Source organism: Heterodontus francisci, chromosome 8 (genome assembly GCF_036365525.1).
Source record: "Heterodontus francisci isolate sHetFra1 chromosome 8, sHetFra1.hap1, whole genome shotgun sequence".
Lineage (NCBI taxonomy): Eukaryota > Metazoa > Chordata > Chondrichthyes > Heterodontiformes > Heterodontidae > Heterodontus > Heterodontus francisci.
The window spans coordinates 98,201,631-98,273,719 of NC_090378.1; the positions used below are offsets into that span (position 1 = coordinate 98,201,631).

The following is a 72,089-nucleotide window of genomic DNA, read 5'->3' on the forward strand; positions in this document are numbered from 1 at the left end:
CAAAAAGCATTTTGGAAAGGTAAATGAAAGATGGCATCTTACCCTGCATCTGCCATCCAGCACAATGGAGCATGCAGTGCTGGGAGCTGTTGAGCTGCGGAAAGATGGTCACAAAAATACAACAGGAAGTTCTGGGACTTCAATTAGTCCTCCAAACCAATTTTATATTAATTTTAAAATGTTGAAGCTGTTTGTGTGGGGGGGGGGGGGGGGGGGTGGTGGTTAAAGGCTTAACTTTATGCATCCTGGAATGCAAAAACAATCTGGAGCTATTTTTCTCCAGGATCTGTGACGTGCTGACAAAACTCAGCCCATGGTTTTAATTGACAGTCTCCGAACTTATGACCAAAGCTACAGCAAACAGAATCACCCGAGTGTAGCCAGATTATTTATCCAGCAAAATGCAGTGAGTGGAGGATAGTTAAATAATACAAATTTTGTATATAAAATTAATCTCAGTCACTTACAGCAGTATGGTCACCAGCCATGATTGAGTGTGGTATTACCTAATCATCTCCATTCTAGCTGGGATTTGTGGTGTCAGTATATGCAGCCTTTATTTTTAACAGCAATTATGAGTACAGTGTTGCCAAAATCTGTTCATTAAAATCCCAATGCAGTCAATCCTGTGACAGCACAAAGCTATGATTAGGATAATGACTTTGTTCTTATATTAATAATCAAAGTGATGTAAAGCATGAACTTTCAAACTTTATCTGAGGTGACTGGGCAGGGAAAACTATATAACTATATTTGCGGGGTTGTATATGCAATTCAGCAGTTACTCACACTAAATTATTTATTCCTATGTGAGGGGAGCAGTGACTTAACAGCGACCTTCAAATGAGTGAGAAAAAAATATTTTCCAGGAACAAAACAATGTGTGTGTGAGCAGACGTCTGACGTGTTTCTTTTCAAATCCTTTCAACATCCAACTGCACCAGTTCTATAGCCATACATGACTCTTGACTTACTGGTAGCATTGCCACAAAAGGGTGTACAAAAGAAATAAACAAACACTTATATATGCATACCACTTTGCACTTTACAGCCAACTAGGCACTTTTTTTAATAGGAATAGTTGTTATGTGGGAAATGTGGCAGACAATTTGTATACAAGAAGATCCCACAATTGACATTGTGATCATGAGATGCCAGTACATATGTAATAGTTTTGATTCAGTCACATTTCAGAGAGGTGCAAAAAGAATCTCTAAAAAGCCAGACAGCTAGGTCCTGCCCATTTTGCCAACCTTGGTGAGTTTTCAGGGATTTACAAGCAGCTGCTCACATCTGGAGAAACATTCAGCATCTCATTAGCACAACAGAATGCGCCTGAGAGAAATTTGTATCAAACTGACCCAGCAATAAGTCTTATTTAGGCAATGTAACCATGGGTGGGTTTAAAGGGGCATGGTTCAATTTTAGCAACTGAATACACTGGGGTAGATCTTGATTTTGTGCGAGAGTGTAAAATGGATGATAATGAATTGTCAGCCTGTTCTACATATCTCCTGATTTCTATCTCCCAAGACTTCAATGGGGAGAGATGTAAAACCAGCGGCCTACTCACTAGCACACATTTTACATGATCATTCAAAGTCAAGATCTACCCCCGTTATGTGTGAAGTGGTATGATAATCATTATTAAACAGCGTATATTCTGATTTTTCCAACGGCACCAACACAGTAGATCCATTTGTTTTAAATTATAAGGTAAACATTTGACTTCTGCTTGCTATGTCACACTCGATCTCCTTTCCCCACCTTGGTTGCCTTTCTCCATTTCCTCCCTGCGGTACAATACCTTTAAATTTATCTAACCCACACCGCCTCTAATCCAAGCCTATCTAACTCATCCTACTCTCTTTTTTTAAAAAAAAAGTTGAAATACTATCCCCTTACCCCATATTCCTTCTGCCAGGTCTTATCACCTATGTCACGGGTGGGAGTAGCTTCTGGAAAACTGGTCCTTTCTTGGCAAAAAATAAAAATAGTTGCAAATATTGGAATTTTCAGCTGGCTGAAGGAACAAGTGTTCAAAAGGGTTCAGGCTTTTAAAATATTGTGAAAAAAGGAAACTGGCAGGAGTGTGAATAGAGAAATATGCATGAGATTTGCCAAATTTGACACCGTTCTCAGATTACATTCGATGAAATTAATTTTCTTAATGTGTTTAATATCTTTTGTATTGAATGCACAGATCAAGACCTGTTATTTTTATACTCCACATATATTTTGTGTTTACAGGTTTTGTAGTGCCTTAGCTTTGGCATCGCATTCTTTCACATGATAGAGCACTGGCCACTAGCAATGGACAGGATAGATATGGGAGCAGCACTCTGACACATGTATTAATTATGATCATTTTTCAAAGTAGAAGCAATGAGCTGCTGATAATAAATCATGTTATCTTTTTCTGCACTTGTTTTCCTTTCCTGAAGGCAGTGATTTATCCTGACATTGCACCCAGAATCACAGGTCTTTGTGGGCAATTTGCTGTTTCCATGATCACAGTTAGACAGAATTGCAGTGACCCTCCCACCTCCCTACCCTCCCCCCATCAAAAAAATCCTAGAAATACCAGAAAATCCAGAGTTTTACTTATTCACTCAGCATAACAGAGTGGGCCTGCAAACATAGATATAAGAACATAAGAAATAGGAGAAGGAGTAGGCCATTCAGCCCTTCGAGCCTGCTCCACCATTCAATGAGATCATGGCTGATCTTCTAATTCACACCATTTTCTTGCATTATCCCCATAACCCTTGATGTTTTTAACAGCTAGAAATCTATCAATCTCAGTCTTGAACATACTCAATGACTGAGCATCCACAGCCCCCTGGGGCAGAGAATTCCAAAGATTCACTATCCTGAGTGAATAAATTGCTCCTCATCTCAGTCCTAAATGGCCTGCCCCTTAATCTGAGACTGTGTCCTCTGGTTCTGGACTCCCCAGCCAGGGGAAACATCCTTCCTGCATCAACCCTGTCGAGCCCTGTAAGTGTTCTGTATGTTTGAATGAGATCACCTTTTTTTTTATTCATTCACGGGATGTGGGCGTCGCTGGCCAGGCCAGCATTTATTGCCCATCCCTAATTGCCCTTGAGAAGTTGGTGGTGAGCTGCCTTCTTGAACCACTGCAGTCCATGTGGGGTAGGTACACCCACAGTGCTGTTAGAAAGGGAGTTCCAGGATTTTGACCCAGCGACAGTGAAGGAACGGTGATATAGTTCCAAGTCAGGATGGTGTGTGACTTGGAGGGGAACTTGCAGGTGGTGGTGTTCCCATATATTTGCTGCCCTTGTCCTTCTAGTTGGTAGAGGTCGCGGGTTTTTTCTTCTAATCTCCAGAGGATAAAGGCCCAGTCTATTTAATCTTTCCTCATAGGACAATCCCTCCATCCCAGGAATTAGTTTGGTGAACCTTCTTTGCACTCCCTTTATGAGAAGTATATCCTTCCTTAGATAAGGAGACCAAAACTACACACAATACTCCAGGTGTGGTTTCATCAATTGCAGCAAGGCTTCTTTACTCCTGTACTTAAATCCTCTTGCAATGAAGGCCAACATACCATTTGCCTTCCCAATTGCTTGCTGCACCTGTATGTTAGCTTTCAGTGACTCATGAACAAGAACACCTAAGTCCCTTTGGACATCAACACTTCCCAGCCTCTCACCATTCAAGAAATACTCTGTATTTCTGTTTTTCCTACCAAGTGAATAACCTCACATTTCTCCACATTGTATTCCATCTGCCAAATTTTTGCCCGCTCGTTTAGCCTCTCCAAATCCCTTTGAAGTGTTTTTGCATCCTCTTCACAACTCAGACTTCCACCTCTCTCCACAGATGCTGCTGAGTATTTCCAGCATTTCTTGTTTTTATTTCAGATTTCCAGCATCTGCAGTACTTTGCTTTTATTTTACATAGAAACATAGAAAATAGGAGCAGGAGCAGGCCATTCGGCCCTTCGAGCCTGCTCCACCATTCACTATGATCATGGCTGATCATCCAACTCAGTAACCTGTTCCTGCTTTCCCCCCATATCCTTTGATCCCTTTCGCCCCAAGAGCTATATCTAACTCCTTCTTGAAAACATACAATATTTTGCCCTCAACTATTTTCTGTGGTAGTGAATTCCACAGGCTCACCACTCTCTGGGTGAAGAGATTTCTCCTCATCTCAGTCCTGAAAGGTTTACCCCATATCCTTAGACTATGACCCCTGTTTCTGGACTACCCCACCATCGGGAACATCCTTCCTGCATCTACCCTGTCTAGTCCTGTTAGAATTTTATAGGTTTCTATGAGATCCCCCTTACTCTTCTGAACTCCAGAGAATATAATCCTAACCGACTCAATCTCTCCTCATAAGTCAGTCCCACCATCCCAGGAATCAGTCTGGTGTTTTAGTGTTTAATTCACTGTCACTTCTCTTCCAGGAATGCCTACCTTGAAGAAGTTCTGCTCTTCTGTCTGATGGGATTTTCGTTTGTCTCTTTTACCTTGTTCACCTTCATTGCTTTCTATTTCCCTCCTTGTGTTTGAGAAAGTGTCTACCAAAACTCGTTTTCACAGCCACATCTCCAACCTCAGTGACTGTCTCCGGCTCTGGTTTATTCCACGTGGATTCCAACTGAAGTTTCATCCTTCATGTTTTGAATCCACCCAGGATTATAGATATCGCCGAAAAATACAACGTTCCTCGGACTGCTACTCTCGTCGCATCCTGAGATCCACTCAGTGCTATGCACTGCCACATGCAGACATTGGACCTCTCTCTCCAGCAGCACCGCCTCACCTTATCTCAAAGCTGTTCTACTCCGCAGTTTCATTTCACCCTTCGTCTTATCTGATGATTAACAACAAACTTTTTTTCTTCCTTTCAGGTATGAAGGAATGCAAACTCCAGCAGCTGATGGGGACTAATGCCCCTCCAGATCCTTCTTCCCCTTCACTTCCCTCTGACCCCACCCCTTCTGATCTGACCCCTTGCTGTGTATTCACTATACCCTCTGATCTTCCCCTCTCTGACGCTGAACGTTCTGTACTCAGCAAAGGACTCAGTTTTAATCTCTTATGCCCCCAACTCAATGAATTTTGTGCTTGACATGACGTTGAGTTCTTCTTCCATCGCCTTCGTCTCCGGGCTCACTTCTTTGACCAGGAATCCTCCCCCCGACCAGCAGACCCATTCACCCGCCTCCAGCATTCTCCCTCCAATGGACCCCTCCCTCTGGCCTCTTACCTGCCCTTGATCTTTTCATTGAAAACTGTCGGTGTGACATGGCCCTCTCAATTTCTCTGCCCCCCTCTCTCACTCTAACCTGGCCCCCTCTGAACTTGCTGCATTCCGTTCTCTCAGGTCTTACTCCGACATTGTCATCAAACCTACAGATAAGGGTGGTGCTGTTGTTGTCTGGCGTATCGACCTCTACCTTGCAGAGGCTCAGCGCCAACTCTCAGACACCTCTTCCTACTTCCCCCTGGACCATGACCCCACCACCGAACATCAAGCTACTGTCCACAAGTCTGTCATTGACCTCATCTCCTCTGAAGATTTTCCCTCTACAGCTTCCAACCTCATACTCCTAGAACCCCAGACAGCCCGCTTCTACCTCCTTCCCAAAAATCCACAAACAGGACTGTCCTGGCAGACCCATTGTTTCAGCCTGTTCCTGCCCCACTGAACTTATTTCTTCCTATCTTGACTTTATCTTTTCTCCCCTGGTCCAGTCTCTTCCCACTTACATCTGTGACTTTTCTGACGCCCTACGTCATTTTGACAATTTCCAGTTTGCTGGTCCCAACCGCCTCCTCTTCACTGTGGACATCCAATCTCTCTACACCTCCATCCCCCACCAGGACAGTTTGAGGGCTCTCCGCTTCTTCCTTGAACAGAGACCCATCCAGTCCCCATCCACCACTACCCTCCTCTGCCTGGCTGAACCTGTTCTCACATTGAACAACTTCTCCTTCAACTCCACTCACTTCCTTCAAGTAAAAGGCGTTGCTATGGGTACCCGCATGGGTCCTAGTTATGCCTGTCTTTTTATGGGATATGTTGAGCATTCCTTGATCCAGTCCTACTCAGGCCCCCTCCCCCAACTCTTTTTCCAGTACATTGATGACATCATCAGTGCAGTTTTCTGCTCCCGCCCTGAACTGGAAAAATTTATCAACTTTGCTTCCAATTTCAACCCTTCTCTTACCTTTACATGGTCCCTCTCCGACACTTCCCTTCCCTTCCTTGACTTCTCTGTCTCCATCTCTGGGGATAGGTTGTCTACTAATATTCATTATAAGCCCACCGACTCCCACAGCAACCTCAACGACACTTCTTCACACCCTGCCTCCTGTAAGGACTCCATTCCATTCTCCCAGTTTCTCCATCTCTGACGCATCTGCTCTGATGATGCAACCTTCCATGACAGCGCTTCTGATATGTCTTCCTTTTTCGTCAACCGAGGATTCCTCCCCACTGTGGTTGACAGGGCCCTCAACCGTGTCTGGCCCATTTCCTGCACCTCTACCCTCACCCCTTCTCCTCCCTCCCAGAATCGCGACAGGGTTCCCCGAGACCTCAATTTCCACCCCATCAGCCTCCATATCCAAAGGATCATCCTCCGCCATGTCCAGCGTGATGCCACTACCAAACGCATCTTTCCCTCCCAGCATTCTGAAGAGATCGTTCCCTCCGCAACACCCTCGCGTTCCCTCCGCAACACCCTCGTCACTCCTCCATTACCCCAACACCTCGTCCCCTTCCCCTGCAATCGCAGGAGGTGTAATACCTGCCCATTTACCTCCTCTCCTCACTATTCAAGGCCCCAAACACTCCTTTCAAGTGAAGCAGTGATTTACTTGTACTTCTTTCAATGTAGTATACTGTATTCGCTGCTCACAATGTGGTCTCCTCTACACTGGTGAGACTAAACGCAGATTGGGTGACCACTTTGCAGAATACCTCTGCTCAGTCCAAAAGCATAACTCCGAGCTTCTGGTTGCTTGCCATTTCAACAGGCACAGGCAGCTGACGCCAATGCCGGGGACGGACAACCCGCCCCCGACATGTAATCGGGGGCGCGGCGCGGCCCACCCCGGCGTTTTTTTTTAATGAGCCACCGCACGGAATATTGCGGTATCTCTATGGTGTGTTGCCTGCATATGCAGGCAGCCGGCGGCGGGTGCAGAAGATTTAGCCCAATGTGTACAAAACCGAAATAAAACAACAAAGAAGTCCTCTGTAGGTTGTTTCAGTCCTGGAGATGAATAGTTTGATGAGGCTGATTTATATAAATATGCCTTTTGCCTCAACAGAATGATAATCCTAAAGGTCAAACTCCAATTCGGTATACTCGCGTGTTCTCATTTAGCCTATTGGCACACACTTCCTCATTCTCCGCCCCTGCTTCACTGCAGTTTCTTTGAGTCCATTCCTGCTGTTAAAATAGAAATCTAAATAAACAACAATGGGAATCAATCTCGGCGATACGTTCCCAAATTTTGAAGCTGATACCACTGAGGGAAGGATAAAATTCCACGATTGGCTGGGAGACTCGTAAGTTATGAAATTAAATACTTGCAATCGCTTGTAAGTTTCAGGCGTGTAGAACGTGGCGACACACTACGCCTGCGCAGAACCCGCCACTGTTGCAATGTGCTTGTTTCCTTGTGTATCAAAATCATGTCGGCAAAATTCTTTCCCTATATTAAACTGCATTTTTTTTTAGTCCAACAGCGGCTGTCTAATGTCCTTTTAGTTAGCTTTGAAATTGTGCCTGCACAATCCAAGATCTTAAGCAAACACGAAAAGACAGACTGAACAATTCATGTGATTTTTGTGACATTATTCAATGACCAAGCTGAATGAAAAATGTAATTTTAAAAATGCAGTGTCATGTTGTTGGAACGGAAGCGAGGGGTGTTGTACAGGAATAGCGAATCGTAACTTGACAGTGACCTTACAGGAAAATGCTTGTGTGGTTATGGGGAAATGTGGGTTGAAAGAAAATGACAGTATTCGAACTGGCAATCTGTTTCTGAATACATGCAAATAAACCAGTACCGCCCGTAGATCCCTGCTCTCGAGAGGCGTTTTGCAATCTTGTCCCATACATTTTTCAGCACTGCGTTAGAGTGAGATAGTAGTGTGAGCAATCACTCTACTCCCTATGGAAACAAAGGTCAAGGTGACTACTGTTCCTTTCTCCTTAAACGACTGTACCCTGATTAAATTAGTACAATTTAGTTTTTAAAAAGCGCCTGCCCGATTGGCAGCAATACTTAAGGCTGTTCATGATAGCTTCAAACAACAACCCTTTGAAAATAATATTTCCTCCTCCTGGTTACAGCACACAAGCACACATTCGGCCCATCGTGTCCATGTCAGCTCTCAAAGAGCAAGTCAGTCCCCTGCCTTTTCCTGTAGCCCTGCATTTTTTTCCCTTCAGATAATTATCCAATTCCCTTTCGAAGGTCTCGATTGAATCTGCCTCCATCACACTTTCAGACAGTGCATTCCAGATCCTAACCACTCACTGCATGAAAGAAGTTTTTTCTCATGTTGCTGTTGCTGCTTTTGTCAATTACCTTAAATCAATGTTCTCTATCTCTCAGTCCTTCCGTCAATGGGAACAATTTCTCCCTATTGACTCTGTCCAGACCCCTCATGATTTTGAACACCTCTATTAAATCTCCTCTTAATCTTCTCCCCTCCAAGGAGAACAGACCCAGCTTCTCCAACCTAGCCACGTAACTGAAGTTCCTCATCCCTGGAACCATTCTTGTGAATCTTTTCTGCACCCCCTCGAATGCTTTCACATCCTTCCTAAATTATGGTGCCCAGAATTGGACAAAGTATTCCAGTTGAGGCCGAACCAGTGTTGTATACAGGTTTATCATAACTTCCTTGTTTTACTCTATGCCCCGATTTATAAAGCCCAGGATGTTGTATGCTTTATTAACCGCTTTCTCAACCTGCCCTCCTACCTTCAATGATTTGTGCACTTATACCCCCAGGTCCCTCTGCTCCTGTACCCCCTTTAGAATTGTGCCCTCTTTTTATATTGTCTCACCTCATTCTTCCTACCAAAATGAATCACTTCACACTTTTCTGCAATAAATTTCATCAGCCACTTGCCTGCCCATTCCACCAGCCTGTCTATGTTCTTTTAACGTTTATCACTATCCTCCTCAGTTCACAATAGTTCCAAGTTTTGTGCCGTCTGCAAATATTGAAATTGTGCCTTGTATAGCAAAGTGTAGGTCATTTTCCTAACACCAACCCCTGGGGAACCCCACTATATCCCTTCCTCATGTTCAAAAAACAACCGTTCACCACTAGTCTCTGTTCCCTGTCACTCAGCCAATTTCATATCCATGCAGTTACTGTCTCTTTTATTCTATGGGCTCTAACTTTGCTGTTATGTGGCACTTTATCAAATGTCTTTTGGAAGTCCACGCACACCACATTAGATTATGCGATTAGATTAGAGATACAGCACTGAAACAGGCCCTTCGGCCCACCGAGTCTGTGCCGAACATCAACCACCCATTTATACTAATCCTACACTAATCCCATATTCCTACCAGACATCCCCACCTGTCCCTATATTTCCCTACCACCTACCTATACTAGTGACAATTTATAATGGCCAATTTACCTATCAACCTGCAAGTCTTTTGGCTTGTGGGAGGAAACCGGAGCACCCGGAGAAAACCCACGCAGACACAGGGAGAACTTGCAAACTCCACACAGGCAGTACCCGGAATCGAACCCGGGTCCCTGGAGCTGTGAGGCTGCGGTGCTAACCACTGCGCCACTGTGCCGCCCTCAATCGCATTACCCTCAACAACCCTCTCTGTTACCTCATCAAAAAACTCAAGCAACTTAATTAAACACGATTTGCTTGTAATAAATCCTTGCTGGCTTTCTTTAATGAAACCACATTTGTCCAAGTGACTGCTAATGTTGTCCCGAATTATCATTTCTAAAAGCTTTCCTACCACTAATGTTAAACTGAGTGGCCTGTAGTTGCTGCATTTATGCACGTGGCTATCTGCTCCCACAACTCACCAGTCCTATTTACCACATTCTGTGCTTTCACATCCAGGCACAGTAAACCTAATTTAGGACTTATTACATTTCCACTTACTCTGATCCCACCTAATACCTTACTGTTTCCCACCCTAGTGCTATCTGTGGTTTTCCTCTCTAATATTATCTTCTGTTTCCCAGCTTCCCTAATAACACTAACAAATCACCCCCACAAGGACATCTGTCCCAGCTGTGTTCAGGTGCAACCATGTGGCCTGTACAGATCCTGTATCCCTCAGAACCAGTCCCAGGAGTCTAAAGCCCTCCTTTCTGCTCCATCTCTCCAGCCACACTTTTATCTTCTCTGTCCTCCTATTTCTATCATTACTTGCACGTGGTACTGGGAACAATCCAGAGATTACTACCTTTGCGGTCCTGCTTGTTAGTTTCTTTCCAAGCTTCCTAAGCCCAGCCTGCAGGACTTCATCCCTCTTTCTACCTATAACATTCGTACCGATATGGACCATGACCACTGGCTGTTTACCCTTCCACTCCTCAGTATGCTCTGTAGCTGCTCAGTGACATCCTTGACCTAGGCACCAGTGAGGTAACATACCATCCTGGATTCACGTCTGCGGCTGCAGAACTGTCTGTCTGTTCCCCTAACCATAAAATCTCCTATCATTATTGCTTTTCCAATCTTCCTCCTGCCCCACTGTATAACTGAGCCAGCCGTGGTGCTGTGGACTTAGATCTGGCTGTACACCCCAGAGAAACCATCGCTCTCACCAGTATTCAGAACGGAATACTGGTTGATGAGTGAGATGCACTTGGGACTCCTGCACTACCTGCCTAGTCTTCCTTGACTGCCTTGCGATCACACATTCTCTCTCTGCGTACGTATCTTTAAGCTGTGGGGCGACCACATCTGTAAACGTGCTATCCATGAAACTCTCAGTCTTGTGAATGTCCTGCGGTTACTCCAGCTGCTGCTCAAGCTCCAAAACCCAGAACTCCAGATGCTGTAGCTGGTGACACTTCCTGCACATGTAGTTATCCAGGACATGAAGCGACCTGGAGTTCCCACATGGAACAGGATACACATTCCATGGGATTGAGCTGGCCTATTAAATTTATGACTTAAATAACCAAAAACTCACCAGCTACTCATCAGTCAGCTGCTTCTCATGTGCTGACATCACTTTATTTTATAGGGAGATGAACTGAATTGTTTTAATTAACTCTTGTTGCCCAAAACTTTAGATTTTAATTTACTGAAAAAGTCAGAACCTTTAGTGTTGCTATACCTTGCTATTTAATTTTAACCTTATCCACTGGAATTGATTAATTACTTGAATGCTGATTGTAAATTATAAAATTGGCCTTAGTTGTATGCAAATTAATTAAACTAGCCTTACATTAAAGTTGATTAATTTAAATAAAATTATATTAAAATGAAAATTCAAAGCTTACTAGTGTGACTCCTTGTCCTATGCGTCACTTTGCAATATGACTCTGCCTCTCCCCGTTGCTCCTCTCTCCGGCTGTGTTTTGCTGCTCTGCTGCTGCCAGTATTTCCCACACTGTTCTTAAAGGCTCCTCTCTCGCGCTGTGCTTTGCTGCTCCTTTCCCTCAAACCCTCCTGAAAGCAGGAATCTTTTATTCTGAAAATGCATGATGTGATGAGCTAACATATTACAGTAGCTTGCTTCTATATTTTAATTGAAATTTATGGGAGAAACCAGCTCCCAGCATTTACACTACCAAATCAAGCTCTCCTGTCCGGGTGGCAGGGTAACTCTCTGAAAAACTGGGTCTATGATGTTTTTTCTTTCATGGGATGCAGGCAAAGTTGGCAAGGCCAGCATTTGTTGCCCATCCATAAATGCTTTTAAGAAGCTGCCTTCTTGAACCGCTGCAGTTTATCTAGTGCGGGTGCACTCACAGTGCTATTAGGGAGGGAGTTCCAGGATTTTGACCCAGCAACAGTGAAGGAATGGCGATATATTTCCAAGTCAGGAGGGTGTGTGGCATGGAGGGGAACTTGCAGGTGGTGGTGTTTCCATGCGTTTGCTGCCCTTGTCCTGCTAGGTGGAAGGGGTTGCAGGTTTAGAACGTGTTGTCAAAGGAGACGTGGTCAGTTGCTGCAGTTCATTTTGTATATGGTACATGCTCCTGCCGCTCAGAATAGGAAAGGGGTCTGATGAGGCGCTGCTAGGCTGAATTGTACCTTTCATATTGTCATGGAATGAGGTGATGATACTTAGTAGCTTTGGTGGACATCCGATCTTTGCTAGTAGTCTGAAGAGACCACGTCTGCTGACGAGGTCAAAGGCTTTGGTGAGATCTATGAAAATAATGTAGAGGGGCATCTGTTGTGTGTGGCATTTCTCCTGTAGCTGGCGAGGGGGAGAACAGCATGTCAATGGTGGATCTCTCTGCTCGAAAGCTGCACTATCGCTCAGGGTAGACACGCTCAGCCAGCTTTTGGAGTCCGTTTAAAACGACTCGAGCAAAGACTTTCCCCACTATGCCGAGCAGGGAGATTCCACGGTAGTTGTTGCAGTCACCCTTATTCTTATAGAGGGTGATGATATTGGCATCGCGCATGTCCTGAGGTACTGCTCCCTCATCCCAGCACAGGCAAAGCAGTTCATGGAGTGCTGAGAGTATAGCAGGCTTGGCACTCTTGATTATTTCAGGGGTAATGCCGTCCTTTCCAGGGGCTTTTCCACTGGCAAGAGAATCAATGGCATCACTGAGTTCCGATTTTGCTGGCTGTACATCCAGCTCATCCATGACTGGCAGAGACTGGGCTGCATTGAGGGCGGTCTCAGTGAGAACATTCTCCCTGGAGTACAGTTCTAGGTAGTGCTGCACCCAGCGGTCCATTTGCTTGCGTTGGTCAGTGATCGTTTCCCCTGATTTAGACTTGAGGGGGGCGATCTTCTTGATGGTTGGACCAAAAGCTCTCTTAATGCCATCATACATTCCTCTGATGTTACCGGTGTCAGAGGCCAGCTGAATACAACTGCATAGGTGTTGCCAGTAGTCATTTGCGCAGCTATTGGCTGGTCTTTATGCAGCGCTTCTGGCTGCTTTAAGTGCTACGGATGTTAACTCGCTGGGGCCTTTCTTGTAGTTCAACAGTGCAGTGCGCTTAGCGGTTATGACAGGTTCCAGCTCTTTAAAGTGAGATTGAAACCAGTCTGCATTCTACTTCTCATGTTTGCCAAAGTAGGTCATTGCTGAGTTATAGATGGTGTCTCTGATGTGGGCCCACTTCGTCTCTGCATCCCCTTCAGGAGTGTTTTGAAGGGCTTTTTCAAGTGAATTTAGAAATTTATGTAACAGCTGTGGATAAGAAATTCTGTTCGTGTTGATGCGCGGGTGGCCCTTCTGCTCGGAGTGATGTTGCTTCTTTGGTTTGAGTAAAGCTACTAAGTATCATCACCTCATTCCATGACGATATGAAAGGCACAATTCAGCATAGCGGTGCCTCATCAGACCCCTTTCCTATCCTGAGTGGCGTGAAACACGGCTGTGTTCTCGCACCTACACTGTTTGGGATCTTCTTCTCCCTGCTGCTCTCACATGCATTCAAGTCTTCAGAAGAAGGAATTTTCCTCCACACAGGATCAGATGGCAGGTTGTTCAACCTTGACAGACTTAGAGCGAAGACCAAAGTACGGAAAGTCCTCATCAGGGATCTCCTCTTTGCTGACAATGCTGCATTAACGTCCCACACTGAAGAGTGTCTGCAGAGACTCATCGACAGGATTGCGGCTGCCTGCAACGAATTTGCCTAACTAGCAGTCTCAAGAAAACGAACATCATGGGACAGGACATCAGAAATACTCAATCCATCAATATCGACGACCACGCTCTGGAGGTGGTTCAAGAGTTCACCTACCTAGGCTCAACTATCACCAGTAACCTGTCTCTCTCTGCAGAAATCAACAAGCGCATGGGAAAGGCGTCCGCTGCTATGTCCAGACTGGCCAAGAGGGTGTGGGAAAATGGCGCACTGACAAACAACACAAAAGTCCGAGTGTTTCAAGCCTGTGTCCTCAGTACCTTGCTCTATGGCAGCGAAGCCTGGACAACGTATGTCAGCCAACAGCGACGTCTCAACTCATTCCAACTTCGCTGCCTCCGAAGAATCTTTGGCATCAGGTGGCAGGACTGTATCTCCAACGCAGAAGTCCTCGAGGCGGCCAACATCCCCAGCATATATGCCCTACTGAGCCAGTGGCGCTTGAGATGGCTCGGCCATGTGAGCCGCATGGAAGATGGCAGGATCCCCAAGGATGCATTGTATAGCGAGTTCGTCACTGGTATCAGACCCACCAGCCGACCATACCTCCGTTTTAAAGACGTCTGCAAACGCAACATGAAGTCCTGTGACATTGACCACAAGTCGTGGGAGTCAGTTGCCAGTGATCGCCAGAGCTGGCGGACAGCCAAAAAGGCGGGGCTAAAGAGTGGCGAGTCGAAGAGACTTCGCAGTTGGCAGGAAAAAAGACAGAAGTGCAAGGAGGGAGCCAACTGTGTAACAGCCCCGACAACCAATTTTATCTGCAGCGCCAGTGGAAGAGTCTGTCACTCTAGAATTGTCCTTTATAGCCACTCCAGGCGCTGCTTCACAAACCACTGACCACCTCTAGCTTACCCATTGTCTCTCGAGACAAGGAGGCCAAAGAAGAAGACACACTCCCTGCCACTGTGCATGGTGGGAGTGAATGTTTAAGGTGGTGGATGGGGTGCCAATCAAGCGGGCTGCTTTGTCCTGGATGGTGTTGAGCTTCTTGAGTGTTGTTGGAGTTGCACTCATCCAGGCAAGTGGAGAGTATTCAATCACACTCCTGACTTGTGCCTTGTAGATGGTGGACAGGCTTTGGGGAGTCAGGAGGTGGGTTACATGCTGCAGAATTCCCAGGCTCTGTTCTGTTCTTGTTGCCACAGTATTTATGTAGCTGCTGCAGTTCAATTTTTGATCAATGGAAAACCCCAGGATGTTGAGAGTGGGGGATTCAGCAATGGTAATGTGTTTGAATCTCAAGGGAAGATGGTTATATCCTCTCTATTTGGAGATGGTCATTATCTGGCACTTAAGTGGCAACTAACATTTGTGCTGCTTATCAGCCCAAGCTTGAATGTTGTCCAGGTCTTGCTGCACATGGACACAGACTACTTCAGTATCTGAGGAGTTGCGAATGTACAGTATACAGTACCAATCAGCAGCGAACATCCCCACTTCTGACCTGATGATGGAGGGATGATCACTGATGAAGCAGCTGAAGATGGTTGGGCCTAGGACACACCCCTGAGGAACTCCTGCAGCAATATCCTGGAGCTGAGATGATTGGCCTCCAACAACCACAACCATCTTCCTTTGTGCTAAGTATGACACCAACCAGTCGAGAGTTTTTCCCCTGATTCCCATTGACTTCAATTTTGCTGGGACTCCTTGGTGGCACACTCGATCAAATGCTGCCTTGATTTGGCTGCTGTGGCGGTTGTATTTAAAAGTGTAAATGGGGAGAGTTAGCTCATGGATGCCAGCCTCCCAAAATCTTAATTTAAAATAAGGGCGTATAAAAGCTGTTTATATGATTAAAATGATGCACCTTGCTCTTCCTGCGACCACCACAAAGTGTTTTTACAACATCCAATCTGCCCATGGTATTTGTTCTCAAAATATTACATTGGGGTACTTGAAATCTATGTAGGCATCGTTACTTTTAGTTTAATCTTTCAAACTAGCTGTGCAAATAATGAGTACTTGTATTACTGGTTGCAAAATTTATTGCATGTCGCATGATTAGGTAATGTGGACTATGAGACCTTGTCTAGAACAATAGAACACGGCCTGCTCTTGAAGGGGATAAATTCAAAACTAATCTGCGGAAACAATATTCCACTCATCAATCTATGGAACAGGCGTCCTTCCTAAGATGACGGAAGCAGCTAGTATTGATTCATTGAAATGTGAATTAGATAGATTTCTTGCAGGAAAAAAATAACAGTTTGGAATGTAGTGCATGAGTAATTTGAGATATGACATATAGTAAGTGTGGGTTGCTTTGGAGGAGCAGGTGACCTTTGACCTATTGTTCCCAAAGCTTCCTGACACTGGGGGTTTTCCTCACCTCATGCCAGGGTCTGTTGTGGACTATCTGATAGAGGCTGTTTGTGATGGTTCGTCAACAGTTCCACTATCATTGACCTCCATTACAGATCACAAACCCCTACCATAAAAGTCACTGGAATAAAACACTGAATATTCAGTGAGTAATCATCTGATTTGCGTATTAACATTCTCTGCATTGTAACATTGGGCGGCGCAGTGGTTAGCACCGCAGCCTCACAGCTCCAGCGACCCGGGTTCAGTTCTGGGTACTGCCTGTGTGGAGTTTGCAAGTTCTCCCTGTGACCGCGTGGGTTTCCTCCGGGTGCTCCGGTTTCCTCCCACAGCCAAAGACTTGCAGGTTGATAGGTAAATTGGCCATTGTAAATTGCCCCTAGTGTAGGTAGGTGGTAGGAGAATGGTGGGGATGTGCTAGGGAATATGGGATTAATGCAGGATTTGTATAAATGGGTGGTTGTTGGTCAGCACAGTCTTGGTGGGCCGAAGGGCCTGTTTCAGTGCTGTATCTCTAAATAAAAATAAAAAATAAAATAAATAACCCAGGCTGACACTCCAGTGCAGTACTGAGAAGCTGTTGCATTGTCGGAAGTGCTGCCTTTCGGACAAGACATGAAAGCCAAGGCCCCATCTGGCCTCTCAGGCGGACATACAAGATCTCATGGCACTATTTCAGAGAAGAGCAAGGGTATTCTCCCTGTGTCCTGGCTAATATTTACCCCTGAACTAACACCACTAAAACAGATTATCTGGTCATTATCACATTGCTGTTTGTGGGAGCTTGCTGTGTGCAGATTGGCTGCCACGTTTCCTATATTACAACAGTGACAACTCTTCAAAAGCACTTCACTGGCTGTAAAACACTTTTGGGATGCCCTGAGGTTCTGGTGGACACTATAGAAAGACAAGTTTGTTGTTTCTTTCGATGGAGTAGTTGGACATATGCTGGTCTGTATACTTTTCTCATTATGTTTTATGCTTTGTAACTGTTGGTTTTGTTTGTTGTACAGATGGGGCCTCCTGTGCTCTCACCCAGCAGACTACACCCCTGTCTGCACCACAGAGCTGGGCCGCATGGCAAAGATGGTTCAAGAATTTCAGAAGCGCAAAGTGAAAATGATAGCTCTGTCAGTTGACAGTGTTCAGGATCACCATGGGTGGAGCAAGGTACAGTCCACTGTATCGAACATAACTTGCAGGGCATTTAATGTCTTGAAATGATTACTAATTTCATTGGGATCAGTTCAACCTTTAAACAACAAAGCAAAATAGAGGCGCGTCTGTGAAATAAAAGTTTCACAGTGTCCTTAACTTAGAAGTGCAAAGTTGTGAAAATACGCCACTTATGAGAGATAATTTTGCAATGTTAAAGAAATGATTTCAGTAATCTGCATAGTCCATATTTAATATGGGCATTCTGGAATGCTGTAGATTAGTCTTAGGTTAGTTATGTAAGCTGTAAATTATTTTTGGGAGGTACACTTTGCCTCCAAAGTCTGTATGTGTGAGTACATATAATGGTGTTGGCTTGTTCTTTTGCAACTGCTTAACAGCTGAAGGGTCATTTATAGGAAGATTTCTTCCCAGAATTTCTGAAAGGAAATAAGCTTATTCTTTAAAATGCATTTTGTCACCAGTAAGTCCACTGCAATTTATCTCAAAGGGTAAAATGATGCCAACAAATTCAAATGCCAATCCAGTGGCTCAATCCATTATTTTTTTCAAGCATGGGCAAGATACATCTTTCTTTTCCGTTGCTGGCCTATATCGACCTTCTTTGACATCAAGGATGGGTATAAGGAGGAATTAAAAGTCACAAGTTAGCTTTTGAGCAACGGCAGATGTGGAGTTCCTTCATGGTGGAGCAATTAGAATTTACTCATCTATGAATGAAGGGATGGAGGAGGGCAGAAGGATTCCACCTTGCGGAACCACTTTTAAGATAAAAACATGCCAACACGCAGCCCTTGCAGCATCAAGCACTGCAAAATTAGCTTTTTTCTTTCCTTCATTATTTTTCAGTTATACATGCCTTTCCCCTTCTTTTCCATTTACATGCAACATAGGCTGTCCATTGTGGAATGTGGTTGTTGCAGAGGCTGCTGAAACTGTTTCTGTGTATGCAGTCCAATGGTGAACTGTAAATTTGACTGATCTGCTTGGGAGAAAGGTTGTCATTTTGACTTGCCAATATCAGAAATGAAATGTAGATGGCTTCGTATTTGAAGGTGAACATCGATAGCTTTTAAAGCAACAACTTGTCAACTTTCTAAACTGAAACTATACGTGATGTGATAATGGTTAAGATGCAGAAATATTTGAATTTTAAGTTCCCAGGATTACCAAAATTCTGCTCCCTGTATGCTAACTCATGCCAGGTTCTGTTCACCCTTCATCCATGTGCACACTGACCTACTTTGGCTCTCAGTTTGGCAATACCTGAATTTTAAAATTATCATCCTTGACTTCAGATCCCTCCATGGCTTTGTCGATCCCTATCTCTGTCACTTTGTCCAGCCCTATAACCTCCCAAAAACTTTGCGTTCTCCAATTCTGACCTACTGTGATTTACTTTGTCCCTCCATTAGAGGTTGTGCTAAGGCCCTAAATTCTGGAATCCCCTTCCTAAACCTCTCTGCTCCCCTTAAAAACCTATCTCTTTGATTATGCTTTTCATTGCTCGGTGTCAAATTTAATCTGAAAACACTGCTGTGGAGCACATTAGAATGTTTTACTACATTAGAGGCACTGTGGAAATGCAAGTTGTTGTATTGTCCAACTCCATTATATTTCCAAAATTTGTATGATGGCTTCAATCGCATGAGAGTTGGACAGAGTGGAGAAGAGTCCAGAGAAAGCCATGTTTTAATTGGCTTACTGCCTTAAAACATTAGTATACTAACTTTAATTTGTTTTATTTTACCTTGCCGACATTTGAGTAAATATTGATTTGGGGTTTTGGTAACAAGGGATGTCCAAGAGTTTGTTTTTAAGTATAAAGGACAGCACATCTTACCAATTGATTATTGTAGTTCTTGTATGAATCTGTCAGCTTCTGCTGTGTAATCCCTGCCCTCCTCTTTACAGTCTAAAGTATCATATATGGATCAAACTTACTAAGTAATAAATCAACAAATAATTGTAAAGGGCTTTCAGTGACACGGCAACTTAAACCTTCTTATTCTTGTGCTGATATTATAACCAGCCATTATACCCATTATTACTTCACTTACAATGTGGCATTCTTTAAAGCTGCCAGCTCAGTTCATGCTTTTATTTGCTTTCTCTATTTTTTAAAAGAAACCCTTTCAGCAATATTCCCACACTCTGACCTAACGAGGATGATCAGTAAAATCGTCAAAAAGCAATGTGCAGTGCAATTGAGCTGATAGGAATTTCACTTATTTTTAGATTTTAAAAAATGCCACTGAATAGTTCCTCTATGACTGTACTCTGCAATGTGCTGGTGTCCCGGCAACTAGCTGGGACACAACTGGCCAGAAACAGGAATTGCAGAATGTTTGTACTTAATGATGAAGTCACATAATGTAACGATCACATTCCCAGGCACGCTTGTCTGACAGTGGCTTTGGGGGACTCCTAGCACCTTACCTTGTTGGAACTGTCCACATAGTGAGATAGAGGTTCACTAGATTGAGTCCAGAGATAAGGGTTTATCTTATGAAGAGAGATTGAGCAGTTTAGGCCTTTACTCTCTAGAGTTGAGAAGAATGAGAGGAGATCTAATTGAGCTTTAAATGATTATTAAGGGGATTGACAAAGTAGATGTAGAGAGCATGTTTCCTCTGGTGGGGCAATCTAGAACAAGAGGTCATAGTTTTAGGATAAGGGGTAGTAGATTTAAAACAGAGATGAGGAGAAATTACTTCTCTCAAAGGGTCGTGAGTCTGTGGAATTCACTACCCCAGAGTGCGGTGGATGCCGGGACATTGAGTAAATTCAAGGAGCAGGTAGACAGATTTTTAATTAGTAATGGGTTGATGGGTTATAGCGAACAGGCAGGAAAGTGGAGTTGAGGCCGAGATGAGATCAGCCATGATTGTATTGAATGGCGGAGCAGGCTCGAGGGGCTGAATTGCCTACTCCTGCTCCTAATTCTTATGTTCTTATGTATGTTATAAATTTATAGAACCAAAGAAACAGCACAAAAGGCACCCAATTATACCATTGTTCATGTGCTGGCTCTCCAACTGGAGTTGTCTAATCTAAACCCATTTCACAGCCACCTTCCTGTATTTGTTTTCAATTGCTTATCCAATTCCATCTTTTTTGTTACAGTGACTGCTATGATTTCTACTTATAGTGAAATATTGCTCTAGCACTAGTGCATGGATAGTAAATGGAAGAGTTATTCCTCTCTTACTCCTCCCCTGGCCTCTAGAATATATATCAATGACTTACCACTACTGACATTTTTATGCAAAGCTGAACTTGCCTTTTCAATAAAATATTCCTTATCACAATAACACTTGTTTTTTAAAAGTCACAAATTTATATATCTAAATTTTATTAGTATTCCTGTTTTGGACATGCTGCTGGATCTTATTATTACAATATCACACTCGCTGTTGCTCTTTACCTCCCATATTATCTCTTTTATTTGGAACTAGCCATGCAACCCTTCCTAAAAGCCATGGGATTTAATTTCTGTGGGGATTCTTGTAAGAGCAGTGGGATTAATGTGTTGACAAGAATATTATTCAAGAGCACCAGGCAAATCCTTAAACTTTTGATCTTAACTTCTCATTAGGGATCCATCTGCGGTCCACTACCTACTTTATGCCTAGAAGGTAATGATGCCTAAATTTGGCTTGCTGAACTGTCTGATATCAATAATTTCAGATTATATTAGCAATTGCACTACCAATTTCCAATCAGGATACGCACAAGCTACCGAGTGAATGAATTAACCTTTTCTTACCAAAGAAGTCAGACAACAAAAGTCACAAAGTAACAATCATTTAGAATAAGTCAGCTGCACTAAATATCGAGTATGCAAATAATTAGTCGATTGTGTTAATTGATGGAATGAAAAATTGAGGTTACAAAGGCAGTTCGGTTATTTCACAACAATGAGCTGCTGGTTGCTTATTAATTTACTGTTGACATCAGTATCCGAGATATGAGATTACAGGCGGGGAAGGCGGAAGATGGCCCAGAAGTCAATTGAGCCAAGTGGGTGCCCAATTAAGGGCCTCTTTCTGCCACCGCTGGCATTTTACCAGTGGCAGGTAGGACCTCTGCTGCGTGGGGAAACCACCTGGTGAACCCTGGTGCCTTCCCTGCGGGCTCAGTGGTGTGGGGGGCCTCCGAAGTGAGCACTCTGTGGCCAATGGAGGAAGCCCCCGGTGGCAATTGTGGCCCCCAAAGCAACAAACTCCCCTGTGCTCACCTACCCCACCCCTGGCTGGGATCTGTCTGACTGGCCCTGGGGACCCCCAACCCCACTTAACCTTGTTGCGAGGCTGGTGTCCATGATGAGTCTTGCAGCTGCTTACAGTCCCAGCAATGGCCGCCGCTCCAGGTGGTGCTGCTGGGACTGAAGCCCTCTGATTGGCCAGTAGCTCTGGGAGGTGGACTCCCCGACAGCGGCTCATTAGTTGCTAGATCAGCAGAAAATCCAGCCGGGGCTCTCCCAATTGGCTAAGGTGGGGTTGCCTCCAGCTATCCTGCCCGTTGTCAGGGCCACAGCCACCCCAACAAAATCCAACCCATAGAGTGCGCACGTCACATCCGAGACATCAGCAGGGCACACAGTGTACACAGCTTGTGCTGACATCACAGATGCAATGCACGCAAATCTCTAGGCCTGATTTATGATGAGAAAATGAAGGGAAATTTTCTTCAAATTCGGGAATAAATCAATTTTTACCACCATGAAAAGAATCAGAAATATGTTGGTAGAAATCTGAAAAAAATGATCTTAACGATCCCTTGTTGGTGAACATTTAAATATATTTTATCTGCCAGCATCATATCAAAGGGTATTGTGGCAGGTAAATTAATTTGTTTGTATTCTCCAACCCTTACCAAGGCTTATTCGGGGTGAGGATACTTGAAAATTGTAACATTGCATTCTTGGCAGTGCAAAAATGAGACCCAGAATAGCTTGTCAAAACTATCTGGCATTGGTATCTTTATGTACTATGCTAAATCATTATACGTAGTGACAGGGAGCAGAAATTATGCGCTGTCCCTAATGTGAATGAATGCAGGGAGCTAACTAGCTAAACTTCAAGACTGCCTTAGTTAACCGAGAATACCATGACCCAATTGAATTAGCAGGGGAAGGTATTCTGACTTCATCTTTGGTTTCTATTGGGATAAAGCAACAGCAATTTGGTTGATCGCTCGTCCGCTTTTAGAATCATACAACACAGAAAGAGGTAATTTGGCCCATTGTGGTTGTGCTGGCTCTTTGAAAGAGCTATCCAATTAGTCCCAGTACACAGCTCTTTCACCATAGCCTTGCATGTTATATTTTCAAGTATTTACCCAATTTGCTTCTGAAAGTTACTCTTGAATATGCTTCCACCACCCTTTCAGGTGTGCATTTTAGATCATAATGATTCGTGTAAAAAAAAACCTAGTTTTCTCTGTAGATTTTTTGGCAATTATTTTAAATCCTCTGCTAATCGACTCTCCTGGCAGTGGAAACAGTTTCTCCCTATCTATTCTAACAAAATCCCTCATAATTTTGAGCACCTCTGTTAAATCTCCCTTTAACCTTCTATACTCTCAGGAGAACAATTCCAGCTTCTACATTCTCTCCATATAACTGAATTCCCTTATTCCTGATATCATTCTGGTTAATTTCCTCTACACATTTCCCAAGGCCTTGACATCCTTTTTCAAGTGTGGTGCCCTGAATTGGGACACAGTACTCTAACTAAGGCCTAACCTGTGATTTGTAAAGGTTGAACATAACTTCCTTGTTTTGCTACTCTATGCCTCTAATAATAAAGCCAAGGATCCTGTATGCTTTTTAAACAGCCTTATCAACTTGTCCTGCTACTTTCAAAGATTTATATATGTGGGCCCCAGGTTTCCCTGCACACCCTTTAATATTGTACCATTTAATTTACATTGCTTCTCCTCATTTCTCCTTTCAAACTGCATCACTTCACACCTGACACTTTAAAATTTCATATACGTTTTTCTTCTCCAGGTTCCAATTTAAAAATTGTGCATACAAACAAAATACAGGATGTTAACGATGAGCATCCTCTTAAAAGCCCTAAAGCAAAATACAAGTCATATTCTGCCATGTCTTGGGCAAAAGACCAATGCTTGGCATCTGAACATTGCACCCTGCTACATCCCAGAAAGACAGTCTTGTGCCTTTTCCCCCACTTTCTCCTCTAATTTGTTTTTGGTGAATGATACAATCTGATGTTTAGTTCATGTATTACATTGTTCTAAGGAGATGTGACGATTCAACGTTCCAGAAATTAATCTTTGCTGCCTTCCTGCTTAATTGGTCAGAGTTCGCATTAAATGGCTAGTTCTGCTTGGTGTGCGAGTAGTCAGTTTTTGAAACAAGAACAGGAAAAATTTATTTTGAGGACTGAAGAGTGTCTGTGACCTGAGGCTCTTAAATCCATTTCAAGATCTCTATACATAATCTAGCCTGATACATCAAGTACAGTATTGAAGGAGGACTGCACAGTTGGAGCTTTTGTTCTTTGGATTAAATGTTACAACTGTACACTGTAAAGATCTCATGACAGGATTCCAAAAGAAGAATAGGGTGTTCTACTGGCCAATATTCTTCCCTTTACCAAAAAAGCACAGGTTCATAGATCACACTTTTTTAAAGATGTTTGTGGTGTACTGCTGTGTGCAAAAGAGCTGCTGCATATGGCCACAATGTGTTTCAAAGTAATTAATGTAAAACACTCTCATTCTCACCAAAGGCAGGTATTAAGAATGAGAGGTGGAATTAAATCGTTGAATATCTTGTTGGAGTAAAAATGAGACTTGTGAGTGAGTGTGTAATATGATGTCTTTAGCTGAGTTGATGCCAGGCATAGATTGGTCACCGAGCCCTTTGTTATTTTGTTGGGTGCAGTGCTCGGCTTTGCCAGAGATCTAGTTGTAGACTTTCATGGAATTCAAGTAGGAGCAGTTGGTATAGTAAAGTATCTAATACATGCTAACATGTGTTTGCCACATGCAGGATATCAATGCATACATTGGAGAATCACATGCTGAAAAGCTGCCATTCCCTATCATTGCTGATGAAAAGAGAGAACTGGCAGTGCAATTGGGAATGCTCGATCCCGCGGAAAGGAACAAGGAGGGCCTACCACTGACGGCTCGGGCTGTAAGTTCTCCTATGCAAAGGCTAATGCAATGTTGTTCAACCTGTTACTTGAGTGGCAAACACTCTATAAGGGCTACAGTACTTTGCTAAAGAAGTTAGTTGCAGCATGACCTACTTATTTTTTTGAAATGACAACTTACACAGGGACTCTTGTAATTCTACTTGGGCTCTGGGAAAACAGCATCAAAGCAAACACACCCAACATTTGAACATCCCTTTTTACTTGTCTCAGCAGTGATTGAGACCTGTGCCAGGAGGCTGGGAGATTTGTCGTCTTGCCCTCCACACTCAGGACCCGGAAGAAGTTGGGTCCAGGGTTCTGTCGGAGGTGCAGAATTCATTTTCACATTCTAGTTCTGTCAATGATGAGAGTACAATGCTGTTATCTTAGTGTGAGCTGTCATCTATCAAGTACTAGAAGTTAGCTCTTCCATCCTTGAACTCAAAGCAATGGGGGCAGGAGACAATTTAATAACCATCAAGCTTGAGGGGATAGCTGGTCTTTGGTTAAAGTTACTGAGTCAAGTTCTTCGATGACTACATGCTTATATTTCATCTTTCCTTGGTGAACTACAGATTGTATTAGCTTTTGTCCAATTTCTCACAATACTCTTGTGGATGGACTTTAACTGCTGGGGCCAGATCACTGACTAAACCAAAGGTTTTAAAAAAACATTTTTTCAAGGAAGCAGTTACTGAACTAACTGCTCTACAACATTCCCCATCTTTTAAATGTTTATATCCTTTTTCTTCAGGTGTTTGTAATTGGCCCTGATAAGAAACTGAAGCTGTCCATCCTGTACCCAGCAACCACTGGGAGGAACTTTGATGAAATCCTAAGAGTTGTCGATTCCCTGCAATTGACAGCTTCCAAGAAGGTGGCCACGCCTGTGGACTGGAAGGTGAGGATAAATGACCTGCCCTGTGCTCTGGGCATCCTTGCTCTGTCGTTCCCTCAGTTACCGGACTTGACATATCTTTCTAGTTAGCCAACAGCTAGTAAGAATATTAATTCAAATAGTTGTGATCAAGAGACTTGGTGAGGGACAGGACGGGCGTGGGGGACAGGAGTTTAACTTTTATCGCCAGGCAGAAAAACAGATGATGGTGAATCAGTGCCTCAGTTTACACCTTCCCCATCTTTCCTTTCCATTGATTTCAATGAAAGAGAAAATGGGGAGAGGTGCGAAAGTGGCTGCTGATTCACTATCATGTGTTTTTTTGACTAATGACAATAATTACAATTAGAGTGATTTTCTCCCCAAGGGAAAATAATAAACTTTAGACACCCATTAAAACTATTCACTGAAACGAGTAGGTTTTGGTCTAATATTAGCAGAGGTTATTGAAAACTGTATTAGCAGCAAGTTTTGCTTCCTTTAAAAGAAAAACATTTCTCCACAGGCTGGTGGGGACTGCATGGTACTTCCCAATATTTCTGCAGAGGAGGCAGAGAAGCTCTTCCCAAAGGGAATTCGCACTGAAATTCTCCCATCCGCTAAAGACTACATGCGCTTCACATCCCAACCCTGAGACGTGGCAGCAGGCTGATCACTTTTACACTAATCACTGCATAACTTCTACTCTGTGCCTGTCCTTAATTCAAAGGTTACTGAACATGGACAAATGGGAATCATATTCCAAAGACAATTATTTTTCTTTATAATGATTTTTCTCAATGTAACCTTTCTGTAATAAAATAGTTTAATTTGCTGGAATGTGGCATTTGTGAAGTGTATTTGCAGATCCACTCTGGTTAGGCAAAAGCTTTAGTGAACAGGATTCTATTGAAAACCACCTATAAGAAGACACTATTGAACTAATTAGACTGTTAAGTAACCCCGAGCATTGCGGCTCTCTGCTGGTTCTACAACAGTCTGTTCACCTACAGCAGTCACTACATATTTCAAATCATAATTATGAGGAGCACTTTGAGATATTTTGACACGCGATCAGATAAAAAATGACTTGCAATCTCATCACACCTTTAATATGTCTCAGAAATATCAGGAGAATATTAGTCCCAAAAGAGCAGGTGGTTAGGGTCGGGTGAGATGTTAAAATTTTTTAAATCTTAAACCCCGACCCCTGTCCTCCCACTTCCAGGTTTCATGGAGGTGGGGGTTGGCTATTTAAATATTTTAATGAAGCTGGGATCCTCAAATTTAACCTGATTTAGATGTGTAACCCTGTCCAACCTGGTTCACTGGGCCTCGGGAATCTCGGCACCTGAAGGAGGCGAGGACAGTGTTGGGGAAACGTTATGTGCCAGGAGGACCAGGAGCCTTTGATCCCATACTACCCCCAAAATTACCTCCTACCCTGGGACCAGCCAGCTCCTGGGAGTCGGGGATCGGATTACCCTCTACCCCGGGATCGGACTGCTTCTCCTTTCCCCGCCCACCTCCCTGGGGTGGGATCGGATCAGCAGCTCCCAGTAGCGGTTGCAGCCTCCTTATCTGCAGCCGCAGCCTGCTGCAGAGTGCTGCCCACCCAACTGGAAACCAAGCCTGTCAATCAGGCTGACTTCCAGTCAGGGATTCTGTTTTTTTAGCAATGGTTGTACATTATGGTGTTAAAACCTCACAGCATGCAGGGAAACCTGGACTTCTGGGTTTGCAGCCTTAAACGCCGCCCCCTCCCTCCCACTTATCAAATCCACCTCAGTGAATATCGGGGCTAGCATCTCCCAAGCACAGTTGTCTCCTTTTGAGGTGCAGTGACCATTATATTGGCTAAATGAATGCAATTATGTGTGTGACTTCCTGCAGGGAGTGCAGCAACATGGAATGACTCCACATACTCCATCATAGGATGCTAAATTAGTGCAAATCAATCAATCACTACTTCGCCTTTTGAGCTAAAGAATTATTAGGTAGAGATTAACTCATGTGAGCCTGATTCAAAATGAGCATTTTTGCAGGTCTATACCTTCAATGGACTTTGTGAATTAAGCATTGTGGTAAAAAGCAAAATATGTGTGGATCTTCACATGGGCCAACCCAAACAATACTTTCACAATAAACTCATTTCTAAATGCTAGCTGCATCTGGCCACTGACCAATATATTCCAGACCGAATAACAATTAAACATTGTTAGTAAATTGTTAATTTTTCAACAAAATGGAAGAACAGCCAAATGTAAGGTTGCAAATATACAGACCTTAAAGAGCAGGACTGCAGGTGAAGGAAAGGAGCTATAAAAAGTCAATGTTTTACACATTGGATTCCAAAAGTGAAGATGTGATGATGAATCTGTTAAGAGTGGGCAGACTCTCCTAGTGTCCTCGCCAATATTTATCCTTCATCTATCACTAAAATAGATTATCTGGTCATTTAATCATTGCCATTTATGGTGTAAACTGGCTGTCGTATTTCCCTGCATGGCAAAAATGATTACACCTAATTGGTACTTTGCAACATTTTGAGGTTGTGAAAGGCACTATATAAATGCAGGTTCTTTTAGGCCACATGTGGAATGATGCATATAGCAAGGATATTGATATCGTGGAAAAAAAATAATAGGAATTCAGCAGCACCACACCAAAGATGAGAAGCTACTGTTATGAAGATTGACTTTAATCCAGGATTACCTTCACTGGAGTAGATCAGGTTCGGAGCTCAAACAGCTACTGAAAAAATTGAGGTTAAATTATATAAAAAAAAAATATTCCACCAGCTGATAAATTTATTAAAAAGAGGGCATAAATTTAGGATTAATACTAGAAATAGGAAGGTTAAAATAAATTTGTCCATGCAAAGGGAATAGAATATAGGAGTAGTTATTGAAGCTGAGCCAATTAAAAGCGAATTAGTAAACATCTGAAGAGGAAAATATCATGGAATGTGGGGACAAAGCTGGGAAATGGAATTAGAATTAATCATTCCAATGTCAACTAGCACTGCCACAGGCATGATGGGCCAAATTGCCTCTTTCTGCACTACAGTTTCTGCTTGCAAGCATTGGTGGATGAGGGAAGGGACTTTCTCCTGCACTGGTGCTCTGATTAAGCAAAGTGGTGCTGTTTCAAGATCACATAAACCAGCCGGGATTATTATAGTGCTACTGCTCTTTGTGTAGAATATCAGATATACTTTATAGTAAAAGAAATACATCAGTTCCATTGGTGATGGGTGCTAATTGTTCTGATTCCAAAACAAATATGATATAATTGTCAGAGGGACTTGATTCAGGCAAATTGAATCTTGAACCAGTGTAAAACATGACATACGTAGTTTTGGGCATACCTCACCTACGTTTTAAATTCCCCGATCTTTTGCAAGGTTTTGGGCAATTTTACTCCGATTGTGCTGGAATCTGAGTGAAAAACTAGCAGAAACATTGCCCTCCCCCCCCACCCCCCCAAAAAAAAAGTTCTGCATTCAAGGTTAGATTCAATAGTTGGATGAAGGAAAATAGGTTGAAGGGATATGGGAAATGTGATTAGAACTATTTACTTGTGCAGGGTACAGAACCGTTGGGTAGAATGGCCCGTTTCCGTGTTCCAACTTCTATACATTTCTACACTTTGAATATAGTATCTTGTAAAGTTTCATTCATCACACATATGACATGTTATTAACGACACCTTGTAATGTAAGTTATCTGCAATGCTTTTTCAGAAAATCTACAATAAAGATGGGAGGGCAGGTGATGTGTTGCAGCTGTAGCATGTGGGAGCTGGTGGATACCAGTGTGATCCATGGCAACCACATCTGCAGTAAGCGTCTGCAGCTCAAGGAGCTTCGCAGCAGAATGGATGAGCTGGAGGCTGAGCTGCAGACACTGCGATGCATCAGAGAAGGGGAAAGTTACCTGGACACTTTGTTCCAGAAGGCGGTCACACCCCTTAGGATAGAGTCTTCTAATTTGGTCAGGGACAGAAGGGTGTGACTGCGAGTGAGGCAGGTATGGGGATCCAGAAGGAAGAACTGGAGGAGCCTCAGTCCTTGCAATTGTCCAATAGGTTTGAGGTTCTTTCAGCTTGTATTGGAAGGAAGTGAGGGTTGCAGGGTGGATGAGCAAACTGACCATGGCACCATGGTACAGGAAGCCATTCAAGCAGTGGGAGTAAATAGGAATGTAGTGGTAGTAGGGGACAGTATCATCAGGGGGGTAGATACAGTTCTCTGCAGCCAAGAGCAAGAGTTCAGAAGGCTGTGTTGCTTGCCCGATGCCAGGGTTCAGGACATCTGCTGAGGGCTGGAGAGGAATTTGCAGTGGGACGGGGAGGATCCAGTTGCTGACATAGATAGGACTAGGAAAGAGGTTCTGTGTAGAGAGTATGAGCAGCTAGGGACTGAATTGAAAAGCAGAACCTCAAAGGTAACAATCTCTGGATTATTACCTGAGCCACGAGCAAATTGGAGTAGGGTAAATAAGATTAGAGAGTTAAATGTATGCTTCAAAGCTTCGTGGGAGAAATGGGTTTTGATTCATGGGGCACTGGGGAAAGTGAGGCTTTAAGACTGTCTTCACCTGGAGCGTGCTCGGACCAGTGTTCTGGCGAGTTATATAACTAGGGCAGTAGCGAGGTTTTTAAACTAAATAGTGGGGTCAAGAGTTCAAGTGAGGGAAGATGTGATAATTTAGAGAGAGGAGAAGGCAAAAGAGCAAGGTAGTAATAAGGGAATTGATAATGTGGGTGTGGCAGCAAGGGAAGATTGGAGGGAAGCAAAACTGGTAACAGGAAATAGAAAAGTAGTAAGTGAAATTAGAAGACAGAAGATGCAACGGCAAGCATCAAATGGGATCAGGATGTGGAATAATGTTAAAAAGACAAAGTCAAGGGCACTCTATCTGAATGCACACAGCATTCGCAACAGGGTAGATGATTTGAAGGCTCAAATAGAGGTAAACGGGTATGATTTGATTGCCATTACAGACATGTAGTTACAGTGTGACCAAGACTGGGAACTGAATATTCAAGGATATTCATCATTTAGGAAGGATAGTGAAAAAGGAAAAGGATGTGGGGTCGCGCTCTTAATAAGGGCGAGATCAGTATACTAGTAAGAGAGGATCGAGGGATCAAGATGTAGAATCAATTTGGATGGAGCTAAGAAATAGCAAGGGGCAGAAAACATTGGTGGGAGTTGTTTATAGGCCGTCAAACAGTAGTGGTAATGTTGGACACGGTATAAATCGGGAATTTAGAGGTGCATGTAACATGGGTAATGCAGTAATAATGGGCAACTTCAATTTACATATAGACTTGATAAACTTAATCAGCACTAATGCTGTGGTGGATGAATTCCTGGAGTGTGTACGAGATGGGTTTCTAGAGCAATGCGTTGAAGAACCAACTAGGGATCGAGCTATTTTAGATTTAGTATTATGGAATGAGAAAGGGCTAATTAATAACTTTGTTGTAAAGGATCCTTTGGGAAACAGTGACCAGAAGATGATAGAATTTTACATTAAGTTTGAAAGTGCTATAGTTCATTCTGAAACTAGGGTCTTAAATCTGAACATCGGAAACGATGAAGGTATATGGGGCTTGTTGGCTTTGGTGGATTGGGAAAATACATTAAAAGATTTGACAGTAGACAGGAAATGGCTAGTATTTAAAGACGTTTTACACTGTCTACAACAAATATACATTCTTCTAAGACACAAAAACCCAACACGAAAGATGCATCAACCGTGGCTAACAAAAGAAGTTAAAGATTGCATTAGATCAAGTAAGTGGCTTATAAGATTGCCAGAAAAAGTGGTAAACCTGAGGATTGGGAGCAATTTAGAATCCAGCAAAGGATGACCAAGAAACTGAAAAAAGGGAAAAGAGAATATGAATGCAAGCTGGCGAGAAACATAATGGGACTGTAAAAGCTTCTTTAGGTATGTGAAACGGAAAAGATTAGCAAGGACAAATTTGGGCCCATTAAAGGTGGAAACAGAGAATAGGGAATTGGCAGAGAACCTAAATTTGTGTCTGTCTTCACAGAGGAAGATACAGAAAATCTTCTAGAAATACTAGGGAACCAAGGGACTTGTTAAAATGAGGAACTGAAATAAATTAGTATCAATAAAGAGGTAGTACTCGAAAAATTAACTGGATTGAAGGTTGATAAATCCCCTGGACCAGATGAGCTACATCCCAGAGTGATGAAGGAGGTGGCTATAGAGATAGTGGATGCATTGGTGGTTATCTTTTAAAATTCTATAGATTCTGGAAAGGTTCCTGCAGACTGGAAAGTAGCAAATGTAACCCCACTATTTAAGAAAGGAGGGAGAGAGAAATCGGAGAACAACAGTCCTGTTAGCTTAATGTCAGTAGTAGTAGAATCTATTACAAAGGATATGATAATTAGACACTTAGAAAATAATGATATGATTGGGCAGAGTCAACTTGGATTTATGAAAGGGAAATCATGTTTGACAAACCTGTTGAAGTATTTTGAGAATGTTACTTATAGCATAGATAAAGGACCACCTCCAGGCGCTTACTCATTGTCTCTCGAGATAAGGAGCCCAAAGAAGAAAGGAGAACTAGTGGATGTGGTGTATTTGGATTTTCAGAAGGCTTTTGATAAGGTCCCACACAGGTTAGTAAACAAAACTTGAGCACGTGGGATTGGGGGTAACATACTGGTATGGATTGAGAATTGGTTAACAGACAGAAAACAGAGAGTAGGAATAAACAGGTCATTCTCAGGATGGCAGGCTGTTACTAGTGGGGTATCGCAAGGATCAGTGCTGGGGCCATAGCTGTTCACAATCTATAAATTATTTGGATGTGGGGACCAAATGTAACATTTCCAAATTTGTTGATGACAAAACTAGGTGGGAACGTAAATTGTGAGGAGGGTGCAAGGAGGATTCAAGGGGATTTGGATGGGCTAAGTGAATGGGCAAGAGCATGGCAGATGGATTATAATGTGAATAAGTGTGAAGTTATCCACTTTGGTAGAAAAAACAAAGATTATTTCTTAAATCGTGAGAGGTTAGGAAGTGATGACGTCTAAAGGAACCTGGATGTCCTTGTTCATGAGTCACTAAAAGCTAGCATGCAGGTGCAGCAAGCAGTTAGGAAGGCAAATGGTATGGTGGCCGTCATTGAAAGAGGTTTTGAGTACAGGAGTAAAGAAGTCTTGCTGCAATTGTATAGAGCCTTGGTGAGACTGCACGTGGAGTATTGTGTATAGTTTTGGTCTCATCTAAGGAAGGATGAGAGAGTACAACAGAGGTTCACCAGACTAATTCCTGGGATGGCGGGATTGTCTTGTGAGGAGAGATTGAGGAAGCTGGGCCTGTATTCCCTAGAGTTTCGAAGAATGAGAGGTGATCTCTTTGAAACTTACAAGGCGTGACAGGGTGGATGTAGATAGGATCTTTCCCCTAGCTGGTGCATCTAGAACCTGGGGACATAGTTTCAGAATAAGGAGCAGGCCATTTATGACTGAGATGAGGAGGAATTTCTTCACTTAGAGAGTGGTGAATCTTCGGAATTCTCTACCCCAGAGGACTGTGGAAGCTCAATCATCGAGCATTTTCAAGACAGAAATCGATAGATAACTGGATACTAATGACATCAAGGGATAGGGGGATAGTACAGGAAAGTGGCATTAAGGTAGATGATCAACCATGATCTAATTGAATGGCCTACTCCTGCTCCTATGTTCCTACCACAGAAAAGTTTCAAGAGGATCTGCTTTATCTTATCTATGACATTTTATTGCAAGTTTCCAATTACTTACACTGCACTAAAAATGCCTCCAATGTGCTTTATCATTCTCATTCATTTCCATTGATACCAGAGTTAATAAACAGCAAGTCCTCCCAGACTCTGAATTGCTAATCGTAAAAAAAATGCCAGATGTTGTTTACTATGCGCAGTAGCCTGCGAGTTTGAGTCTCTTTAGCTACTGGATCTACAGGAACTCAAAAGGCTTAAACTTCTTAAATAATCTTGTTCCTAACCAGCATTATTGACTCTAGCTGGTAGTTTGTTCAACACATGCATGCACTTTTGGGACTAGTTTATATGTCTCCTAACAGTAGCTACACTGTAGGACAAAGTATACAGGAAAAAATAATGGGGCCTTGTAAGAAAAGTACTGCAATAATCGTGGTTGATTTTAATCTTCATATAGATTGGACGAATCAGATTGGCAAAGGTAGCCTGGAAGATGAGTTCATAGAGTGTATTCAGGACCATTTCTTAGAGCAGTACATTCTAGTGCCAACTCGGGAGCAGGCTGTTTTAGATCTGGTAATGTGCAATGAAACAGGATTAATTATTAACCTCATAGTAAGGGAGCCTCCAGGCAACAGAGATCATAACATGATAGAATTTCACATTCAGTTTGAGGGTGAGAAGTGTGGGTCTAAGACTAGTGTCTTAAACTTAAATAAAGGCAAATACAAGGGTATGAGGACAGAGTTGGCTAAAGTGAACTGGGAAAATAGATGAAAAGGTCAGACAGTAGAGAAGCAGTGGCAGACATTTAAGGAGATATTTCATAACTCTTGGCAAAGATATTTTCCATTGAGAAAGAAAGACTTTATGAGAAGTGTAGCCAGATGGCTAACAGCTAAGCAGCTGCAGAGCACGAAGGGAAAATAGCCAGCCTTACACAAGGACTGTGAAATAGCTGTAGTTGCAGTTCAACAAACCCAGCCTGCTGAATAGGCAGTGTGTGATAAGATGTGCTCCAAATGAGATTGAGTGGGTGCAAAGGTTGCTAGACGAGAATGGATAAGAAGGACAAGGCCAGCAGAGGTATTTTGTTTTGCTTTGCAACTAACACTGACTCCAAGTCATGGATGTACGTGACTAAGAACATTCTCGAGGCTGGGAACAACTGGATAAAAAGGGGAGGCTAGGAGCCTTCAAAGGAAGAAGACCTGCAGGACCATCGCGGAAAGGGAACCCTGCATTCAGGATTCAGTGAAGAGAATCCATCAGAGGGAAACAGATCACCTCGCCTCGCAATGGGGAGTATTTAAGTCCAAGCCGTGGGTCTTGTGATTTATTGTAACAAGTAACTAGTAGTTTAACAAGTGAAATAACAGCAGATAAATGATTTAAGTATCAATAAAAGTGTTTATACGAAGTATCTCATGCAGGTGTTTTTTTTCCACTACGTCAGTTGACACCCTAGTTTGAGGGTCAACATTTTGGCGTCCCTGCGTGGGCATGGTTATGTAATCGCCTTAAAATCACACCGTGTCCGACCCATAGATGTGCCGGACCAACAGCAGAATGATGGGTGCCTGTCCAGAGTGGGAGAAGGTGCTCTGGGAGTACCTAAAGCGTAAATGGCCCAAGTCTTGCTGAAGCAGCCTTGGGTATGAGGAACGAGAAGGGGAAGGAGAGCATGATTGGGGCTGGGTTGATCCACAGCCACAACACAACAACAAGCCGGTGGTCCCTTCTACAGCGCCTGAGACGGTACCAATGAACCTGATAAAGACGACCCGAGGTGCGCCTGCTAAAAACGGAAGTACTTCTTATAGTACTCCCCTTTATAGTGGCACAATTGTCGGAAATAGCCAAGAAGGTAACACCCCTGGAGCCGGGACAGGATCCTTGGGAGTTCTTTAGTCATTGTCATAGACTTGGGACCCTACATGGCTTAAATGCAGGGGAAGAGCAAAAGTTAGTACTTATGTGTTTGGGGAAAACAATCCTCACTGCACTGCCTGAGGATAGAGCTAACGAGGAAGGGACCTTTGAGGAATCCAAAACCACCATTCTGTCAGCTATGGGATACAACAAAGGGGACCCCATTGATTTACTCAGTTAGGCGCATGACCCTTGCCTGGGAAAGGGAGGCGCAGGAGAATGGAAGGCCATGGTCTAAAGAAGGGTGAATGAACCCAGTTAAAAATCAGAGTCAGGGCCCTTATGAAAAAATTAAGGGCCAATGTTATAATTGCGGTCGATTGGGCCATTACACTAGAGAGGGCCAGGTCCCCGCCTTGTCCCCCCCCCACCCCCCCACGACCTCCCCAAGATCAGGGAACCAGTCAAAATCATTTTCCCCCACCACCTCCACCACTGGAGGGACCTTGGGTCTCTCCAGTACGGGTGTGTAGTGCCAAATGGGACAGTGTGGGACAACCTCTGGTGGAAGCTGAGGTAGGAGGCCGCCCCACCGAATTTTTATGGAATACTGGAGGTTCCACAACCCTTAACACATCCAAAGGAATAGATCCGTCATGGCGTACTAAACGGGCCATCTTTTTGAGTGGTTTCACTGGTCACTCACAGGAGGGATTCAAAACTAGCCACTTTGAATTTAGACTTGGAAATTTGATTTGCTATCACCCAGCTATGTTAGTAAAACTACACCCTGAAGCAGAGCATATTCTCGGCTCTGACCTAATGAGGAAGTGTAATTTGCCATTTGATCCGGTACTGGGTACTGCCTGTGTGGAGTTTGCAAGTTCTCTCTGTGTCTGCGTGGGTTTTCTCCGGGTGCTCCGGTTTCCTCCCACAAGCCAAAAGACTTGCAGGTTGATAGGTAAATTGGCCATTATAAATTGTCACTAGTATAGGTAGGTGGTAGGGAAATATAGGGACAGGTGGGGATGTTTGGTAGGAATATGGGATTAGTGTAGGATTAGTATAAATGGGTGGCTGATGGTTGGCACAGACTCGGTGGGCCGAAGGGCCTGTTTCAGTGCTGTATCTCTCTAAAAAATCTAAATCGCTGTATTTGGCAAATGGGCGAATTAGTGGGGGCGCTGGTGGAAGTCTCCACCGGGGTGTATCCCGAAAGAATTTTCACAATTGGGGAACTTTGGGTTAAGCCTACAGCTATGTCTGACGATCCAGAGGTGCAAGAAATTATTGGCAAGCATAAATCAGCCTTTGCAACCCGCAAACACGACTGTGGTTGACTGATAGGTGAAGTGATCATAGACAGCCCCGAAATAAAGCCACAGAAACAATGTGGGTTTCCCAAGCAAGCAGAGTGTGAAATTTTGAAGGTGATAACAAGTCTGTTACAGCAGGGAATGTTGCGCCCTGTGGCGTCAACAAATAACTCACCAACTTAGCCAGTTAGAAAACCAGATGGTTCTTAGTTTAGTTTAGTTTAGAGATACAGCACTGAAACAGGCCCTTCGGCCCACCGAGTCTGTGCCGACCATCAACCACCCATTTATACTAATCCTACACTAATTCCATATTCCTACCACATCCCCACCTGTCCCTATATTTCCTACCACCTACCTATACTAGGGGCAATTTATAATGGCCAATTTACCTACCAACCTGCAAGTCTTTTGGCTTGTGGGAGGAAACCGGAGCACCCGGAGAAAACCCACACAGAAACAGGGAGAACTTGCAAACTCCACACAGGCAGTACCCGGAATTGAACCCGGGTCGCTGGAGCTGTGAGGCTGCGGTGCTAACCACTGCGCCGCCCTGACTGACAATCGGTTACTGGGGGTTAAATAAGACCACCTCTCTGACTGCGCCTATGGTAGCGACCAGCCCCGAGGCTATGATGAAGCAAGCTCAACAGGCTCGGTATTTTATCATTCTCGATATTAGTAATGGATTTTGGTCCATTCCTTTGAAACGGGAGTGTCAATACAAATTTGCTTTTACATTTCAAGGCCAGCGATACACTTGGACCTGTTGTTATTGTTAAGGGTTTCACAACACTCCCTCAATATTCCATCAGAGATTAGCGCAGGGGCTCATTAGTTTTTCTCGATCCAAATGTTTAATTCAATACGTTGATGATCTCCTCCTCCAAACGGACACTAAGGGGGAACATCTCCAGCTCCTCAGTGAGTTGTTAGCCCCCCTCTTGTCCTTGGGACTCAAAGTTAACCCTAAAAAGGCCCAGATTATGAAATCCCAAGTATGTACTTAGGAACTACAGTGACCAATGGTAAGCGGAAAATTGAGACTCAACATATTGAGGCAATATTACAATTACCCCTCCCGAGGGATGTGAAATCCCTCAGATCCCTTTTAGGACTAGTAGGATATTGCTGGAACCATATTGACTGTTTTGTCACCAAAGCCTCCCCACTGTCAGACCTCCTAAAGAAAGATGCCCCATGGCTGTGGACTGAACAACACACTCAGGCCATTCTGGAACTGAAACAAGCCCTAGCCAAGGCTTCGGCCTTGCAGGTATCAGACCCAGCACTCCCCTTTGCTCTGGAGGTTGCTGCAACAGACTCTACTATCTCGGCAGTCCTCTTGCAGGAGCGCCATGGGAAACTTGGACTAGTTGCGTATGCATCTCGACTTCTAACCCCTGTAGAGCAAGGGTTTTCGGCCTGCGAGCGACACCTTCTGGCAGTTTTCTGGGCGGGACAGCATCTCTCATACACAATAGGCCCGAATCCCTTGTCGGTCCTCATGGAGATACACCCATCCAGCTGTTGCTGGACGGGTGGATCAAGGACGGTGCCGTTAGCCAAAATCGTACAGCCCGATGGACTCTGATGTTGCACGGTCAGGATATTGCAATCAAGCAGATCCAAGCACCCACTTTTCTCGCTGACAATCTCAGTTATAGCGGTGAGCCGCATGAATGTCAGGAATTGACAGCGCATAATCCCAAGGGACCATTTGTGCCAAAACAAAAAGCGGCGTGGGGGAACCTGGCAATCAGACCCTAAAAATTCTTGTTGATGGATCCTGCATAGTGGAGGACAGAATTAGGAAAACAGGATGTGGCATCTATGCAGAAGATTACCAAGGGAAACCGCTAGCAGAGATAGCTTTAAAACTGCCAGCTAAAATAAGCGCTCAGACTGCTGAGTTAGCAGCGACAGTGTTTGTGGTTAGCCAACCCGACAAACCTCCCCCACCAAGAGATCTATATTCGGACAGCATGTATGTATGCGGCCGTTTAACTGATTTCCTGCCCTTGTGGGAAGCAAGACGCTTTGTATCAGCGGACGGCAAACCTTTACAGTCTGCGCTCCTCTTAAAACACATTATCCAGACAGCTCAAGGACAAGAATATGGTCTAATCAAAGTGAAAGCGCACCATAAATCTTCCCCAGCTGGGAACATATGAGCAAACGAATTGGCAAAGCAAGGCCCCCAAGACGGAAAGCCATGGCAACTCCCAATAGGTAAGCAAGTAAACGCAGTCATTGTCAATCAGCCTAAGGCTGAGGACTTTATACAGGCCCAAGGTATGGATAATGACTGAAAACAAATCCGAGATGGAGCATGCTCTGCATCATATAACAAATGGAGAGCTAAGATACACATTAAGGACGGACTCGTCCTTAAGGACGGGTGGTACGTGGTACCAACCCAAGACCGCAATCAGGTAATATACCAATGCCAAGATATCCAGGGGTACCAAGGAATAGAAACAACCACTGAGCGAATTAAAAGCTTGTGTCGGTGGCCTAACGTTGACAGTGATGTAAAGCACTATGTGGACAATTGTTTGGTGTGTGCCCAAAATAATCCTGATCACGATACTAACAAGGGAGAACTTAGACACACTAGACCAGTAAATGGACCCTGGACAAACTTACAAATAGATTATATAGATCCGTTGCCACCATGCAAGGGGGGATATAAGTACATCCTGGTAATCATCAACACTTTTAGTAAGTGGGTCAAAGCCTTCCCCACTAGAACTAATATGGCTAAAATAATGGCCGACATATTGGTGCAGCAAGTAATTTACCAGATGGGGACTCCCATGCAGTACTGAGTCCGACCAGGGTACCCATTTTACCCCCCAGGTCATGCAAAATGTAATGACCTTATTGGGCATAAATCAGAAATGCCACATAGCTTACCATCCGCAATCTAGTGGTATAGTAGAACCCTGAAAGGCATGATCCGGAAGACCGTCCAACAAAACCATTCTGCATGGAATGTGGTCCTATCCTTTGTCCTATTGATGGTACGTAACACTGTATCAAGCTCAACAGGTTTTACCCCTCATGACCTGATGACAGGAGGTCCCATGAGAGGAATTAAAGCCCTCCTGGGACTCCACCTCTCTGAGCCTGAACTAATGGCTCTCAGTCATGAGAAAGCCGTGCAACAGTTAGTGGACAATGTCCAGGCTGTACAAACGGCCGCTGCAGTTAAAATGGGACAGAAGGAGAAATGTAGTAAGGCATATTTCGACGGCAAGGTGAAGCCTGTTGAATGTGATATAGGACAGAAAGTTATGCTCCAGGTCCACCAGCCAGGCACATTCCTGTCCCCTAAGTATTTCGGCCCCCACTCCATAGTATACAAAGTCCTGCTGGATTCTGGGAAGACTGGATGGTATCATGTAAACCAATTAAAATTGTTCAGCAAACAGAGTAACACCAGCATCATGTGTTGATGGACGCGTGCGAGACATCATCTCCAGCCCCTATTCTTTTGCCATTGCCACAAGTGCCGAAATCGGGGCAGGCCATAGGGAATGTTCAAGGGACCCAACAACAACCACCCCTGAATCAGGACCAAAGGCGAAGAAGGCCTAGGTAGATACCGATCTCCCCGACCTGGACTTGTTTACAGGGGAACAGGCATTTAAATCGCCTGAATGATGATATTGATCTCAGCCAGGTTAATTGGCTATAATAAGAAACTGTAAATAAGAGCAGAAATTACCTTGTGTTTTACCGATAATAAGTAAATTGAAATGAAGCGGTTAGTCGTCTTTGTGATGTATGGACTGCCAAATACCACATCCACCGAATCAAGGTCTGACCCGACCCACACTTTCACAGAACAGCCATATGGAGAGGTCGTGATATCCGGAGAACACAAAGTGGCTTCAACCCGTGATCCATCAGAAAGTAAGGGTCATCCATATCATGGACCATTCTCGGGGACACAGCTGGACGGCGAGGCACCTGGTTCGGTATTTACCTGAACTTGCAATGGATCAAGTTAGCTGAAACCCACCAGACCTTTGTCAAAGTCATTCTGAAAGCTGAGGGAACCGGACGAAAGATTGAAACAATTAGAGTAACCAACTGGTGGGATGATATTTTGAATTGGGATACCAACATTGTGATTTTGATGTATCAAATGTATACTCTGATACTCTGATTATCATTAAATGTTGGGAAGTTGGAAATGGACTGGTATGTGCGAAGACGCAAACGAATTATAGATATAACTAAATGTAACAGCATGGACTTGACTATCTGCTGTCGCAAAGTGGGGTATGATCAGGGTTCCTTTATGATCCAATTTGCTAACACATAATAGATCAAAGGGGGGGACTGTAGCCAGATGGCTAACAGCTAAGCAGCTGCAAAGCATGAAGGGAAAAAAGCCAGCCTTACACAAGGACAAAGACTGTGAAATAGCTGCAATTGCAGTTCAACAAACCCAGCCTGCTGAATAGGCAATGTGTGATAAGATGTGCTCCAAATGAGACTGTGAGCAGTTGCGAAGGTTGCTAGACAAGGATGGATACGAAGGACAAGGCTAGCAGAGGTATTTTGTTTTGCTTTGCAACTAACATTGACTCCAAGTCATGGGTGTACGTGACTGAGAATATTCTTGAGGCTGGAAACAACTGGATAAAAAGGGGAGGCTCGGAGCCTCCAAAGGAAGACGACCTGCAGGACCATCGCGGAAAGGGAACCCTGCATTCGGGATTCAGTGAAGAGAATCCATCAGAAGGAGACTGATCACCTCACCTCCCAATGGGGAGTATTTAAGTCCAAGCCATGGGTCTTGTGATTTATTGTAACAAGTAGTTTAACAAGTGAAACAACAGCTGATAAGTGATTTAAGTATCAATAAAAGTGTTTATACGAAGTATCTCGTGCATGTGTCTTTTGTTCACCACGTCAGTTGATACCCTAGTTTGAGGGTCAACAGAAGGATGCACCATCCATGGCTAACTAAGGAAGTTAAGGTTAGTATAAAATTGAAAGAAAAAGTGTACAATACTGCGAAGATTTGTGGGAGGTCAGAAGATTGGATAGAGTTTAGAAACCAGCAAAGAATGACTAAAAAATGAGCGAGAAATTAGAGTATGAGAGAAAGCTAACTGGAAGTATAAAAACAGATAGTAAGAGTTTCTACAAGTATTTAAAAAGGAAAAGAGTAACTAAAGTGAGCGTGGGTTCTCTAGAGAGAGAGTTTGGGGAATTAATAATGGGAAACAAGGAAATGACAGAAGCATTGAACAGATATTTTGTGTCTGTCTTCACTGTTGGAAGACACAAAAAACATCCCAAGAATACCTGAAAATCAAGAGGTAAAAGGGGGCGAGGATCACAATCACTCGGGAAAAGCTACTGAGAAAACTATTAGAGCTAAATGTTAGCAAGTTCACTGGACCCGATAGCCTGCATCCTAGGGTCTTAAAAGAAATGGCTGTAGAGATAGTAGATGCATTGGTTGTGATCTTCCAAAATTCTCTAGATTCTAGGAAGGTCCCAGCGGTTTGAGAAATTACCAATATAACACCTCTATTCAAGAAAGGAGGGTGGCAGAAAGCAGGAAACTATAGGCCAGTTAGCCTAACATGTCATATGGAAATTGCTAGAATCCATTATTAAGGAGGATGTTTAGAAAATCATAATGCAACCAGGCAGAGCCAACATGGCGTTGTGAAAAGGAAACTATGTTTGACTAATTTATTAGAGTTCTTTGAGGAAGTAACAAGCAAGGTGGAGAAAGGGGAGCCTGTGGATGTGGTGAACTTGGAATTCCAAAAGGCATTCAAAGGTTACAACATAAAATAAGAGCTCATGGTGTAGGGGGTAACATATTAGTATGGATAGAGGATTGGTTAGCTAACAGGAAACGGAGCGGAGATAAATGGGCCATTTTCGGGTTGGCAAGCCGTTAGTAGTGGAGTGCCACAGGGATCAGTGCTGGGGCCTCAATTATTTACAATCTATATTAATGACTTGGATGAAGGGATCGAATGTATGGTAGCTAAATTTGCTGTGACACAAAGATGGGGAGGAAAGTAAGCTGTCAAGAGGACATAAAGAGTCTACAAAGGGATTTGGATAGGATAAGTGAGTGGGCAAAAATTTGGCAGATGGAGTATAATGTGGGAAAGTGTGAACTTGCCCAATTTGACAGGAAGAACAGAAAAGCAGTATTTTATTTACATGGAGACAGACTGCAGAACTCTGCAGTACAGAGAGATCTGGTTGTCCTGGTACAGGAATCACAAAAAGTTAGTATGCAGGTACAGCAAATGACTAGGAAGGCAAATGGAATGTTGGCATTTATTGCAAGGGGAATCGAGTATTAAAGTAAGGAAGTGTTGCTACAGCTGTACAGGGCTTTAGTTAGACCTCAGCTTGTCCTGTTGTGTGTGATTTCTCTTCATTCTCTCAGTTATGCTAAATTCCAAGAGGAAGGCATACCAAGTTACCCATGTCTGGAAGTAACTTGTTTCAGCACAAGCTTTTAAATGAACAATGAAAGTACTTCAACACCAGTGAGACCATTCCCTGTTGAATATTCAAACTTCAGGCAAGTCTCGAAAAGCTCCAGAAACATGGGTAATTGCATCAGCAACTCGCCTATAAGTAATCCATGATTCCTTTAAGTAGTTCTGGTGAGCACTCCTCCATATCATTTAATGTGTTCAACTGTGCGAGGTTAAGACAGGGAGTAGGCTGAATTGTGATGTTCAAACATGGCAGTGCTTGCATCAAATCAGTGTTTCACATTTACTGACGTCATGATCTGCCTGCTCTGCATGCTGCCAGTAATTATTAGATGCACTGTGCAAACAGTGCATTTGGATGCCCACCAAAGCTACTAAGTATCATCACCTCATTCCATGACAATATGAAAGGCACTATTCAACATGGTGGCTCCTCCTCAGAGCCCTTTCCTATCCTGAGTGGCGTGAAACAGGGCTGTGTTCTCGCACCCACACTTTTTGGGATTTTCTTCTCCCTGCTGCTTTCACATGCGTTCAAGTCCTCGGAAGAAGGAATTTTCCTCCACACAAGATCAGGGGGCAGGTTGTTCAACCTTGCCCGTCTAAGAGCGAAGTCCAAAGTACGGAAAGTCCTCATCAGGGAACTCCTCTTTGCTGACGATGCTGCTTTAACATCTCACACTGAAGAGTGCCTGCAGAGTCTCATCGACAGGTTTGCGGCTGCCTGCAATGAATTTGGCCTAACCATCAGCCTCAAGAAAACAAACATCATGGGGCAGGACGTCAGAAATGCTCCATCAATCAATATTGGCGACCACGCTCTGGAAGTGGTTCAAGAGTTCACCTACCTAGGCTCAACTATCACCAGTAACCTGTCTCTAGTTGCAGAAATCAACAAGCGCATGGGAAAGGCTTCCACTGCTATGTCCAGACTGGCCAAGAGAGTGTGGGAAAATGGCGCACTGACACGGAACACAAAAGTCCGAGTGTATCAGGCCTGTGTCCTCAGTACCTTGCTCTATGGCAGCGAGGCCCGGACAACGTATGTCAGCCAAGAGCGACGTCTCAATTCATTCCATCTTCGCTGCCTCCGGAGAGTACTTGGCATCAGGTGGCAGGACCGTATCTCCAACACAGAAGTCCTCGAGGCGGCCAACATCCCCAGCTTGTACACACTACTGAGTCAGTGGCGCTTGAGATGGCTTGGCCATGTGAGCCGCATGGAAGATGGCAGGATCCCCAAAGACACATTGTACAGCGAGCTCGCCACTGGTATCAGACCCACCGGCCGTCCATGTCTCCGCTATAAAGACGTCTGCAAACGCGACATGAAATCCTGTGACATTGATCACAAGTCATGGGAGTCAGTTGCCAGCGTTCGCCAGAGCTGGCGGGCAGCCATAAAGACGGGGCTAAAGCGTGGCGAGTCGAAGAGACTTAGTGGTTGGCAGGAAAAAAGACAGAGGCGCAAGGGGAGAGCCAACTGTGCAACAGCCCCGACAAACAAATTTCTCTGCAGCATCTGTGGAAGAGCCTGTCACTCTAGAATTGGCCTTTATAGCCACTCCAGGCGCTGCTTCACAAACCACTGACCACCTCCAGGTGCGTATCCATTGTCTCTCGAGATAAGGAGGCCCAAAAGAAGGACTGTGCAAACCCCTTTACCAAGATGGCATCTGAGGCACATCCCCTTAGAAGTGTGCTTTCACCTCTCGGACCCCATTTTCCACCATTCGGAGGCCGGTAGCACCTAAAATACAGCATTACCAAACCCAATTTCTCCCCTGAGGACTTTTATATCAGCTTGGCTGTTTTTTCCAAAGGTAAAAGGCAGTCACTGCCCAACGGACTTGTCAATTTGTTCTTTAATGATGGAAATACAGAAAATAGCACACACAATTACACAATGGAGGGAGATTTACGAAGTAAAGGCAGTCATGAAAAATGCAAATATAATAGTTGATCAAATATTGTCAATGTTCAATAACAGTCGGAAAGGCAAATCGAATGTTGAGATGTGTATGCGCATCTATAGAACAGTTATTGGAGCTCAATGCAGTATTAGTGAAACCAAATGTAGAAACCTGGGACTGAAATTCATCTTGAATGGAAGCGTAAAATGGGTGGGAGCACATCAGCAGCCCGTTACACTCCACCATTGACTCAAACCACCACTCCCCAAAATGGATTTCACTTCCACTTTATGTCCAGCTGTGGCCACTGTACTTATGACAAAAAACAAAGGCAGTGGAAAGGGTTGAGAATTATCAACAACTATAATTTCAAGTTTTGAATTATGAAGATTCCAGGAGGAATTAAGGAATTAATTGTCATTGGGGAAACAAGTTAAGATTGGGGGGTGGGTTGGAGGAGTTTCAATTATTTGTATCTCTGAATGTTATGTACAAATGTTCTTTGTGAGCTAAGTAGCAGATATCTCATTGATAATTAGCAAGACATCATAGAGATCTCACAAAGTCAATGGTGCAGACACTAAATCAATTAACTAACAGACTTGTTGCATCTATGCACATGAACTGATTTAGTCTCCCACAAAATAGATTTCCATATTTCCAACTAGATGCAGTGAGATCCGTCCACATCATTGATGGGGCATTTTGCACCTGTCCAATCTCTTGAATTGCATTTATGCATGAAATATTGTGTTTTATTGGGCATGTCCTATATTGAAGCTTATTTCATTTGGTCTGAGAAAGGAAACCATTGAAATTTCCAAGTAATGTTTCTTTTAGCTTTTTCAGAACTAAAAGTAGGAAAAGTGGAAAAGTTGAGAAGTTATTTCTGAAGCTGTTAATTTGAAGAGACATAATCTGCAAGGAAGCAAAAGGAAAATAGAGGTCAATGGGAAACTTAATGGGACCAGCCATATAAATACCATGGCTACAAGAGCAGGTCAGAGGCTGGGAATTCTGCGGCGCGTAACTCATCTCCTGACTCCCGAAAGCCTGTCCACCATCTACAAAGCACAAGTCAAGAGTGTGATGGAGCACTCTCCGCTTGCCTGGATGAGTGCAGCTCCAACAACAGCCAAGAAGCTCGACACCAACAAGAAAAAAGCAGCCTGCTTGATGGGCACCCCATCCTCCACCTTAAACATTCACTTCCTTCCCTACCACAGTGGCACCAGTATGTACCATCTACAAGATACACTGCAGCAACTCACCAAGGCTCCTTCAACAGCACCTTGCAAATCCATGATCTCTACAACCTAGAAGAACAAGGGCCGCAGACACGTGGGAACACCACCACCTGCAAGTTTGCCTCCAAGCCACACACCATCCTGACTTGGAACTATATTGCCGTTCTTTCACTGGGTGAAAAACCTGCAACTTCCTACCTAACAGCAATGTGGTATACCTTCACCACATAGTCTGCAGCAGTTCAGGAAGGCTACCACCACCTTCTCAAGAGCAATTAGGAATGGGCAATAAATGCTGGCCTTGCTAGCGTTGCTCAAATTCCAGGCATGAATGAAAAAAAAAGTTTCAGGTTGATGACCTTTCATCAGAATTTGTAATGAACTTTGTGCTTAGGTGGAAACTAAGGTTGAATTTGTCGTGCAGCAACAGGAACTTGGCTCATCATTTGAACTAAATCAGAAGCTGTGTTCACTTAGGAAAATTACTCAATTACAGATGCAAGGGGAAATTTTCCTTTTCCTCCCTGTCCTAGGGCAAAAGAAGAGCAGCACGCCCAAACTGCAGTGTTCCTATCCAACTTTGGAATTGTTGGTATGTCCTATCCTGAGCCATTTCCATGAGGGCCAACCTCCGTGTAAGGCTGCCCTCTAGCAGGACGCAGAGCCAGGACCAGATACAGGCCTCTCAGGCTCACAACCATGAGGCTGTCCATGAAGACCAGTCTTCTGGCTGGTAGGCAGAAGGCCCTGATTGGAGGCCAGGATCTGGTGGAGGATAGGGGAAGAGTGGGGATGGCTTAACTTGTGTAATCCTCCAGTCAGCTGGGGTTTGGGGCACAGGCTACAATGCCCTCTTTCCTGAGTCTGTGCTCGGGCGCCTAAGCAATGAGGCAGGAGGCTGGGAACATCCTCTCCCACCTCATGTGAATAGTTGGTAGGACCTGCTTCCATTCCCGGTGAAGGTGAAGCTCCAAACTCCAAGGAAATACCCAGAAATCCTGGGCCTGTGTTTCTTTATCCTGCCCATTTTGTCTGCGAACTGAGAATTCCACAGTGGCAAGGGCTTAGAAAATCATCCCTGTTCTCTCTGTGTTTATATTAAATTGTCCTTCTAGTATCTGCCCATTATAGTGCCTCACATTGCTATTTATTTGTGAATTAAGTTGTTCATTTGGCTGTCGATTGTGGGCTGTGATATCCATCACTGCAGAGGATATGGTCATGTCATTAAAAACTGCAGAAAGTACAGTTAGCAAGTTACTGTTATGAGCTTCTCAGATACCCACCTCAGCAAGGCAGAGTATAGTAAAGAGCTGGCTTTGGGTAATTGGGGGACAAGGGGCTGCTTGTAGAAACAGCTGACACTCGATTGAAAGAGAAAGTAAGGCTAAAATCTCAATACAGGCACATGGAGAATTTTTAAATTAAAGTAACAGATGGGGTGAATGTTGAATTATTTTGCACCAAAGCAGAACAAGGAGAGATGCAAAGCGATATGGTCATAAACCGAAGCAGTTATGGACTAAATGTAAAACAAAGAAGATGCTCAGAGCCCTCATATTGTGGAACAGACTGCCACCTAGTGACGTTAGTGACACTTCACTCAAGCATTCAAGATCAAAATCAATTGAAAGGGTCAAAATGGGTCCTCGAACAGAACGTAGCTGTTATAAAGTGCTTCTATTTTTAACATTTTTTTTGAGGATTCGTGTGTTAGAATTCATAGAATTATCGAAAGTTTAAGGCATTGAAAGAGGCCACTTGGCCCCTCGTGTCTGTGCTGGCTGAAAAATGATCCACCTATTCTAATCCCACCTTCCAACATTTGGTCCGGAGCCCTGCAGATTCCGGCACTTGAGGTGCATATCCAGACTCCTTTTGAACGAGTTGAGAGTTTCTGCCTCAACTACCCTTTCAGGCAGTGAGTTCCAGACCCCCACCACATTCTGGGTGAAAAAGTTCTTCCTCATCGCCCCTCTAACTTTTCTACCAATTACTTTAAATCTATGCCCCCTCCTCACTGACCTTTCTGCTAAGGTGAATAGACCCTTCACCTTCACTTTACCCAGGCCCCTCAAAATTTCATACATTTGAATCAGATCTCCCCTCAGCCTTCTCTGTTTCAAGCAGAACCATCCCAGCCTATCCAATCTTTCCTCATAGTTGGATTTTTCCAGTCCTGGCAACATCCTCGTAAATCTCCTCTGTACCCTCTCTGGTGCAATTACATCCTTTCTGTAATGAGGTGACCAGAATTGCACAAGGTTCTCAACTTGTGGCCTAACCAATGAGTTATACAGTTCCAGCATAACCTCCCTGCTCTTATATTCTATACCCCGGCTAATAAAGGAAAGGATTCCATATGCCTTATAACTAACTTATCGATCTGTCCTGCTACCTTCAGGGATCAGTGGACATTTAATCCAAGGTCCCTCATTTCCTCTGCACTTCTCAGTATTTTCCCATTAATCATGTATTCCTTTGCCTTGTTTGACCTCCCCAAATGTATCACCTTTTTATTTTATTCATTTCATAAGATGTGGGCGTCGCTGGTCAGGCCACCATTTATTGCCCATCCTTAATTGCCCATGAGGAGGTGGTGGTGAGCCACCTTCTTGAACCACTGCAGTCCATGAGGGGTAGGTATACCCACAGTGCTGTTCGGAAGGGAGTTCCAGGATTTTGACCCAGCGACAGTGAAGGAACGGCGATACAGTTCCAAGTCAGGATGGTGTGTGACTTGGAGGGGATCTTGCAGGTGGTGGTGTTCCCATGCATCTGCTGCCCTTTTCCTTCTAGGTGGTAGCAGTCATGGGTTTGGAAGGTGCTGCCTGAGTAGCCTTGGTGCGTTGCTGCAGTGCATCTTGTAGATGGTACACACTGCTGCCACTGCTGGAGGGAGTGAATGTTTGTAGATGGGGTGCCTATCAAGCGGGCTGCTTTGTCCTGGATGGTGTCGAGCTTCTTGAGTGTTGCTGGAGTTGCACCCATCCAGGCAAGTGGAGAGTATTCCATCACACTTCTGACTTATGCCTTGTAGATGGTGGACAGGCTTTGGGGAGTCAGGAGGTGTGTTACTCGCTGCAGGATTCCTAGCCTCTGACCTTCTCTTGTAGCCATGGTATTTATATGGCTGCTCCAGTTTAGATTCTGGTCAATGGTAACCCCGAGGATGTTGATAGTGGGGGATTCAGCAATCGTAATGCCGTTGAATGTAAGGGGAGATGGTTAGGTTCTCTCTTGCTTGAGATAGTCATTGCCTGGTACTTGTGTGGTGCGAGTGTTATTTGCCACTTATCAGCCCAAGCCTGGATATTGTCCAAGTCTTGCTACATTTCTACATGGACTGCTTCAGTATCTGAGGAGTCGTGAATGGTGCTGAACGTTTTGCAATTATCTGTGAACATCCCACTTCTGACCTTATGATTGAAGGAAGGTCATTGATGAAGCAGCTGAAGATGGTTGGGCCTAGGACACTACCCTGAGGAACACCTGCAGTGATGTCCTGGAGCTCAGATGATTGACCTCCAACAACCACAACCATCGTCCTTTGCGCTAGGTATGATTCCAACCCCCTGATTCCCATTGACTCCAATTTTGCTAGGGCTCCTTGATGCCATACTCGATCAAATGCTGCCTTGATGTCAAGGGCAGTCACTCTCACCTCACCTCTTCAGTTCAGCTCTTTTGTCCATGTTTGAACAAAGGCTGTAATGAGGTCAGGAGCTGAGTGGCCCTGGCAGAACCCAAACTGAGCGTCACTCAGCAGGTTATTGCTAAGCAAGTGCTGCTGGATAGCACTGTCAATGACACCTTTCATCACTTTACTGATGATCGAGAGTAGACTGATGGGGTGGTAATTGGACAGGTTGGAGTTGTCCTCCTTTTTGTGTACAGGACATACCTGGGCGATTTGCCACATTGTCGGGTAGATGCCAGTATTGTAGCTGTACTGGAACAGCTTGACTAAGGGCACGGCAACTTCTGGAGCACAGGTCTTCAGTACTATTGCCGGAATGTTGTCAGGGCCCATAGCCTTTGCAGTATCCAGTGCCTTCAGTCGTTTCTTGATACCAGGCGGAGTGAATCGAATTGGCTGAAGACTGGCATCTGTGATGCTGGACACTTCAGGAGGAGGCACTTCTCCGGGTTGAATTCCATTTGCCACTTTTCTGCGCATCTGACCAGACCATCAATATTTTCCTGTAGCCTACAGCTATCCTCCTCGCTATCTACCACACGGCCAATCTTTGTGTCATCTGCAAACTTCTTGATCATGCCCCCTACATTTATGTCCAAATCGTTAATATATACCACAAAAATAGGAGACCCAGTACTGAGCCCTGTGGAATGCATTGGAAACAGCCCTCCAGTCGCTAAAACAACCGTCAACAATTACCTAAAATAAAAGCAAAATACTGCGGATGCTGGAAATCTGAAACAAAAACAAGAAATGCTGGATTCACTCAGCAGGTCTGGCAGCATCTGTGGAAAGAGAAGCAGAGTTAACGTTTCGGGTCAGTGACCCTTCTTCGGAACTGACAAATATTAGAAAAGTCACAGATTATAAACAAGTGAGGTGGGGGTTGGGCAAGAGATAACAAAGGAGAAGGTGCAGATTGGACCAGGCCACATAGCTGACCAAAAGGTCACGGAGCAAAGGCAAACAATATGTTAATGGTGTGTTGAAAGACAAAGCATTAGTACAGATTAGGTGTGAATATACTGAATATTGAACATCAGCAAGTGCAAACCTGAAGAAAAACAACCTGAAAAAAACAGTGGGTAAGCAAACTGAACAAACTAAGATGAAATGAAATAAATGCAAAAAAAGATTGTAAAAAATGTAAAAAGGAATGCAAAAAAAAAAAGGAAGAAAAAATAACTAAAAATGAAAGTAAAGTGGGGGGCTGTCATGCTCTGAAATTATTGAACTCAATGTTCAGTCCGGCAGGCTGTAGTGTGCCTAATCGGTCAACAATTACCCTTTGTTTCCTGCCACTGAGTCAATTTTGTATCCACCTTGCTGCATTCCCTGGATCCCATGGGTTTTTTTTTTAAACCAGACTGCCATGCGGGACCTGGTCAAAAGCCTTGCTAAAATCCATGTAGATCACATCAACTGCACTACTCTCATCTATCTTCCCTATTACTTCAAAAAATTTGATCAAGATGATCAAACAAGATCTTCCCTTAACAAATCCTTGCTGACTATCATAAAGTGATACAGCACTGAAACAGGCCCTTTGGCCCACCGAGTCTGTGCCAACCATCAACCACCCATTTATACTAATCCTACATTACTCCCATATTCCCTACCACATCCCCACCATTCTCCTACCTACACTAGGGGCAATTTACAATGGCCAATTTACCTGCAAGTCTTTGGCTGTGAGAGGAAACCAGAGAACCTGGCAGAAACCCCATGCAGTCACAGGAAAAACTTGCAAACTCCACACAGGCAGTACCCAGAACTGAACCCAGGTCGCTGGAGCTGTGAGGTTGCAATGCTAACCACTGTGCCACTATCCTTGATTATGTGTGCCTTTCTAAGTGACAGTTTATCCTGTCTCTCAGAATAGATTCCAATAATTTGCGCACTACTGAGGTTAGACTGACTGGCCTGTAATTATTCAGTCTATCCCTCGATCCCTTTTTAAACAGAGGTACAACGTTAGCAGTTCTCCAATCCTCCAGCACCACAACTGTATCCAGTGAGGACTGGAAGATGATGGTCAGACTTTCCACTTTTCCTCTCTTGCTTCTTTTAACAGCCTGCGGTACATTTCATCTGGCCCTGATGATGTTTCAACTTTCAAGGATGCTAATCACATTAATACTGCCTCTCTCCCGATGTTCATCACTTCTAATACTTCACACTCCTCTTGGGGGAAGGATGGCGGTATTGATTAAGGAGAGCATTGCAGTGCTGGAGAAAAAGGATGTCCCAGAGGCGTTGAGGACAGAATCAATTTGGCTAGAGCTAAGGAACAAAGGTTCAGTTACATTGCTCGGTGTTGTCTATAGGCCACCAACTAGTGGGCAGGACGTGGAGGAACAAATCTTTATGGAAATTAGAGCGGTTCAAAAATTCTAAGGTAGTTATAATGGGGGACTTTAATTATCCAAACAGACTGGGATGGAAGTAGTGTAAAGGACAGTGAGGGGCAAGAGTTCCTAGAGTGTGTTCTGGAAAAAATTTCTACAGTAGTATGATTCTAGTCCAACGAGAAAAGAGGCACTGCTAGACCTGGTTCTTGGGAATGAGGTGGGCCAAGTGGCTCAAGTATCAGTAGGAGATCATTTAGGGAACAGTGATCATTGTACCATAAGGTTTAGGCCGACTATGGAAAAGGGCAAAGAACAATCCAGAGTAAGAATAATTAACTGGAGGCAAGCCAACTTCCATGGCATAAGAATGGAGCTGGGGAAAAATAATTGGAGTCCAAGGTTAGTAGGAAAAACGGTAGCTGAACAATGGGCTACCTTCGAAGTAGAGATAGTTCAGACACAGTCAAGGTATGTTCCCTCGAAGGGGAAAGGTAGGGTAAACAAATCCAAAGCTGCCTGGATGACAAATGAGGTAGAGATTAAGACAAAGAAGAAAAAGTGTGCTTATGGCAGATACCAGGTAGAAAATATTACTGAGACCCGGCTGAATATAGAAGGTCCAGAGGGGAAGTGAAAAAGCAAATAAGAGAAGCAAAGGGAGAACATGAAAAGAGACTGGTGGCTAACATTAAAGGGAATCCGAAAGTTTTATATAGACATATAAATAGTAAAAGTGTGGCAAAAGGAGGAGTGGGGCTGATTGGGGACCATAAAGTGGATTTACACATGGAGGCAGAGGGCATAGCTGAGGTGTTAAATGAATACTTTGCATCTGTCTTTACCAAGGAACCCAGGCAGTGATGGAAGAGGAGGTAATTCAGACACTAGGAGTGTTTAAAATTGATAAGGAGGATGTATTAGATAGGCTGTCTGTACTTCAAGTGGCTGAAGCACCGGAACTGATTGAGATGCATCCAAGGATACTGAGGGAAGTGAGGGTGGAAATCGCGAAAGCACTGGCTATAATTTTTCAGTCTTCCTTAGACTCAGGGGATGATGCCATCCCAGCAACTACAGGCCAGTCAGTTTAACTTCGGTGGTGGGGAAACTTCTAGAAAAAATAAGTCGAGTCAAAAATAATCGTCACATAGAAAAATGTAGGTTAATTAAAGAAAGCTTGCATGGATTTCTTAAGGGAAAATTCTGGGTACTGCCTGTGTGGAGTTTGCAAGTTCTCCCTGTGACCGGGTGGGTTTTCTCCGGGTGCTCCGGTTTCCTCCCACCACCAAAGACTTGCAGGTGATAGGTAAATTGGCCATTGTAAACTGCCCCTAGTGTAGGTAGGTGGTAGGGAATATGGGATTACTGTAGGGTTAGTATGGGTGGTTCTTGGTCGGCACAGACTCGGTGGGCCGTAGGGCCTGTTTCAGTGCTGTATCTCTAAATAAATAAATTAATTAATTAACTACAATAGCTGCAACATCCCCTCTTTTGTGAAGACAGACACAAAGTATTAATTGAGAACAATACCAACATCTTCCGCTCCTACACATAGGTTACCTTCTTGGTTTTTTATGGGCCCTTCTTTCTCCTTAGATGTCCTCATACTCTTAATATATTGATAAAACATCTTTGGGTTCACCTTGATTTTGCTTCCCAATATTCTTTCATGCCCTCTCTTTGCCTTCCTAATTTCCTTTTTGATTTCACCCCTCCACTTCTATACTCCTCTCAGCTTTCTGTTGTATTGAGTTCTCTGTGTCGGACATAAGCTTTCCTTTTCTGCCTTATCTTACCCAGTAATCTCCTTGACATTCATTGGGGCTCTAGATTTGGCTGTCTCAACTTTTTTCTTTGTGGGAACATGTTTACTCTGAACCCCAATAATCTCCCCTTTGAATGCCTCCCACTGTTCAGACACTGATTTACCTTCAAGTAGCTGTTTCCAGTCCACTTTTGCTAAATCACTCCTCAGTTTAGTAAAATTGACCTTGCCCCAATTGAGAACTCCAACTCCTGTTCTATCTCGGTCCTTTTCCATTATTATGTTAAAACTGACTGAATTACGATCACTACCATCAAAATGCTCTCCCACTGCCACTCCTTCCACCTGCCCATCTTCATTTCCAAAGTCTAAAACTGCATCCTCTCTTGTTGGACTTGTTACCTACTGGCCAAAAAGGTTCTCCTGAATGCATCTCATGAATTCTGCTTCCTCAATTCCTTTCACACTAAAATTATCCCAGTTAATATTGGGGTGGTTAAAATCCGTTAGTTACTGCCCTATTGTTCTTACACTTCTCAGAGCTTTGCCTACATATCTGCTCTTCTATCTCTCTTTGACCATTTGGGGGCCTCCCAGCTCCCAGCAGTGTGATTGCCCCTTTTTTGTTCCTTAACTTAATCCATATGGCCTCATTTGATGAATCTTCCAACATATCACCCCTCCTCACAGCTGTAATAGTTTCTTTGACCAAAATTGCCACTCCCCCTCCTTTCTTATCCTCCTATCGCGTCTGAAAACCCTGTAACCAGGAACATTGAGCTGCCATTCCTGTCCCTCCTTAAGCCACCTTTCTGTAATAGCTATGATATCATACTGCCACGTGTCGATCTGTGCCCTCAGCTCATCTGCTTTATTTGCTATACTCCTTGCATTGAAGTAGATACCTTTGAGCACTGCCAAACTCTTTTTTTAAATTTTCTAACCTTGGTTTCCTCTGCCTTCCAGACTCATCCATTAATTTTCTGCCTTCCATTTTCATTTCTGATTTTGTCCCAACTGAGTCTACCCTCAGGTCCCCATCCCCTGCCAAACTAATTTAAACCCTCCCCAACAGCACTAACAAAACGTCCCGCAAGGAACTCAGTCCCAGCTCTGTTCAGGTGCACCTCATCCCGCCTGTTCAAGCCCCATCTCCCCCAGAGCTGGTCCCAATGTCCCAAGAATCTAAAGCCTTCCCTCCTGCATCATCTTTCCAGTCACCCATTCATCTGGCTTATCCTTCTTTTTCTATACTCACTTGCGCGTGGCACTGAGAATAATTTGGAGATGACTACTTTTGAGGTCCTGCTTGCTAATTTCTTACCTAGCTCCCTAAATTTGGACTGCAAGACCAAATCCCTCTTTCTACCTATGTTGTTGGTTCCGATGTGGACCAGGACTGCTGGCTGTTCACCCTCCCCCTTCAGGATGCTCTGCAGCCGCTCAGTGACATGCTTGACCCTGGCACCAGGGAGGCAATACACCAAGCTGGATTCGTGTCTGTGGCCACAGAAACACCTGTTTGCTCCCCTGACTATTGAATCACCTATCATTATGGCTCTTCCAGTCTTCCCTGTACCCCACTGTGCAGGTGAGCCACACGTGGTGCCATGGACTTGGCTCTGGCTGCACTCCTCAGGTGAAGCATCACTTTCCTCAGTACTCAGAACGGAATACCTGTTGGAGAGTGAGATGCACTCAGGGGTCTCCTGCATTACCTGCCTGATTTTCTATTTGACTGCCTGGCGGTCACCTATTCCCTCTCTCTGTGCATACTCTTCAGCTGTGGGGTGACCACATTTATAAACATGCTATCCATGAAGCTCTCATCCACACAAATGAACCGCAGTGTTGTCAGCTGCTGCTCATGTTCCAAAAACCTGGAGCTCAAGCGGACAACATTTCCTGCACAAATGGTTATCCAGGATATGGGAAGCATTCTGGAGCTCCCACAGAGCACAGGAGGTGTGTTCCGTAGGTTGAAGCACCCCTGCCATTCCTTTATTTATTAGTTGATCCTTTGCTATTGCTAAAAAAAACCTTACCAATACTGCGACAGCTTAGAATTAATAAAACCTTACTAGTACTGATAAATCCTACTAAAAATCAATACAGTTCACTAGTTAAGATAAACCTTACTCAAAATAAATACTCACCATCTACTCACTTATTCCTTATTATTAATACTTAATTTTTACTCGTTTTTGGTTTGCCAGTTGTTGAGATGCTATAACCCAGCTATTTACACACGCACCCTAACAGTACTGTACTAACCCAGCTATTTACTGATACTCCCTAACTTCAGTTACTCACCAATCAATCACCTTGCAGCTTTCCTGTGATGTCACTGTTCACTTGGTTTTTTTAAACTCAGGCTGCCTGGACTCCTCTGTGCTGCTCTCCTGGAAACTAAGTGCTGTAGGCCAAGATCCTTGGGCTGTATTTAACTTCCCCCCACTCTGTATTCCTCTTGCAAGTCCGGTCCTGTCTGCTGCTCTCCTGGACAGTGAGTGTTGTAGGCCGAGATCCTCAGGCTGTATTTAACTGCTCCCTGCTCCATGTTCCTCCCGCAGGTCCACTCCTCTCCTCTGCTCTCCTGGAAGGTAAGAATTATGGACATTGTTTTACTTAGGAAAACTGAAAAGACTTCAAGAATGTTTTTTTTTTACAAGGGTCACTGAGAGGTATTGTTTGAAAACAAACTTTACTGGCTGCTACATGCCTTAAGCTCATTAAACAATAGAAAGCTTGGTGACTTGAGGGTGATGTTCACAGAGAAGTGACATGTCATGATTTTTGAAGGCCAGGAGTTGTTTTGCTTCTGAGATATTGTTTTGGTTCAGTTGGGGTCTGGACTGTGTTTGAAAGCAGTTGGAGATCCACCTACCTAGAGAGAAGCACCCAGCTTGCCTCCTTCCTCTTGTTTCTGTGAAATTCTGTGTATCAAGTGCATGTGAGAGCTACAACTCCAGATGCTGCATTTCTCCTGAGAAGCTGGAAAAACCTGCCAGATTAATCCTTGACACTGCCCAAAAAGAACTGCTTCAGAAAAGGTCCCAGTGACCCATCTACGTGTTCTCGTCTGCCAGACTGTATACCATTTTTGGACACAACATATCTCATCCATTTTCTTCAAGAATTAACAAGTATTTGGCCAAAGTTTTTTTTGTAATAGAGCTCTGCAGAAAAAAATTATTTTTTTTCCTCTTTAACACAGAAATGAAAAAACTTGAACTACACTCTTTCCCAGTGTGTGTGTGTGTGTCTTGGGGGTGTATTTAAAAAGGAAACTTTCATATTTCAATCTCTGTGTTAATGCTTTGCTCCATTACTGGATAAGTCTTGTTTTATAATAAACTGATAATTTTGTTGCTTATTAAAGAAACCTGGTTGGTGTATATTATTCTGGGATAAAGAGTACAGTATATGATTTACTGTATCAGTAACTGGGTAAACATTTAAGTATATGTTATGGCTTGTGGAGAAGTGGAGCTAGAAAAGACAGTGTACTCCTCCCACCTCAGTCGTATCATATAATTTGGGGCTCTGTGTGGGATAACCCAAAGCCGACAATGTGCGAATGTAAATGGGGTAATAATAATTGAAAAGAGAAAAAGTAACAAAAAAAGATTTCTTGTGCATTAGAGTAATGTTTACACCACTGGAATGTTTTTGTTAGTTGCTACAACCTTTCTGGGGAAGGAGGATTTATCCCTGAGTAATTTGACAAACTTAACCAAGGCTAGGCTAAAGGAATTGGCAAAAATGTTGGCATTAGAGTTAAAACCAGGGGCTAAGAAAGCAGACATAATTGCGGTAATAGCATAGCATTTGAAATTGGAAGAGGAAAAGGCAATCCAGATGGTAGTTCAGTTGAAGTAGCTAAAATAAGTTGCAGATTAAGCAGCTTGACCTGTAAGGGAAACAGATAGAGCATTTCAAAAGGAAAGAGAATTAGAAATGAAAAAACTTGAACTACAATTTCAAAGAAAGCAAGCAGAGTGGCAGGAAAGAGAAAGAGAAAAAGAATGAGAAAGAGAAGGAAGGAAATGCGAATTAAAAAGCTGGAACTAAGACAAATGGGTGGCCTTGACTTCAGTGAAAATTCTGGTGAGGAAAGAACTGACTCCAGCCCAGGACCCAGTGGAGAACTGTTTAAATTTGTACAAGCCCTCCCAAAGTTTGAGGAAAAGGACGTACATGCTTTTTTCATTTCTTTCCAAAAGATAGCCAGACAGATGAAGTAGCCAAAGGAAAGCTGGACACTGCTTATGCAAAGCAGGTTGATGGACAGAGCTCATGAAGTTTATGCCATGCTTTCTGAGGAGGCTTCTGCGGATTATCAGATGGCAAAAAAGGCTATTCTTGCTGCTTATGAGTTAATCACGGAAGTGTACTGGCTAAAATTTCAGATCCTCCGGAGACAGCCTGGGCAGACTTGTATAGAAGTTGAGAGGGTAACGCAAATTAATTTTAATTGCTGGATGCAGGCACTAAAGGTAGAGGCCACTTATGAGAACCTTAGGGAAATAATTCTCCTGGAAGAATTTAAAACTTTACTCCCTCCATTAGTAAGAACCCATGTAGAGAACCAGAAGGTTTCAACAGACAGAGGCAGCTGAGATCGCTGATGATTATGAGCTTGTTTGTCTGTCACCCCCACAAAGCCAAGAAGGATAGAAGGTGGGAGGGTGAAAGGAAGGCAAGTAGCTGGGAACACCCCGGGATCTCCTCCTCAGGCCAGAAAGGAAGATGCTGGGGGTGGAAGGGAGGTCTAAAAGCTTAAGTGTTTCCATTGCCACAAAGTGGGACACCTTTATGCAGAATGCTGGAAGTTGCAGGATAAACCCATCAGACTTATTGGGGCACACAAGGCCAATGCAGAGAAAGGGGTCCTGGCTGACAGTACGACAGAGCAAGCTGTAACTCTGACTGCAGCTATGAGGCCAAATACAAAAACCACTGAGCGCGGGGAACGTGAACAAGATACCTGAGAGTTAGTGGGAATTCTTGTCAAAAGGAAAGGAAATTCCTTATCCCTCAAGTGAGGCAGGTTAACCTGTAGTTGTACTTAGGGATACAGGAGCCACCCAAACTCTCTTGCTGAGGAAAGGAATAACTTTTCCACCAAAGAGTGCAGTGAATGAAAAGGTTTTAGTGAATGGTATCGGTGGGGAGTACATACCCGTACCTTTGCATTGGGTGCACCTGGAGTGTGACCTGATGTCTGGAATGGTAACCATAGAAGTTGTCCATTGTTTGCCTGTAGATGGAGTTGACCTACTCCTGGGGAATGATTTGGCCGGAGTGAAGGTAGTAGCTTCTCCAGTAGTGATTGAATGACCAAGTGAAGTCAAAGAGACAGAGCAGTTGCAGGAAAAGGCTCCAGGAATTTGTCCTTCATATGTAGTGACCCGAGCAATGGCTAAAGAAGTTCCATTGTCGGAGGTCAAATTGGCACCACAGATAGAAACTTTCTTTGGGGATTTGGATAATCTGAAGGAAATGTTCAGAAAGTCTTCTCTGATCGTGGCTCAGCAAGCTGATCCAGAGTTAAGTAACGTGGCACAATCGGCTCTAACTGAAGCTGAAGCAAAGGGAGTTCCGTAAGGCTGCTGTATTAAAAATGGGATTCTGTTGAGGAAGTAGAGACCTCCTCACAGACCTGTGGACGTAGAATGGACGATTGTTCACCAGACAGTGGTACCTCTCAAGTATCGCCGGGAAATATTAAGGATAGCCCATGAAATTCCAATAGTGGGTCATGTGGTGATCCCAATCACGTATAAGATTTTTTTTTTTAGATTTTAGAGATACAGCACTGAAACAGGCCCTTCGGCCCACCGAGTCTGCGCCGACCATCAACCACCCATCTATACTAATCCTACACTAATCCCATATTCCCACCACATCCCCACCCGTCCCTACATTCCCCCACCACCCACCTATGCTAGGGGCAATTTATAATGGCCAATTTACCTATCAACCTGCAAGTCTTGGCTGTGGGAGGAAACTGGAGCACCCGGAGGAAACCCACGCAGACACAGGGAGAACTTGCAAACTCCACACAGGCAGTACCCAGAATTGAACCTGGGTCACTGGAGCTGTGAGGCTGTGGTGCTAACCACTGTGCTGCCCTCTTCTCACTATCCAAGGCTTCAAACACTCCTTCCAGCTGAAACAGCAATTTACTCAAACTTCTTTCAATTTGGTACATTGTATTCAGTGCTCACAACGCGGTTGGCACTACACTGGGGAGACCAAACCCAGATTAGGTGACTGCTTTGCAGAACACCTCCGTTCAGTCCACAAGCATGAAGTCGAGCCTCCAGTTACCTGTCATTTTAGTTCTCCACCTTGCTCCCAAGTTGACATTTTTATTGGCCAGGTCTTTCCAAGGATGTGATGCAGTTTTGTAAAACGTGCCATACATCCCAGATTGTGGGAAAACCACAACCTGCCAGAAACCAGCGCCTCTAATTCCCATACCAGTTTTTGGGAACCATTTAGTAGAGTTTTGGTAGACACTACAGGACCTTTATCAAAAACAAAAGCGGGACACCAATATATACTCACTATCATTAATACAGCTATTCGGTTCCCAGAGGTCATTTCCTTGAGAACAATTTCTACTCGGGTATTGGTGGAGAAGCTAACCCAGTTCTTCGCTAGATATGGATTACCGATAGAAATTCAGTCGGATCAAGCTTCCAATTTATGTCTAAAGTTTTTCAGGAAGGTATGTAGGTATGGGTAATTTGGGTATAACACAGTTAAAATCTTTAGCATATTACCCACAGACATAAGTGGCTTTAGAACGGTATCAGACTCTCAAAACGATGATCAGGGCATACTGTCATGAATATCCCCATGATTGCGATAAAGGGCTAGAATTGTTTGCCACTAGGGATTCACCTAATGAATCTACTGGTTTTCGTCCTTTTGAATTAGTTTATGGACATGAGGTAAGAGGCCCTCTAAAACTAATCAAATAAAGGTTTTTTTTAGAACAGAGGGACATCTCTCCTGTGTTAATTACATATCCGTGTTCCAGGAGGGGCTCATGAGAGCCTATAAAGTGGCTCAGGAACCACCTGAAAGCTTCCCAAACAACCATGAAGAAATGGGCAGACAAGTATGCCAAGACCCGAACATTTCAACCAGGGGATGAGGTGTTAGTATTACTGCCTTTACATGGTGAACTCTGAAAGCATGGTTCAGTGGTCCATATAAAGTGGTCAAAATTTAATTGACAGCCAGAAAAAGAATTGGCTGTGTCATAGCAATATGTTGAAACAATATCATTGCCGGGAGGAGGATAAGCAAGCATAGATATGCCAGGTAGCAAGCACAGTGAAGGATGAAAGGTGTAGTGAGGATGAGGCAGAAGGAGGCCTACACAATTCTCAAAATGAACCTCCTACTAGCTAATACTGAGTTAGGGAGATTAGACACTATGTTTTCATATTTAGATGCAGAACAACAAGACCACCTAACATGACTACTCACAGCATTTAACAGAGTTTGTAGGGCCAAGCCAGGATGTACAACCTTAGCCACACATGATATGGATGTAGGGGAATCAAACAGCATTCTTGCCACTTAGGTCAAGAGAAACAGGCCCAGGTGAAAGCAGAAATCCAACACATGTTGGAAAACCACCTAATTGAACCCAGTCAAAGCAGCTGGAGTTCCCCAGTCGTGTTAGTGCATAAACCTGATGGTTCAACTAGACTCTGCATAGACTAGTAACAAAAGCAGACTCCTATCCAATTCCTCGCTTGGAAGACTGTATTGACAGAGTGGGCAGTGCCATGTTTCTTACAAAAATAGATTTGTTAAAGGGATACTGACAAGTTCCTTTAACACCCTCAGCTAAAGAAATAACGGCCTTTATCACACCAGATAGTCTTTTCCAATGCCATGTGATGTCATTTAGGCTAAAAAATGCACCAGCAACTTTTCAGAGACTAATGAACCAAGTGGTAGCCAGTGTTCCTAACAGTGTGGTTTACCTTGATGATGTGATGGTATACAGTGACACTTGGAAGGACCACTTGGAACAACCAGAAGCTCGCTTTAGAAAATTACAATCAATTAATTTAGTAATAAACCTTGCCAAAAGTGCATTTGCAAAAGCGTGGGTAACGTACCTCAGGCATATAGTAGGGCAAGGCCAAGTGTTGTCAAGACCAGCAAAAGTAGAAGCATTGGTGGAGTTCCCTACCCCTAAGACTATGCAAGAAATCATGAGATTTTGGGGGATGTGTGGTTTCTACTGCAAGTTTGTACCCAATTTCTATAACTGTTCCACTGACAGATTTGTACAGGGAAAAAAAACCAAGGTAGTGTGGTTAGGGGAGTGCCAAGCATCTTTTGAAAGACTGAAAGCCATTTTGATTCATGAACCAGTATTGGCTGATCCAAATTTCACTAAGCCCTTCAAGGTGGCAATTGATGCTAGTGACCTGCGTTTTGGTGCATTCCTGTTACAAGATGATGAATTAAGTATAGAAAGGTCAGTGGGATACTTTTCCAAAAAGCTAAATCAACACCAAAAAAGATATTCAACAGTGGAAAAATGTGGAGAATGTGAGTTCACATCTTAGTGTCAGCTTGAGAATTTCAATTCAGTTTTTGACCAGTGGTGTACCGCAGGGATTGGTGCTGGGACCCTTGCTGTTTGTAGTGTACATTAACGATTTAGATGTGAATATAGGAGGTATGATCGGTAAGTTCACACATGACATGAAAATTGGTGGTGTCGGAAATAGTGAGGAGGAAAACCTTAGATTACAGGACGATATAGATGTAAGATGGGCGGAGCAGTGGCAAATAGAATTTAATCCTGAGAAGTGTGAGGTGATGCATTTTGGGAGGACTAACAAGGCAAGGGAGTATACAATGGATGGTAGGGCTCCAGGAAGTACAGAAGATCAGAGAGACCTTGGTGTACTTGTCCATAGATCACTGAAGACAGCAGCACAGGTCGATAGGAAGGCATAAGGGATACTTCCCTTTATTAGCTGAGGCATAGAATAGAAGAGCAGGGAGGTTATGATGGAGCTGTATAAAACGCTAGTTAGGCCACAGCTGGCACACTATAGGAAGGATGTGATTGCACTGGAGAGGGTGCAGAGGAGAGTCACCAGGACGTTGCCTGGGCTGGAGTGTTTCAGCTATGAAGAGAGACTGAAAAGGCTGAGGTTGTTTTCCTCGGAGCAGAGAAGGCTGAGGGGGGTCCTGATTGAGGTATACAAAATTATGAGGGGCATTGATAGATTAGATAGGAAGAAACTTTTTCCCTTAGCGGAGGGATCAATAACCAGGGGGCATAGTTTTAAGGTAAGGGGCTGGAGATTTCGAGGGGATTTGAGGAAATTTTATTTCACCCAGAGGGTGGTTGGAATCTGGAATGCACTGCCTAAAGAGGTGGTAGTGGCAGGAAGCATCATAACATTTAAGAAGTATTTAGATGAGCACTTGAAACGCCATAGCATACAAGGCTATGGGCCAAGTGCTGGAAAATAGGATTAGAATAGGTAGGTGCTTGATGGCTGGCACAGACACGATGGGCTGAAGGGCCTGTTTCTGTGCTGTATAACTCTATGAAACCCTAGATTTATTATTGGCTCTTGAGCATTTTGAAGTCTATGTCTGCCATGACTACAGAAAGTCACTAGTATATACTGATCATAACCCTTTGTGGAAAAATTCAAAAACCAGAATGCCAGACTATTCTGATGGAGTTTACTATTGCAACCTTATCACTTAAAGATTATCCACATTGCAGGGGAAAATAATGTAATTGTGGATGCTTTATCTAGAATCTAACTTTGCTTTGAGTTATCTGAGTGCAAAAATGGTACAAAGCAGAAATGTATTAACTACAGATAAAGAGTGAATGAGTATGTGTGTGAAAATGTATTCTAAAACTTTTCTATCTTCTGTTTTTTTCCATACTTCGTAATGAAATGCATTTAAATACGGTGTTTCATTCATCCAAGGATGGAAATGTTAAAGTGCTTCCTTTTTTTGTTAAATGTTGAGGATTTGTGTTCTAAAACTGAAAAAAAGATTCCATAGATGCTGGAATTTTTTTTTTTAACAAGGTTATCAGAAGGTCTTTTGGACTTGGCTTGTAAACAACAGTTACTGGAAGGCACCTGTTTTCAGATAAATACCCTTTAGGGGGCTTTTAGACTTGGGGAAGATGTTTACAGAGAAGTGAAAGGTCAAGATTTACAGAGGTCAGGAGGCTTGACCCCGGTGATATTTTTGGTTTTGCCTCAGTCATAACACAAGGCATATGGAATCCTTTCCTTTATTAGCTGAGGCATAGAATATGAGAGCAGGGAGGTTATGCTGGAACTGTATAAATCATTGGTTAGGCCACAACTTGAGTACTGTGTGCAGTTCTGCTCACATTACAGAAAGGACGTAATTGCACTAGAGAGGGTGTTGCCAGGACTGGAAAAATGCAGTGATGAGGAAAGATTTGATAGGCTGGGGTTGTTCTCCTTGGAACAGAGAAGGCTGAGGGGAAATTTGATTGAAATGTACAAAATTGTGAGGGGCCTGGATAGAGTGGAGGTGAAGGGTCTATTTACCTCAGCAGAGGTCAGTGATTGGGGACATAGATTTAAAGTGATTGGTAGAAAGATTAGAGGGGAGATGAGGAAACATTTTTCATCCAGAGGATGGTGGGGGTCTGGAACTCACTGCCTGAAAGGGTAGTAGAGGCAGAAACCTACAACTCATTTAAAAAGGTGTCTGGATATGCACCTCAAGTGCTGTAAACTGGTGGGCTATGGTCAAATGCTGGAAGGTGGGATTAGACTCAGTGGATCGTTTTTCAGCTGGCACAGGCACGATAGGCCAACTGGCCTCCTTCTGTGTTGTAAAACTTCTATGATTCTATGATTATATGAAGACAGGGCAAGTCACACACCATCTTAGCTTGGGCACATGCTGTTGCTCCTTCATTATTGTTGAATCAATATCCTGAAATTCTGATCATAAAATGAAATGAATTGACTACAATTTTAGAGGACTATTCCTCCCAGTTAGTTTAAGGCTGTATTTACATTATAACTGTAGCATTCTTTTCCTTTACAACAATGCTATAAAGTGTAAATTATAAAGCCAATTGGATTCTGAAGTGACACTCTTTTCAAGAGTTTCACTCCACTGTCCTCCGGAGTCAGGCAAGACCTGACTGCAGCAACACTACAGAAACATAGGGCCGGATTTTGCTGAGGTCCCGACGTCGGGATCCGTGGCGGGATGGGGGGGGGGGCGGGGGTCCAGAAGTTGGTACTGGCAGCGGCCCGCCACGGAGCCCGACATCGTGACTGCCAGGCCCAATCTTCCCAGTGGTGGCGAGACTCCATGGCAGCACTCTTACCGCTGGGCAACGGGACCCGACTTTAAATATGTTAATTAAGAAAATGAATACATTGAAATAAAATTGTCAGCGATCTTACCTGCTGCCTGTGATCTTCCAAGCAGCGGCTGGCACTCATGCACCTTCACTTTCCCATCCAAGGAAAACTGGCGCCGCGGAGGTGGGGTACTTAGGATTTTCAGTGTAGTGGGGACGGGTGTATGGGATCAAATGTGCATTAATTGTGTAGGAAAGGGGGCGAAGGGGTGACCTCTGCACTTCGAAGAGTTTGGTGGAGGCAAGGTCAATCTTGCATGTAAGTCTTCTAGTGGGGGGAGAGGGCAATGATTATTTGTAAGTGTTATTCAGGGAGGGGGGGGGGAAGGGTGATATTTTTATTGCAGTGTGCTTGGGAGGGGGGGGGGCGGTACGGTTTTATCTATTTAAATTTAGTGGCACTTATGGCAGCCATTTAAAAATGGAATCAGCACTTGTGCACAGGCAGCTGACACCATTGCTGGCGTCGCAGAGCTTGCCCCCACCACGTGATTGAGGGGTGGGGGGCGGCCCGATTGGTGAATTATCTTGAGCTGCCGTGTGATGAATCGCGGCAGCATGGTGGCGCACGGCCCGTATGTATGGGCCACCATTTTTTCACCTGCCACCACTCCCAGCGGCAGGAGAATAAAATTCAGCCCATAGCATTGATGAAGCAAACCATTTCACACTAACACTCCAGTTGTGGCATCAATACAGCCTACAGTACCAAAGACAGCTGTTAACACTTGTATCTGACTGCTGCAACAAGAGGTAGTGCACGTTGGGCATGAAAAGTATATTTAAAATAAAGAACAGCTACCTGCAAAGGAATTATAAGGTTTTTAATTTATTCAAGGGTTTCGGGTGCCATCAAAAATTAAGGGCTCCAAGGTTTGTTTACAGATTTGGACCCAATTCCTTTTATCTCTATACAATTACATAATATAAACTATTGTGATGAAAAGTGTGGAGAGGTGGAGGAAAGGCCTTCTGCTTTAATCTCTAAATTTGTGGTTATACTGGCAGCTCGTAATGCATTGTACTTATAAAAGAAAAGGAAGCACTTGCATTTATATAGTGTTTTTCATGATCTCAGGACAACCCAAATGTTTTACAATGAATTAAGTACAACCTTTTGAAGTGTATTTTCTATTGTAATCTAGGAAAAGTAGGCAGCCAACTTGCACACCGCAAACTCCCACAAGCAGCAATGTAAGAATGATCAGATAATCTATGTTTTACTGATGTTGATTGAGGGTTAAATATTGGCCAGGATTCCAGAGAGAATTTCCCTCCTCTTCAAATTAATACCATGGCATCTTTTATTTCCACCCGAAAGGGCAGACAGGCGTTGGTTTAACATCTCATTTGAAAGACTGCATCTCCAACATTGCAGCACTTCCACAGTATTGCGCTGGAATATCAGCCTAGATTATGGCCTAGAGTTTCCACATAGCTGCCACCCAGATATCAGTATAATCTGGGCAGAAGTAAATGAAATAGCATTAAAGATCGTGGCATTTTAAAGGTAAATGAATTGTGCCTGTAACTCCTTTACACTGGAGTATCAGCGATCTTTTACGGTAGTTCAAAAATCCATTCACCTGAAGCAGTCTGTCCATCAATCTGGCCATGGCCCCTGATCAGCATGGTGAGGTTCCATTGATGGCTCTCGGTCGGGGCTGTTCATCCCACTGCGCCCAGAGTCTCAGGTGCACAATCACTCATGGTCACATGAATCCAGCATTAATCACCTGTACTGCATTGACCTGTGGCAACTGCTGCTGCAATTACTTTAAATTCAATTTCATTTATTCTAAATTCAGTCAACTACAGCACTGCAAGACACACCAGTCTGGCTTCAATTGACTTCTTGGGCTTATGTACCAAGGACAGATCAAAGCATAGGCAATTAGGGATGGGCAATAAATGCTGACATAGCCAGCTACGCCCATATCCCATAAACGAATAAAAAAAAAATTGAAGCCAATTTAAAAGTAAAACCAAGAGCATTAAATCAGTCAAAGAATGGCTCATTTCCTGGCTATCCCACTCCTCTTTGTAGAGCTGGAGAATACACAGTTCCAGTCACTAATCAATTATGACCGATTGCACTGCTCGATTTCACCAATTCATGGAAGATTCTAGGTTCGGGCTTATGTTCATTATTTTGTGCAGGAACTCAAGTGTAATTTCACCTTGGACAAACTGAAGCAGTCTCCAGCGCACTCCAGACGCATTTGGCCAATTGCGGCCTTCGCAGAAACTCCATGCCTATGTGCTCAAGTTTCTGAAGTGGGCCCCAAGGCTTTTAACTCAGTGGTGAGGGGGGCTATCTCGAAGCCAAGGTTGACACCTGAGGCGGCCAAAAGCTGCAGGAAACTCTGTATTCCCTGGCTGGCCGTAGATTACATGTTCCTGCAACCTGAACCTGAAAATGCACTAATATTACTGAACTGTCAGCAACAATTTTATTGCTGTTTTATTAAATACTAATAAAATACAAACTTAAAGAATGTAAACATTTACTGTGCTGCCTTTTCACTTTTTCCCTACTATATCTTCCTTCCGTCTTCTTTGTTTCTTCACAATGGCTCCTTTTATGTTTATATTACTTTATTTGGTACTTCCTACTTTAAAAATGAAAAAAGATCCCAGCTGCTTTTTCCCTTTTCTACAGACCTGCTGTATTTTCTTTGGCCAGGACCCATGCCAATAAAATGTAGTTTCTGGTTAGCTGGAAATTGAATTCAATGAGTTTCCAGTAAATCATGGGGCTGAACATTAAAATGTTAGCCCATACTCCTCTGACCTAGTAAACGAACAAAGCTGCAGATTGCATCATTACCTCAACCCTCTTTTCAGCCCTAATTTGTTTATTACTGTGTAGCACCTCTCAAACTCATTGCTCCAACAAGGGATTTAAATCTGGTATTGGACCACCTCAATTGCTCTTATTCTGTACGTCTGGTGTCAATATAGTGTCTTCTGGATACGAACAGATCAGCAATATACTGGCAAGAATTGGACAAATGGATATTAGTTCACTGTTACTAAAACCAGCTGGTAGAGGTGACTTGGCACTGATAACAGTCAATATTAGCTCTAGCATAAAAAGCTGGTGTGAAGCTCTGCCAAGAAGAAAGTCTTTACACTTAAAAGTCAAGCATCCTCCGAACACAATATATAAACAACCTTACTTAAGGAAACTAATTTACTTCAGTTCAGTGCCCATCTCTTTCCCCTCGCAAGCTGCTCTGCCCTATTCTTTTAATGGGAGGATACCACAGTAATGTGATACCACAATAATTGTTTTGGCCATGCAGCCTGCAGCCCTCACACTACTATGGGCCTATGTTTTGTTCTTTCCATGTCTTACAATATCAACTTGCCAACAAATAATTCCTTGCCATTTTGTTACATGTTTTGATTAAGTGCCCCAGTTTGAAACTTATTAATAGGTACGGAAGGTTAAAAAAGAAACAATACAGTGAACTACCAATGCTTCCATTGACTGTCTGCAATTGCAACTTGTCAGCTTATTCAAAAAGGTTTTTTTTAAACTTTTGAATCACAACCAGTAGCACTGCCTCTGGTCACTGCTGGTATGACAGTCAGTTGATGGACAGTCGATGGTTATTGAATACCTCCATCCTTCCCATTTGACAAAGGAAGAACAAAATGACTCCAGTCCAATATTTACACCCAAGGCCGTGGCAGGGTTGCCAACCCTCCTGGGTTGTTCTGAAGTCTCCAGGAATTAAATGCTAATATCCAGGACACTTCTGTGAGCCACCCTGGAGATAAATCATAAATCAGTAAAAATAGTGTTCTAAAAATTTTTGAGCACTTTTGATTATAAACTAGTTAGAAATAATATTGGACATAGGAATAAATGCTCTTCTACCTTTTTAATTAATTCATGGGATGTGGGCATCGCTGGCAAGGGCAGCATTTATTGTCCGTGCGTAATTGCCCTTGAGAAGGTGGTGGTGAGCCACCTTCCTGAACCGCTGCAGTCCATGTAGGGTAGGTACACCCACTGTTAGGGAGGGAATTCCAGGATTTTGACTCAGCGGCTGCTGCCCTTGCCCTTCTAGGTGGTAGCAGCTGCATGTTTCAAATGCTATCGAAGGAGCCTTGGTGAGTTGCTGCAGTGCATCTTGCTGATGGTCCACACTGCTGACACTGTGCGCTAGTGGTGGTGGGAGTGAATGACGTGCCAATCAAGCAGCCCGCTTTGTTCTGGATGGTGTCGAGCTTCTTGAGTGTTAGAGCTGCGCTCATCTAGGCAAGTGGAGAATATTCCATCATACTCCTGAGTTGGGCCTTGTAGATGGTGGACAGGCTTTTGGAAAATCAGGAGGTGAGTTACTCACTGCGGAATTCCCAGCCTCTGACCTGCTCTTTTAGCCACGGTATTTATATGGCTGCTCCAGTTCAGTTTCTGGTCCATGGTGACTCCCAGGTTGCTGATGGTGGAGTATTCAGCAATGGTAATGCCTTTGAATGGGAAGAGGAGATGGTTAGATTCTCTCTCGTTGGAGATGGTCGTTGCCTGGCACTAGTGTGGCGTGAATGTTACTTGCCACTTTTCAGCCCAAGCCTGAATATTTACCAGGTATTATTGCACACGGGCATGGGCTGCTTCATTATCTGAGGAGACGTGAATGGTGCTGAACATTGTGGGATCATCAGCGAACATCCCCACTTTTGACCTTATGACGGAGGGAAGGCCATTGATGAAGCAGCTGAAGATGCTTGGCCTAGGACACTACCCTGCAAAACTCCTGCAGCGATGTCCTGGGGCTGAGATGATTAGCCTCCAGCAACAACTACTATCTTCCTTTGTAGTAGGTATGACTCCAGTCAATGCAGTGTTTTCCCCTGATTTGCATTAACTCCAATTTTACTATAGTTCCTTGATGCCACACTCAGTCAAATGCTGCCTTAATGTCAAGGACAGTCACTCTCACCTCACCTCTTGAATTCAGCTCTTGTTTGGACCATGGCAATAACAAGGTCTGGAGCCAAGTGGCTCTGACAGAAACTATCAATGAGTAGGTTATTGCTGAGTTAGTGCCGCTTGATCGCACTGTCTGTTAATTGTATATTAATTGTGTTTAATGTAAACAGGTTGGGCATTAACTAGGGTTTCACCAGAGTAAATATAAAGAGACACTTATTGAAACTGTGGTGTGGTTGAGTTAGGAGGTGTATGCTTGTAATATTTAACTACCTAAATGTAAGACTAAGTAAAGATTGGCTCCAGTACTATCCTTCACCAACTGGCTTTCCGAAATAACACTGCCGACGACACCATCCATCACTGTGCTGATGATTGAGAGTAGACTAATGGGGCGGTAATTGGCCGGATTGGATTTGTCCTGTTTTTTGTGGACAGGACATACCTGGGCAATTTTCCATATAATAAAAGCAAAATACTCCAGATGCTGGAAATCTGAAATAAAAACAGAAAATGCTGGAAATACTCATTTATGCCTACTCTCTGTTTCCTGTTAGCTAACCAATCTTCTATCCATGCAGTATATTACTCCCTACACCATGAGCTTTTATTTTCCGCAATAACCTTTGATGTGGCACCTTATCAAATGTCTTCTGGAAATCTAAGTACACTACATCCACCGGTTCCCCTTTATCCACAGCACATGTTACTGCTTCAAAGAACTCCAATAAATTGGTTAAACATGATTTCCCTTTCATAAAACCATGTTGACTCTGCCTGATTATCTTGAATTTTTCTAAGTGCCCTACTATAACATCATTAATAATAGACTCTAACATTTTCCCTATGACAAATAGTAAGCTATCTGGCCTGTAGTTTGGGGAGTTACATTGGCTATTTTCCAATCGAATGAAACCTTTCCAAAATCTAGGGAATTTTGGATAATTAAAACCAATGCATCAACTATCTCACTAGCCACTTCTTTGAAGACCCGAGGATGAGGTCTGTCAGGACTCGGGGACTTGTCAGCCTGCAGCTCCAACAATTTGCTCAGTACCACTTCCCTGGTGATTGTAATTTTCTTGAGTTCCTCCCTCCCTTCCATTTCTTGATTTACAGCTATTTCTGGGATGTTACTTGTATCCTCTATAGTGAAGACCGATGCAAAATACCTGTTCAATTCATCAGCCATCTCCTTATTTCCCTTCTTAATTCCCCAGACTCACTTTCTATAGGACCAACACTCACTTTGTTAACTTTTCTTTTTTAAATATCCATAGAAACTCTTACTATCTGTTTTTATATTTCTAGCTAGCTTTCTCTTGTACTCTAAATTCTTCCCTCCTTATTAATATTTTAATCATTCTTTGCTGCTTTTTATATTCTGTCCAATCTTCTGACCTGCAACCCATCTTTTTGCAATTATATGCTTTTTCTTTACGTTTAATAAGCAGGCTTTACGGGAGCTGCAGTTTACATTAAATATACCCTCTTCCTTATCCCTCTCTATCCCTGCCCCAGCCCCATGGTAATCATTATTTTTAATGCTTAGTTGACAACATAAAGACAAGAAACATTGTTAATCAGGAAAAAGTTAGTTCCATGCCACGTATAGACAAGTGAATTGTCATGACAAGCAGAGAATCCCTCAAGCCCCACATGATTTTTTGTCTCTGTCCTGTTGAAACCACATCTGGAGTACTGTGTGCAGTTTTGGTCTCCACATTTATGAAAGGATATATTTGCATTGGAGGCAGTACAGCAATACAGATTTACTAAATTGGTCCCTGAGATGAGGGGGTTGTCCTATAATGACAGGCTGAGTAAATTTGGACTATATTCTCTGGAGTTTTAGAAGAATGAGA

General features: G+C 43.6%; 1 protein-coding gene across 1 annotated transcript; it reads left to right on the forward strand.

Moving 5' to 3' along the window:
• Window positions 1-7,378: 7,378 nt before the first annotated feature.
• Window positions 7,379-26,251, forward strand: prdx6 (peroxiredoxin 6). The gene is made up of 5 exons (XM_068037812.1): window positions 7,379-7,560; window positions 17,197-17,353; window positions 24,387-24,533; window positions 25,289-25,435; window positions 25,938-26,251. The coding sequence occupies exons 1-5, from the start codon at window positions 7,472-7,474 to the stop codon at window positions 26,064-26,066; spliced, it is 669 nt and encodes a 222-aa protein (XP_067893913.1). The 5' UTR covers window positions 7,379-7,471; the 3' UTR covers window positions 26,067-26,251.
• The last annotated feature ends 45,838 nt before the right edge of the window (window positions 26,252-72,089 follow it).

Coding starts and splice junctions, on each gene's coding strand:
- prdx6 (XM_068037812.1), top strand. CDS start 7,472: ATGGGAATCAATCTCGGCGATACGTTCCCAAATTTTGAAGCTGATACC. Junction 7,561..17,196: donor CACGATTGGCTGGGAGACTC/GTAAGTTATGAA, acceptor TTTGTTGTACAG/ATGGGGCCTCCTGTGCTCTC. Junction 25,436..25,937: donor CCACGCCTGTGGACTGGAAG/GTGAGGATAAAT, acceptor ATTTCTCCACAG/GCTGGTGGGGACTGCATGGT.